The 60,948-nt window shown below is 44.2% G+C and overlaps 1 protein-coding gene across 1 annotated transcript; it reads right to left on the reverse strand.

Annotated features, from left to right (window-relative positions):
- Positions 1–21,120: 21,120 nt before the first annotated feature.
- TMEM248 (transmembrane protein 248) lies at positions 21,121–53,621 on the reverse strand. Its single transcript, XM_088477785.1, has 7 exons — positions 53,413–53,621; positions 35,608–35,784; positions 35,168–35,453; positions 29,968–30,118; positions 29,457–29,640; positions 23,521–23,664; positions 21,121–22,823 (listed from the first exon to the last, which is right to left on the reverse strand). Exons 2-7 carry the CDS (start codon positions 35,767–35,769, stop codon positions 22,803–22,805), a joined length of 948 nt encoding a protein of 315 aa, XP_088333911.1. The 5' UTR covers positions 35,770–35,784; positions 53,413–53,621; the 3' UTR covers positions 21,121–22,802.
- Between the last annotated feature and the right edge of the window lie 7,327 nt (positions 53,622–60,948).

The raw sequence follows: 60,948 nt of genomic DNA on the forward strand, positions 1-60,948 counted from the left end.
CGCTCCCAGAGCCCTGGCTGTCAGATGATCATGTGACTGCTCGATGCGTTTACAGGAGCAGTCATCTCCAGATCAGTGACTGTGCTCAGTGCTGGGGAGAAACTTCCTCCGTTCTCCCCTCCCCCAAGGGTCACTTACACAGCACTCCAGCGGAGGTAGGGAGCCGCTCCCAGCCGCCTATAATATCCTAGGGAAGGTGAGTGAGATGCAGGTGCCATGTGTATACATGGCTGCTGCTGCCTGAGTGAGGGATAGACAGGAAATAAGAGGAAGCTACAAGGATGATAAAAAACAAAAATTTGACAGGCCCAAACAGCGCCCCCTGCCCTGTGGTGCCCTGTGCGATGGCACCGGCCGCACTACCCTAGATACACCCCTGAATTATGGTGTACTTCTTTACCTGCATGTTTTTAAGTGAAAGTGGTGTGTGTCTGTGTGTGCAGTTTTGTCAGTATGTGTGTGCATGTCTGTGTAATGCCGAACTGTCCATTAAATACATACAGTATATAGGGAATATTTATTGTGGTTAATTTTTTTTTTTTATAGGAAATCCCGCTTTCAAACTCCTGCGTTTGCCACTAGCTGCATCAAAATACCACTCAAAATGTCTGACATAGAGATGCTGAGTCTCTTTGTCAGTAAGAAAGCCCCTTATAGGCAGGACACAGTATAGCATGGTGGGGGGGCCTCTGAACCTGGGAGCGAGAAACAAAGAAAAAATAAAGTGAAAGAAAAACAGGGAATGAAAAAGAAAGTACATACATTTATCTAGGCAAGAAATTCTTCAGTTATATTAGATATTATATTATTTTTATGTTATGGTCTAATATATGGAATGTTTTTCTTTTTTCCCACTGAAATGAAACTTTCTATAATTGTTTTTTTTCCATTTGGTAGGCGATTTGTTAATCATACGGAAACGTCACTTTAGCTTATGAGTTCAACTTCTTTAACTTGATCCGCTGGTTTCAAATCTTCCACATGACTTGAATTAGACAGCAGATTTGAAAATAGTGGTGCAAATGGTGCCCATATAATAAATCCTGTACCTTTTTTTTTTAATTACTAAAACTAATGTAAATAATATGGCATACAGAAACAAAAATGCTTTGTTTAAAGAACAGAACTTTTTGTAATGCTTCTGTTTTGCTAATGTCATCATTGGACAACAGGAAGTACCGCCTCAATGCTTGATTAAATTAAACTATATAGTTGTTTAAAAAGTATTCAACCCCTAAGTCAACAAATGTCTGTATTACAAATGACATTTACACAGATTGTTTATTGTAGACCAGTAGCTCTTAATCAATTAAGAGCCTGAAAATTTAATTTACTTATCTACAGTTTTTTTTTCTTCTTAAGTAAAAACTGAAAAATGCTGAGGAAGGAGGTGAATTATAAGGGGAGCCACAAAGAGACCATCACTGTCAAGGTTCAGTGACAGAGACTAGAATTAAGGTGCACCAGTCACCCATATCAAGAGCTCTGCATACAAATGGCCTGCATGTGATGTTGGCTAGAAGGAATCCATTACTGAAGACAAATTGCACATCTGGAGTTTGCCAGGAAACAGAGTGAACCTGCTAAAATGTGAAATAAGATTTTGTGGTCAGACAAGATAAAAGTGACCCTAACACTGCACATTCCTCAGCAAACACAATTCCAACAGTGAAGTATGTTTGTGACATCATGTTGTGGGGATGCTTTTCCCAGGGGGACTGGACAAAATTGAAGTATGGTTGGAAGGTGCAAAGTAGAGGGGGATCAAGACAACCTGATTCAGTCTGTTAGAAAACTAAAGGTTGGGAGAAAGTTCACCTTTCAATAGGACAAGGACCCCAAGCACAAGGTCAAAGCAACACTGGTGTGGTTTAACAATAAACATGTGAATGCTCTACAACAGTGTTTCTCAACCACTGTGCCACGGCAAACTAGTGTGCCACGAGTGGTGATCAAGCGTGCCGTGGCGGTCAGCAACACTCCCAAATCAGTGTGCAAACATGGTGGGAAATTTTCCCAAGAAACAGAAAACTTATTGCAGCAATAGGTGGTTCAACCAGGTACTAGTGTCTGCAGAGGTTAAATACTTATGCAAGCATAATTTGTCAATATCTATCTCTACATATATTTGTTTTTAAGCTGCAGACATATAGTGAATTGTGAGTCTGAAAACTTATTAAGAGCCTACTGGTTTGCAACAAAAAAAAATCCTGTGTGGAACAATCTATGTCATTTATAATACAGACAAATCTGTTGACTTTTTTCCCCAATCCATTTGGCCATATGTAAATGCATATACAATGGCTTTACATGGCGACACTTTTACAGTGTCAAAATATATATACACATTTTTAATAGGGATGTGCAGGCTCGGATAGGTTCGAGTTTGCACGCTGAGTTCGGATTTTTCCCTCCAAAAAAACGGAACTCAGAAAGAGGCAAAACGTCATCTTGCATGGACAAACATCATCATTCCTGGACTTTTGTCCAGGAATGATGATGTTCCGGCTCCCACAGTGGGTAATTGTCATGACAACGTCTCTCCAATAATGCAAAGCGGCCGGAGGAGCCAGTAGCAGCGTTGGGACCAGGAGCGGGGTTTCAGGTGTTTTTTTTTTTAATTACATCTGTCTCTACTGTGGGGGCTACTACTGGGGGCAGTACCAGGGGGGGGATTAGTACTGGGAGCAGTACCAGGGGGGTGGTTACTACTGGGGGCAATACCAGGGGGGGGATATTGCTACTGGGGGCACTACCAGGGGGGGTATTACTACTGGGGGCAGTACCAGAGGGGGAATATTACTACTGGGGGCAGTACCAGTAGCTGCTGCATTTCCCACCCTAGGCTTATACTCGAGTCAATAAGTTTCCCAGTTTTTTGTGGTAAAATTAGGTACCTCGGCTTATATTCGGGTCGACTTATACTCGAGTATATACGGTAAATGGCGTTTCATGGGCGTGCATAAATTATCCATTGCGATCTCCTTCGCAGCAAAAGAGCAGCTTGTCAGAATAGATGCAGTGTTTGAGAAAGGTCAGACTTGACTCAGAAGCTGCGTGGCTGCTCGATCTGCTTTGACAAATATGAGAAGGCAGCAGTAGGAGTCCCTATGCTCAGGTAAGCTTTGGAAGCAGTAAGAGATCGCAGTTGCGATTACATTAGCGTTAATCTCGGAATGTTTTTTACCTAAATAAAAGGAGCTTTGGTGTATTGCAAGTACCAGCCCAAATGCTGAAGCTTAGATGAACTTATTGGATACCAAACACAGTTGATACATTGAGCGGTGAGCAATTGAATCCAACTGTATCTAAATATAGATACATATACTCCAGCTACAAAGAGCTGTCACAGTAATTGCAACAAATATTGAATTTGCACTATAAATTAAAAATCCATGTAACAGGACTGAATTTACGCTAGGGTGTAGTTGACAAAAAAAAATAGATTAGAGATGCACAAAAAGATTAAATAAATGCCCAAAAATATTAAGTTACAGATGTGTCCACATACATCTATCCTCCATGCGCTACAAGTCACGCCACACAACGCGGGAGCTCTGTGCCTCGGGCCAAGCATCTTTAGTGCAATTTTTTACCTTCAAATGAGTCTGATTAATGGTGCATACACACGGTCAGATTTTTCCTTCAGATATGAACGATAACGATTTAAAAATCGTTCAGTCGTTCATATCTGAAGGAAAATCGTTCATATCTGACATGCCTGAACGATGGACGATCAACGATGTGCGTTCCCGATGGTCAGATAACGATTTCTGACATCTGATGTGTTTGCAGTCAGACTTGGACGATTCCATTCATTTTAATGCAGTCAAAAATCGTTCAATCGTTCGAAACTTTGGTAAAATCGTTCAAATCGTTTAATCGTTCATCTGACAAATCTGACAAGTCTGACAAATCTGACCGTGTGTATGCTCCATTACACAGTAATGCGAATAGGTAGCACAAGCAGCTTCTGCTGATTAAAATGATGCAGCATGTCTATATTCTGTGTGCAACTGCGGGTGTATCTGCATGTGAAAAGCTATGTTACAGTGTCAGCGGCTGTTACACTAACATAGCATTTCACATGCAGATACACCCGCAGACGCACAGAGAACATAGGCATGTTGCATGTCATTTTAATCAGCAGAAGCTGCTTGTGCTAGCTATCACTGTGTGAATAAGACGCATTTGAAGGTAAAAAGTCACAAGATGATGCTCGGCACTACGGAGTCATGTCACGCCGCGATTAGGGATGTTTAACTCGCAAGGAGGATACAGCTGTAGTGTATATGGAAAAAATAATTAGAATTAAAAAGGAGTCCATACAGAACTTATTTGCAGATTTTATTACATGCAAGTGTAAATGTTCCATAATAAATTGAAAATGTGTTTTACAATTTGGTCTTTCATCTTCATATTTAAAAAGGGAGAATAGAAGGTATCAGCGTACAAGGGATGGACAGTGGAAAGGCATCAGGATCCTAGGATAGAGCACAGTGAGATCACCGAATACTGCAGTGGCACCCTGTCTTATGTTTTTCCTGGTATTTTTGGATGAAAAATAAAAATCTTTTTTTTTTCTGTCTCTTTTGAAATCCCTATTTATATTGTTGTTTAGATGTGCTCTATATTTGTGATCCTTTTTGTAGTTGGTAGTTAATGGATAAATTGTACCCATAAAGGGAGCAGTAATGCAGGTGCAATGTTTTTAAGCTAATCTTCCAGCAGCTGCCAGGCTCAGGCAACCCGGCCGCCCCCTTGGTTGCTGCAGCAACCACTCTTTGGCCCAATCCTGAAGCAAATAAAGTACAGTATGGCTGGTTAGCACAAAGCATCCCATCTATTGTAGAGAAGGTAAAAATCTATTTTTGTGGGAAGAAGGCCACTCACCCAGGGTCCTTCTTTCCACAAAATGTAATTTAAAGCAGCATGGAATATATTATATGTACACTCAATCCAGCCTGCATTTAGCAATACACCTAGTTACTGCCATCTTTTGCCATCAGTAAACGCAAACCTCTTGCATCTACCACCTTGCATTTTTGCAGCTTTGTAAATTACAATTACAGTCTATGACAAAATAGAGTGAAAAACTGAGGGGCCTTGTGCGCTGAGAACCCAAATTCCAGGCATGAGAGGGGTTCTTAATACTATTTACATTAAAGCATCATCATTAATATGCTTTATGTAATGAATAATTATCTACATTTCTAATTAATTATTCACTACATAAGCATACTAATAACCTACAGCAGCACCGATCCATTTATGACACTCAAGGCTTAGTGGTAATCAGTATGGCTTTGTGAAGTGTTTACTAATTAACAAAATATGACAGTGGGCCTGATTCAGCTTTGGGAATAGAGTAAGATATTGCAAGTAACTGTGAACCTGGACATACCATGTTGCAGTACAAGGGGAGCAAATACAGACATTTATTTGCATGCAGGGTAAATACTGGCTGCTTCTGCAAGTAGCCCAGAAATGCTGTACAGATTTATCATTACACTGCAATTTAGAGGTCCGTTTGGACACACCCCTCCCAAACCTAAATCTCTGCACATTTTACATCTGCCCCACCTGCATGGTTTTACCAAGAGACACAGTTACTTGCAAATTTGTACTCTACTCCCAAAGCTGAATAAGGCCCAGTGTTTATTATATATTCAGTCAGCATGAGAATGTGAATGGTATTGGTACTCAGAAAATAATAATATACTCTGAATAAGGAGACACTGACGTCTAAATAATTTCAAAGATGGGGCAAATATTTTCAAATGCTTCCATCGTCTACCAAACTAGCTGTTCGAAGTTGCTTTCAGCACACCTCATGGTTTTCTCATCAATTACTGGCGGCTCGAAACCCTATTACTATCTAGCCAATCTTTAGGCAACCTTTCTTTCTCTTTTTCTGCCTTTCTTGCTTTTCCAGATATAGAAGGGTATTCAATATGAATCGTTAACTTCACTGTCGAAGTTAACGTTTCATATTAGAGTTTTTTCCTGCGTTAAAGTCTGGTGCGCGCTCCCGCTTATCCCCGTATTCAATATAAAATTAACGAAAACGGGAAACTCAGAAGTTGGATTTGCGTAAAGTTACGAATTTTTCCTTAAAATAATTGTAAGACCCCCTAAAGTTGTAAAAACATGGGGGAACACTCTGGGTACCCCCCTTTTAGCCTTTAATTGAAAGTCGGGGAGTTAAATAGCCGCAGCAGGTGTTTTTTTTCCCGACATTGAAGAAGTGTTGCAGAAGAGCACTTAGTTTATTTTTTTTGTTTTTTTAAGTGGTCCCATCAAATTTGGGGTACATGAAAATGGGTACTAGCATATTTTGGTGCCCCTAAAGTAATTTTTAAAAAAGTCTGCAATAGTGCACCTGCCGCTATAATTCTATTCTAGAAAACACCTGCCGCATACTTGCAGAATAGCCCTGAACCTATTTCCCTATTGTTTAACAATTTTTTCCCATTTTTTTTTTTTTGCACCCCAATTTTTAAATTAATTTTTTGGGGTGTCCCTATTATTTTTTTTTTTTTTACTTTTGACAGTTTTTTTAAATGTCATTCTCAGGTGTGCAGGCTATTTTTTTTAAGCCTGCACCCCTAAACCCCAATTCTGCACTTTTTTTCGACACCTATTCAATGGTGAAAGTTATCACCGTTTTTTATCAAAGACTTGTCAAAACTGCGATAAGTCTTTGAAATTGAATACGGTGTAAAAGTAAAACCTGCGATAATGACGTCATACCTCCTATATTAACGCAAAAACAATGTTATCGCTCCCATATTGAATACCCCTGATAGAGTACCTCCTTTGGCTATCCTTTTCCTTACCTCCCTCTATTTCTCATCCTTGATTTACTCCATGGATTGGTCAGCGACTCTTGGGTCTCAGGTAAGCACCTGCTGTGCTTGTTATATGTACGACTGTTTTGTTTTTCTCCCTTTTTTCTTTTATTATGTTATTTAAGATTACTTGCCCGTCTTTTGTCTGTTTGAATTTTATATTGTAAGAGATAAATATCTCCCCTTTTGCTTGATATATCGAATTTGTATATCCCATTTAAGATAGTCACATAATTTTGTTTTTGCTTACGAATATGTTACTCCACAATGGAAAAAGTTTGGGTCTACCTTAGGGATTGTTCCCTTCTCCCACTAGTCTCTATATGTTTATATTTGCGGTTATTTTTCTTTGGTTACATGGCATTGCATTATGTGATATAGATATTTTTCCTTGTACTATGCAGAACCTTAATAAATTTGGGCAAAAAAGAAAAATATATATAGTTACTTACCTCAGGCAGCACAGATAGTTGGATTAAGGCCTATACATACCGTAGATCACAGGCTGTCAAACTCGGTCCCCTGGACCCCAACGTGCATGTTTTCAAGGTCTCCTCACAGAATCGCAAGTGAAATAATTATCTCCACCTGTGAGTCTTTTAAAATGTGTCCGTGAGTAATGAATACACCTGTGCAACTGCTGGGTGACCTAGAAAACATGAACTGTATGGGATGATGAGGACAGAGTTTGAGAACCACTGCTGTAGATCATCACATTGGGGCTTTGTGCATGGTATTCGAACCAGAATTTTGATTAGAAATTGTATTTTGGCTACCAGAATGGAATAAATTACAGAATACTAGCCACCAGAATTAAAATCTTAAACTAAAATAGTATTATGTGTATGGTAAAATGGTCAGCACAATGGGGTTCCATGTATTTGATTCTTTGCATGGATACTATATTCATCCATGAAGGGGTTGTGTGCAAGATATACTAAATATCCAAATAAAGGGCTAGATTGTACAGCCATGGCCTAAAGTTGAGGATTACACAAGTGGTTTTCACAAAGTCTGCGGCTTCAGTTTTTATGATGGCAATTTGCATATACTCCAGAATGTCATGAAGAGTGATCAGATGAATTGCAATTAATTGCAAAGTCCCTCTTTGCCATGACAATGAACTTAATCCCCAAAACATTTCCACTGCATTTCAGCCCTGCCACAAAAGGACCAGTTGACATGTCAGTGATTCTCTCGTTAACACATGTGAGAGAGTTGACGAGGACAAGGCTGGAGATCACTCTGTCCTACTGATTGAGTTAGAATAACAGACTAAGCTTTAAAAAGAGGGTGGAGCTTGAGATACTTGTTCTTCCTCTTAACCATGGTTACCTGCAAGGAAACACATGCAATCATCATTGCTTTGCACAAAAAGAGCTTCACAGGCAAGGATATTGCTGCTAGTAAGATTGCACCTAAATCAACCATTTATCGGATCATCAAGAACTTCAAAGGAGAGAGGTTCAATAGTTGTGAAGGCGGCTTCGGGGGGCCCAAGAACGCCCAGCAAGCGCCAAGACCGTCTCCTAAAGTTGATTCAATTGCGGGATCGAGGTACCACTAGTGCAGAGCTTGCTTAGGAATGGCAGCAGGCAGGTGTGAGTGCATCTTTATGCATAATGAGGAAAAGACTTTTGGAGGATGGCCTGGTGTCAAGAAGGGCAGCAAAGAAGCCACTTCTCTCCAGGAAAAACATCAGGGACAGACTGATATTCTGCAAAAGGTACAGGGATTGGACTGCTGAGGACTGGGGTAGTTATCTTTCTCTGTTGAATCCCCATTCAGATTGTTTGGGGCATCTGGATAAACGCTGGTCTGGAAAAGGAAAGGTGAGCGCTACCATTAGCCCTGTGTCATGCCAACAGTAAAGCATCCTGAGACCATTCATGTGTGGGGTTACTTCTCAGCCAAGGGAGTGGGGTTCACTCACAATTTTGCCTAACACAGTCATGAATAAAGAACATCCTCCAAAAGCAACTACTCCCAAACATCCAAGAACAGTTTGGTGATGAACAATGCATTTCCAAGCATGAAGAAGCACCTTGCCATAGGCAAAAGTGATAACTAAGTGGCTCAGGGGACAAAACATCAAAATTTTCAGTCCATGGCCAGGAAACTCCCCAGACCTTAATCCCATTGAGGACTTGTGGTCAATTCTCAAGAGGTGGATGGACAAAACAAAAATATGAGATATGGTAAGAACTTACCCTTGTTATCTCTATTTCTACGAAGTCCATAGGGTTCCACAGGATACCTTGGGGTATAGGTGTGACGTCAGTCGCAGGGCACCAAAGAGTTAAGCTTTCAGCCTCCCAGGATGCACTAGGTCCCCCTCCTATACCCCGTCCCCGAGCCAAGGCATCTCAGTTAGTTACCAAGCCATAGGCCGGAGGAGGAGAAGGAAGAGAGAGAACAAAGATCTGGACACATACAAGAATCACATTCTCACCAGAGGGAGATGGAAAACCGGTGACCAGAGCAAAGCCCATCTGCAGCACAGGTGCGACAGGGCGGGAGTCCTGTGGAACCCTATGGACTTCGTAGAAATAGAGATAACAAGGGTAAGTTCTTACCATATCTCATATTTTCTACTTCAGGGTCCATAGGGTATCCACAGGATACCTTGGGGATGTCCCAAAGCAGTATCCTTTAAGGGTGGGGACGCTCCTGTGCAGAAAGGAGAATCCGCCGCCCGAAGGAAGCATCCTGAGAGGCGAAGGTGTCAAACCTGTAATACCACACGAAGGTATGGACAGAGGACCACGTAGCAGCCTTGCAGATCTGGACTGCAGAGGCACCATGTCGAGCTGCCCACGAAGGACCCACAGACCTAGTGGAATGAGCCTTCAGAGAAGGAGGAACCGGTAGGCCTTCATGAAGATAAGCTTCAGAAATAGCCATACGGATCCAGGCTGCCAAAGTTTGCTTTGAAGTAGGCCAACCCTTTTTACGGAAGCCATAGAGGACAAACAAAGCGTCCGACTTCCTAAACGAAGAAGTGCGGTCAACATAAGTCCTTAAGGTCCGCACAACATCCAAAGAGGCCTCACCCACGGAAAGATAAAGGCCGGAACAACGATTTCCTCGTTAACATGAAACTGGGAAACAACTTTGGGAAGAAACTCGGGCCGAGTGCGGAGTACTGCCCTGTTCCCATGAAAAACCAAGAAAGGGGGTCTACAAGAAAGAGCCCCTAACTCAGAAACACATCTGGCCGAAGCAATAGCCAGAAGGAAAACAGTCTTAGCTGTTAGCCATTTAAGATCCACTGATCCCAGTGGTTCAAACGGCGGTCCTTGGAGAGTCCTCAGGACCACAGCCAAATCCCAAGGCGCCACAGGTGGAACAAAGGGCGGCTGAATGCGGACAACTTGCATAAAGGTGCGCACATCCAGGATTGTAGCAATCCTACGGTGAAACCAGACAGACAGGGCCGAAACCTGTACCTTCAAAGAAGCAAGGCGAAGCCCATGATCTAGTCCCGCTTGCAGGAAGGCGAGAATCCGAGACAGACGAAACTCCCGCGGTGCATAACCTCTCGGTCGACACCACTGGAAGAACGTATGCCACACGCGATGGTATATCCTCGCGGAAGACGGTTTCCGAGCTCGCAACATGGTACGCACCACAGAGCTGACGACAAGGACCCTGAGACAGGAGGTCCGGTCGTAGCGGCTACCGCAGAGGACTGTCCACGGACAGACCCTGAAGGTCTGAGAACCAGTGCCGTCTGGGCCACGCGGGAGCTATCAACAGGAGTGTCCCTCCTTCCTGTTTGAATTTCCGGATTACCCGTGGAAGAAGGGAGACCGGAGGGAACAGGTATGCGAACCGGAACGTCCACCGGACGGACAGAGCATCCACCAGAGACGCCCCTTCGTCTCTTGTGCGAGACCCGTACACCGGCAACTTGTTGTTGTGCCGGGACGCCATGAGGTCGATCTCTAGAAGACCCCATCTGTCCACCAGTAGTTGAAAAACGTCCGGGTGCAGGGACCATTCCCCCGGATGAACGTCCTGGCGACTTAGAAAGTCCGCCTCCCAATTGAGCACTCCCGGGATGAAGACCGCTGATATGGCCGGAAGATTGCGCTCCGCCCAAACCAGTATCCGAGACACCTCTACGAGAGCCGCCCGGCTTCGGGTTCCTCCTTGCCTGTTTATGTAGGCCACGGTGGTAGCATTGTCCGACTGGACCTGTACCGGGTGACCCTGGAGAAACCGATGTGCCTGCTGGAGAGCATTGAAAACCGCACGGAGTTCCAAGATATTGATTGGAAGCTCCGCTTCTGTCGGCGTCCACCTGCCCTGGAACAGATGTGGACCCGAAACTGCTCCCCAGCCCCGAAGACTGGCGTCCGTTGTCAACAGGACCCAACTTGGAACCCAGAACGGACGTCCCTCGCTGAGGTGGGTCGTCTGTAACCAACAAGCAAGGGACAGGCGAACCTCCGGGGTGAACACAATCGTCTGGGACTTCAGAGACTGAAGCAGCCCGTTCCACTTTGACAGGATCAGGTGCTGCAGAGGTCTGGAGTGAAACTGGGCATATTCCACCATGTCGAACACCGACACCATGGAGCCCAGTAACCTCATCGCCGAGTGTAAAGACACCCGGCGGCTGTGCAGACAACTGCGCACCCTTGACTGTAAAGCAGAGATCTTTTCCTCCGTCACGAAGATCTTTTGCTGTCCCGAGTCCAATAAGGCTCCAAGATGCAGAATCCTCCGAGACGGGATTAGAGTGGACTTCTGCCAGTTGATTAGCCAGCCGTGCCGTTGCAGCAGGGCAATGGTCAGGTCCAAGTGGCGTAACAGGAGCTCTGGAGATCCCGCCACCAATAACAGGTCGTCCAAGTATGGCAACATGCGGACTCCCTGCAGCCGCAGAGAAGCCGCCATGACCGCCATCACCTTGGTGAAAACACGTGGTGCTGTCGCCAGGCCAAAAGGTAATGCCCGAAACTGGAAGTGGTCGCTGCGGATTGCAAACATGAGGAACTGTTGATGGCGCAAAAGAATAGGGACATGCAGGTAAGCGTCCTGTATGTCCAATGACACCATGTAGTCCCCAGGTTCCAGCGCCAGAATGATGGACCGTAGGGTCTCCATCCGAAACTTCGGTACCCGCAAAGACTTGTTGAGTGCTTTGAGGTTGAGAATCGGACGATACGACCCTTTGGGTTTCTGTACCAAAAAAAGATTTGAATAGAAACCCTGGCCCCTCTGGGAGAATGGAACAGGCACTATAACTCCAGCCTGGAGCATAGTGTGCAATACCTTCCGCAGCTCCGTAGCCTTGTTCCGGTCTGATGGTAGACCCGTGGTGAAGAATAAAGCCGGGGGTCTGTGCCGGAAGGAGAGGGCGTACCCGTGGGAGACCACCTCCAGAACCCAAGTGTCTGTCGTAGTGACCGACCAACACTGGGCGAACTGCAGCAGGCGGCCACCCACCCTGGGATCCCCCAAAGGGAGGCCCGGACCGTCAGGCCGCAGGCTTGTCATCTGGCTTGGGGGCCGGACGTCTGGTACTCCATGCCTGCTTCCGGGGCTTGACCGATTTCTTAGGGCCAGCCTGACGAGGAAATGACTGTGGTTTGGGCCTGCCCTGGTCCCTAGATGACCGAAAGGACGATGGTCCAGAACCAGAAGGAGCAGCGGCCGACGGGAGACAAGCCGATTTGGCTGCCGCCAGCATGGCCACAAGCTTATCCAGATCCGGACCGAAGAGAACTTCTCCGGTAAACGGCAACGCTTCCAGACCCTTCTTGGAATCTGCGTCCGCCTTCCAGGATAGCAGCCACAAGGTGCGACGAGCAGCTACCGCTGCTGAAGAAATTCTAGACACCAGAGTACTAATGTCTAGAGCCGCCTCGTTGATGTAGGTGGCCGAATCACGGAGATTGCCAATCAACTCCGCCTGTTCGGCCGGACAGTCGGAATCAAAAGAAGCCTCTAATGAATCCGCCCAGCGCTCCATCGCTCTGGCAACCCAGCAAATGGCCATAGCCGGCCGTGCTGCCCCCCCGCAAGGGAATAAGCGGACTTCAGGCAGATTTCCACCTTGCGGTCCGTAGCATCCTTAAGGGAGGACATGGATGGCATCGGCAATGTGGCACTACGGACAAGACGGGTCACGTGAGAATCCACCTGTGGGGGGGATTCCCACTTAGCAAAATAATTATCCGCGAACGTATAAGCCACCGCCAGACGTCGCTGCGGCTGGTATCTTTTGCCAGGCTGTTTCCACGCCTCCTCTAAATGGTCCACCAACTGACCCGAAAGAGGAAAGACTGTGGCAACACCCTTCACGTCTTTGAAAAAGGCATACTTAGACTTAGCCGCTGGTGGAACTTCGTCCTCAATCACCAAGGCTGTGCGGACCACCCGAATAAGTCCAGGAATATATACTTTGGACTTAGCATCAGCGTCCTTAGTATGGAGAGGTTCCTGATCGTAAGGATCCAGAATCTCCCCATCATCAGATGTCCCTTCGTCATCCTCATAAGGAGCGGACAGAGACGCCACCGGCCGTTTATGAGGCCGCATCACAGACTCCCCTTGCAACACATCCGACAAGTGCTGTACAGAACTCGTCAGGGAGTTAACCCACGCTGGCTCCTGAGAAACCGGGAGCGGGGAAATAGGGAGACTGTGGGGTACCACCAATTGTCGTGGGAAACCCTGCATGGGTGACGACACCACAGACTGCTGGGACAAACCCATCGGAGTAAACGCGGGCTGCGGAGCTAACTGGCCCACTAAAGCTGTTAGCACCTGAGCGAAACAAGCCCAGGGCGGCTCCTGTACCGGTGCTGTAACCGTAAGAGGCCGCGCCATGGACAAACACTGCCGGCAAAGGCCCTCCGCGCTACCCTCCCCCTCCGCTAACGGTACTTTACACGTGGTACACTGTAGCCGGAGGGGAAAATCACTTTCAGACATGATGGCACCACGTATGTGACCCCTCTCACCAATTATATATAAAATAGGCGAGAGACCACCCTGCAGCACCGCACCGCAAGGGCTTAGCAGAAAGAACAGGGACAGTAATAAAGCTGACAGTCTTGAGAAGAAAAGTTACAGGCAGCAGCGCTAGCACAGTCACATACAATGCAAAGAAAATCAATTCCTGCACTAACAGCGCTGATCACTCAACTACACAGACACAGGGCCTGGTAGGACACAGCGCTGCATACACAGACCTGACCACAGCGGAGAGGTATGCGGGGGGACCCAGACCACGATGCTTCCAATGCAGGCTTCCAGCAGCGTTCACCATGCTTCTGAAAAGATGGCCGCCGAGGAGCAGAGAGAAGGCTGGCCTGGGGGAGGAGCGCTGACACAGGGCCAGTCAGCACAGTGCAGAGAGGGCTGTGTGCAGCGGGGGAGGCGCCGGCTGTGAGACAGGGAAGGCGCGCTCCCCTGGCATGCATTTAACCCCTGGGACGCCGCAGCGCTACCGCTCTGCTGCGGTCCGTTGGCCCAGGGGGTAGTGGAAGCGCAGGTTGGTCGCCTGGCTCCACGCTGCAGCCAGTCCCCAGGGAGCCCCCTGCCTGGGGACTTAGGACCATGTGATCAGCGGGGACCCACCGCGGGACCCCGCTGCTTACCTCTGTCCCCCTTGAATCCGGCCATGGTCTGGAACATCTGGGGTCACCGCTAGCTGTGACCCCAGATGCCCACCAGCATCCCCGGATCAGTACCGGCGTTCTGGTACCGGCGGGGTGTAGGGAAGACAGCATGGACGTCAGGACTGACTGTCCATGCTGTTCATCCAGATGTGCAGCCACAGCTGCATGAAGAAAAAGCTTCAGGGGCTCTTCTAGCCCCCACTCCAACAGGTGCACCCGACTCCGGCCGGGCACCAAACTAAACTGAGGTGCCTTGGCTCGGGGACGGGGTATAGGAGGGGGACCTAGTGCATCCTGGGAGGCTGAAAGCTTAACTCTTTGGTGCCCTGCGACTGACGTCACACCTATACCCCAAGGTATCCTGTGGATACCCTATGGACCCTGAAGTAGAAAATCCACAAATTCTGACAAACTCCAAGCATTGATTAGGCAAGAATAGGCAGCCATCAGTCAGTATGTGGCCCAGAATTTGATTGACAGCATGCCAGGGCGAATTGCAGAGGTCTTGAATAAGAAGGGTCAACACTGAAAATATAGACTCTTTGCAGGGCCGCAACTAGGGGGGGGCTAGAGGTGCACGTGCACCGGGTAGGGATTGTGGGGGGGGGGTGGAAAAAGCTGACTCAGCCATCCAAAAATGGCCACCACCAAAGAGGAGACAGATGCTAAAGGTCCTTACTAGCCGTCCGCATGGACTCTATTGAAAATGGACATCCAAAAATGGCCGCCGCCAAGGAAGAGACAGATGCTAGAGGTCCTACTGGACCTCTAGTGTCTGTTAGCAGAGCGTAATACACACAGCGTTCGCGAAAGTGCCGGGAACGCTGGCGCTGCCGGGAGAAGATGCTGAAAGCTGCATCTTCTCCCGTGAAATTCCCTGGCAACGAGCATAAATCCCACTGGAAACGAGCATGTAACCCCTGGCAACGAGCATGAAACCCCTGGCAACGAGCATAAAACCCCATGGCAACGAGCATGTAACCCCATGGCAACGAGCATGTAACCCCCTGGCAACAAGCATGTAACCCCATGGCAATGAGCATGTAACCCCATGGCAACGAGCATGTAACCCCATGGCAACGAGCAGGTAATTTTATAGTAATTAGAAGCCTTACTGTGGGATATAAAATGGTGCCAGGCAAATATGTAGGTGGCACTTTGGTAATAGGCATTACAGTGTGTGGCATAATGTGTAATGGGCATTATGGTGTGTGGAATAATGTAAGTCACTATACCAGGGACGTCTGAGTAGTGCAATGCCTTATGGAGGAGCAAGGACAAACTCAAGGTACAGGAAGGGAGGGGGCGCAAAATTGCTGCCTTGCACCGGGTGACGGATATCCTAGTTTCGGCCCTGCTCTTTGCATAAACTTAATGTAATTGTTAATACAAGCCTTAGACACTTATGAAATGCTTGTAATTTTACTTCAGTATACCATAGTAACATCTGGCAAAAAGGTCTAAAAACACTGAAGCAGCAAACTTTGTGAAAACCAATACTTGTGTCATTCTCAAAACGTTTGGCCATGGCTGTATTAATCAGATTGATAACCTCCACCAATACCTTAGCGGAAGTGCACAAAGGTGATAGGCCCATAATTTCTACCTCGTCACATTGTCCAACAATTGTGAGTCATACTCAAGTAAGTGTTTACTGACACACATTGCTGGGTCGTGTATACCAAGATAATTCATTTAGGGACCCATTTATCAATAAATATTTGCAGCTTATTTCCCGGGGGGTAACCGGAAATATATTAGTATTCCCCAAATGTATGACAGAGTGACCGCAGCAGGTATTGGAGATACCTCCATCCCCGCTGGCAGCTGCAACCCGTATAGGTTTCTATGAGGGATGCAATGCTGCCATATTTACAAACTTTCAGAATGCGATGCATTCTGGAGATTGGCTCCTGCCATTTGAAGAATAGTTGTAACCCACTGTAGCCTATGGGCTTCACATTCCATAGAAACCCTCCCCTGACAATGGCCGCGGTGCATGCGTGGTTTGTGGATCGTGGTTTGCGAGTCCTGGCACAGGAGTGAAGAGACTGCTGGCGCAGTCACTTCACTCCTGGCACATCGCAAGGACAGGCTCCTTTCGGAGTCCCTGTGGGTGCTCAGTAATACATTCGGCCAATATGATCGCATCCTGCAATACGATCATGGGTACTAGTATCATGCCCAGATCGCATAGTAAGTGCAATCATTAATAAATGGGCCCTTTATTCTTTAATTGTTTACCAGTCACTGTCCAGTTTTAAAACTAACATTATATACGGTGTTCGGCCCTGCCTTTTTGTCTGCAATGTCTCTGGCTAAATGGAATAAATGTGGTAGAGGCCTGCAATGGGTTTGAGTCAGTTTGCAGTCATGTTGACATGTCATCACTGTCAGAATGTCGACACAGATTGTTAGGGCTAGGTTGCAATTAGGGTTTGATTTACATTTAAAATCCCATTGTCTGACTGTTGAGTCAGAGGTCCTGATTTCAATCCATGGGATGCTTTTTTTAAATTAACATCAAAGCCTTCAGAAGTAAAAGCATTAGTCACCCGCTGCTACTGTGCGTAGTTATTAATATGCTTTGTGTAATGAAGAATTATCTACATTTCAGATAAGTTTTTAATACACAAAACATATCAATAACCTACAGCAGTAGGAATTAATTTATTGTTTCAATGGCTTTAGAGTACCCAGAATTATTAACAAACAACCTTTATTTACACAGCTGACACCTGGGCCCCCCTCAGTGGTCCTGACTGCACCGGCCCACCTTGCGTGTGTCACTGGATGCAGGATGGGCCACAGAGACTGCTCGGGCACCAGAGCAGCCGCATCCCTTGCACCCACGGTAGTTATGACACTGTTTGCATGCATGTTAGCATATAGTGGGGTCCTTTTCAGGATCAAGGGAATGGGGTTATAGGCGAGGTCAATGTAAACAAATAAAGGCTGCAGGTGTACTTCAGGGACCCGCCTTCAACCCAGCTAGTTATACATATTAGACGTTAGCCTAGTTAAACGTAGACTAAATTATCTAAAGCACAAACACATAATGTTTTTTTTTGTGCTAGCGGTTCCATGTGGGTGCATGAAAGTCATGTAAAGGACATGTGTGCATGTAAAGGCGTGGCGCGGAGTCCTTTTTATTTGTATTTAATAGTGAGCACCACAATTTTTTTTACACACTTCCTACACCAATGATGCCTCTGCAACTAAAAGATAGTGCCCCCTACCCTCAATTATTCAGACAATTTACATCTGAAAATGGGAGTAGATTTAGAAGTCAATTTAAAAGTCAGGCTTGTGACAGTGATCTTTACATTTTGGGCTGAACACTGCAACATGACTGCATAGAAGACCATAATCGCACAGCCAAAATTTATTAGACCAGAAACACTATGCAAGTGACACAGCAAGATAAAGTGCAATATGCCACAGGAAGATCAGGGGGTTGTCGGGTTGTAAACCGTGTTTATCCCCGATAATTAAAAGTGCAGTGCTTTTACTAGCTATGTCTAGCTAGTAAAAGCATTGCCCCTTTAAATATCTGCCATAAACACGAATAGGAGTGTCGGGTTGTAAATAAACCCCCAGATGTAAATTGATTGAGGACTATTTGCTGTTGGCTTGGTACCACTCAGAACACTAGTTATAAAGTTAGATTACACATGGCATTCAACCCTTTTTGAAGTTGACTGCCCTGACACACACAGACAAGATGCAAGCTCACATCTCTCTATTCCCCCCCCATTCCACATGATTAATACCAGGCTGAACATGCTATAAGAACGATATTGTAATGGATTATGGCAGTGCTTTCCAAACTTTCTTAAATCATGGCACACTAGAGTTTCAGCATTTCTTCACTGCACCCCCAGGCCAAAAGGTTTCTTATTGAGAAAATCGGCAAAATTATTAAATTAAGTAAATTGTGCTCATCTGTCAGTTATGTGGTGGTGGTGGACAGGGTTGCGCTATGGAAGCTAAAGAACACTGCACTGACCTGCTGGATTGAGTGTGGATGTGATTTGAGCCAGTGTTGCTTGTCTGTTGCCACAGAAAATTCTGTCCTTGTCACGATCATTAAGCACCCGTGGCCGGCCACTGCGCTGTCCACGGTGGTCAGTAATGCCTTCCATGGGGAATTTCCAGTACACACGTGACACTGTAGATTGAGGACTGTGGAATGTCCGCACATCTTCGGAAATGGAATGTCCCATCCGTCGGGCACCCACTATCATGCCCTGTTCAAACTCCAATAATTCACATTGCCTTGCCATAAGCAGCCTAGCCAGTGTTCAAACGGACTCTTGACATGTCAGATTACAACGGATGTAGGTCTCTCCATTTCCAAGACGCAGTACGTCGATGCCACCTACCATTACATCCTGCTCTCCCATGACTTTAGGCACTTCAGTGTATACGTGCTGTGTTTAGAGCATTTGTTTGCTAAATGAAAATCGGTGCCCTTGTATTAGTCTATTTGTGCAGGGGTGCTGATTACCCGGGAATGGCAGGGGGCCCGGGCCGCCCGCAGCACACCAATGCTTTTGTTATCTTTTTTTTTTTTTTTTTTTTTTTTTAAGTCACTCTTACTAAACCACTGCGGGCGGAGGAGGGAGCAGGGGCCGCACTGTCTGTGTGTCAGTGTCTCACACTTGCTGTGGAGTTGATGCTCTCGCTAGATAATGGCGTCATCATCACATCGTACTAGGCATAGTGAGGCACATCTTCAATACATACTTGCTGTTGCCCATAAACACACAACCCTAGGCAGTAGTGTAAACAAAGAACTGCACACACATACAATAGACAGCAGGGTGAAACAATCCACAATACAATAGGCCTAGCCTGAGAAATATCCCACACCCACCCACCAAAAGAGATTACCTTATGTATTGTAATTTATAGAATGTTATAGCAATCCTCAATGATGCTGCCAATCTCCAAACGTACTACATCTGCCTCCCCTCTCCTGCAAGCTCTACACTGGCACCCGTTCCCTTTCAGAACCCAATTGAAGCTTCTCACAAAGCCCTCAACCAATTATCTCCCATTTACATCTCTGACCATATCCCCTTCACATTCCGCTCCACAAATGCATGCCGCCTCTCTGGCCAACTGATTACATCCTCCCACCTCCAAGATTTTGCCCGTGCTGCACCCTACCTCACTCTCCACTAAACTTCAAACAGGTTCTCAAACCCCACTCCATCAAAGCCATCCAGCTGTCATTCTAACCCACTGCTCCTTTCTCACTGTCTACCCCATCTGTCACCCATCTGCCCCTCCCCTTTCAAATGTAAACTCTCACGGGCAGGGCCCTCTTACCTCATGTACTTTTCCTTTCCCTTACCTATACTATCACATACTCCCTACAACGGTACTTAACCCTTGATTGCTGCCACCCTACTGCTTATTTGAGTGTTAGGCAGGTTACACATTTGGCAGATATCGGCTAGTGTGTACACACTATTGCACGCTCCCGCAAGTTGTGTGCTACACAGCCAACCGGAAGATATCGCATGTGATTATGTGCCAATCGTGTAGTGTGTATGGCCAATCGGATGACCAGATGATAGGTCGGTCTGTTTTGGTCAATTTTGACATCGTAAATTGCCAGTGATCAGTGTAGTGTGTACGGGAGCAGCGATAACTCTTATACGATCAAACAATACTATATATTGTTTGGTCATACGCAATATTGGGCAGTGTGCACACTCAATATCGTATGTTCTGGGCTCAAGGGAAATTGGATGTAAAATCGGTCCAATTACAAGTCGTTCAGTGGTGTACCCACCCTAATGATCATGGTTTCCGCAAGGTTTATAAACCATGTCCTTGTCCTGCATTGTTTTGTACTGTAAGTCACCGTTTTCATTTTCTCATTTGTAAGGTGCTGCAGCACTTGTAGAGCCAAAAATAATAGGATAATCAGAATATAGCATTTTAGCAAAACTGATAAATATTTGTGAAGCCAAGACTGTGTGCAATTTATACTACTAGAAAAATGATAAATATTATTCGCTTGGAAATAACTATCAAAATGGTAATTAGCATATTTGTGTCACAATTATGGACATCCTACCTAATAACCGCTACAAAAAAAACAAAACACTAATTCACAGAACATGGAAGCATATTGTGGGGGGTATCAAATTAGCCCGGATATATTTGCAAGGGTGAAAACAGGGATTTTTCGCCGATAATCCCCGTTTGTCGCTGATTTTTACCACACACCACTAGAAATATCTTAAGATATTTGGGGAAAAAAACTCATAGTCCTGGCTCCACACAGACTAAATAGAAATCAGTGAAATAATATAAAATTGGTATACGAGATCAATTCGCAAAAAAAAGTCCTTTTGGTAATGTCCTCCTCCACATGGAACATAAGTAAGGAAGGAAGGAAGGAAGGAAAAGTGGCAATATAGTGTAGTGTTTTTAGAATATAATCAGATAGCCTCTGGTGTTTCCAAACGACCAAAGTGGTGATATCCCCAGGTCATCCTATTACATTTGGGTGTTTCCAGCAGGGATTAGTGAAAGCAAATGGGTCATAAAATGAGCTTATAATAAGTTCTGTAAAGTGGAATAGGCATCTAATACAGAAAATTGTGGCTGAGTTCATACTAAATATTTGTTTTTTATTATGAAACCTTCCCACTTTCTTAGTTTATTTATAACCAGCAGGGATCACTGTTCCTAATATACATAATGAAGTTAAGCCAGTCACTACAGTATTTTCACATACAGCAAAACACAAAGTTGTACAGTAGAATAAATTACTGAATATAATCAAAACAGTATACTTCTAAATACATTCAATCAAATTTACATTTTTAAATTTATTCTGATAAAAATTATCGTTTCATTGGGATTGCAAACATGGTGAATTAAATGTCAGCAGTCACACTACCAGGGATAGCTTTATTCAGAAATCCAAACAGCATTCCACAGAAATCAGGAGGCCACACCATTTCCGGTGACCTACATCCAATGAAAACAAGGAGCGGCAAAATAGGAGAAACAGATGTGATTCGCCATGAGAATGATTCATTTAAAAACATAAAATATTCAATGAAAGAAAGAAAAAATGAGCCAGGAGATAACAGCTCATAAATGGTGAGCTCTATGTCAGGGATGAGGTGAATTATCAATGAATGATGAATATGAGAAAACAATAAAAAGTAAAAAAAAAAAAAAAAAAAAAAAAGAGTGGCTTTCATTGTCAACTATATACAAACACAGAGTGACCAACTTATGTGGCTTTGTAGCATCTAGCACTCACTCTCCAACTGCATGCCCCCCTGGGAGACCTATACACTGTGGATAAGAGGTGGATTCCTGAAAAGAAGTGTGGTCATATAACCTGTCATGGGACACGATTCTCTCGGATAGTAGTCTCAAGCTTTACAGGATCATAGGGGGTAAATTTACTAAAGTGAGTTTTTATAAGTGGATATGTTGCCCATAGCAACCAATCAAATTCTAGCCAATATCTTCTAGAAGGTGCTAGTTAAATGTTAAGTAGAATCTGATCGGTTGCCATGGGCAACCTCTGCACTTCTAAAAACTCTCACTTTAGCAATTATACCCCCTAGGTGTTTGTTATCTGTATTTTTACTGACCACCACCTGAACAGTTTGTTACTGGATTTTGCATTTTCTCCTGCTCTAAAGTGATAGCCCAGATGTCAGATCTCAGGATGCTGGCAGCATGACCACAACTGAATGGACTACTGTCCGTGCAAATAAGCTAGGTTATGTATGAAACTCTCATGATTGGAGGACGGACTATGATTACAGGCTCCCCAAACAGGTTTATTATGAAGCACAGTGCATTAATCTATACAGCCACCAGAATACAGGCCTTTTCCATGCAGGGGCAATCATTCTTTCATTCAAACAGATGATTTCCCCAAATATTGAAAACAAAAAAGTGCAGTTTTGCTTAAGGTTAGGATCTCATTCATTAGACATACCCACCAATCAGGCGACTTGTACTGCTGACTATACAAAGCCACTAAACATATCTACACAAGAAAACAACAGCTAGTCCTCAGGTACAAGGGGTAAAAGACAGAGTTCCTAGGATGCAGTACATTTGCACTGAGTCTCTTTAAATGTACCCATTTATAAATATGTACAATTCAATTACAGGCACTTGAAATGTCTTTGGTTGGAAGAAACCAACATTGCAAAGTTGAGTGTTCCTCCTGCCCTTTTAGAAAGACACAGGACACATTCTCCTGCTGGGGTCAACAGGCAATGACTCCAGTTTGCATCTACGATGACAGACGAGATGCTTACGCTTCAGAGAGAGCAACCTGTAAAACACAAAAAGAAATGTCTAAAGTTTTATGATCCTGAGAGAAGCACATTCTAAGAAAAACACAATCCTTAGCAGCTATGCAAGTGTGTCTGGATGCTGTTTAAGTACACCGGTAATCTACACACACAGTGGTAGTAGCAGCCTATAAATCCCTGTGGAAGGAGTGACATCACTTAAACACTGAGAAAGTAGACCGTTCCTGAGAAACCAGTGCAGTTACCATTAATTGGTGGGTTGCATTCTCATATTTAAACCACCTGAATAGACCAAATCTATTGTGTGGAGGTGACAAATGATTTTTAAATTGAACATTTATTAACATACCACATAAATTAATCATTAAAATGTTCCTTGGTCTGTTGAACAAAATATAGTATAATTTAACAAACTTGAAATAATTTCTAATAGTTTAAACTTGCTATTTATTCATGGGAAATACGATTTTTTTTTAGTCATTCTGAACTATCATTCTCTCAAAACAAAAAGTTCTCAATTCAAAATTTACAAGATTTAACTTCAAATTTTAAAAGTGCAAATTTACTGCCACATTTAATTTAATGAAAAGATTCTACACAGTGAAATCAGACTACAAAATTAGCTTTTATTTTTTTATTTATCCTGTATATGCAAATAAAATTTCTACCAAATGTGACCGGAAAAAAAAAAAAAAAAAGTGGAGAAAGTAAAAATACCTTTTCAGGGCAGAAGTCAGAGCCGTTTTGCCTCAGCTTGCTAGGCCGACCCCTGATGACTGCATAGCAGAACATGGTAATGACCATCACAAACAGGAAGTAACTGGTGTCCATCAGGTGCAGATTAATGAGAGAGCGGTCATCCTGTTGTGAGAGATAATACACAGCTTAGGAGGATGCTCTTATATATATAGCTTTAATGCTGGTGATCTAGTTGTTCATCCTATCTTTCAGGAAAACAAGGTATGCAGTCAATTTGACAAATGGAGAGCCACGTCACACAGATGTTTTCTTGGATGTGGGATTGAGGTAATGGCTGGTAAAAATTTCAATATGACTTTGTGGTCAGCCACGAACACTGACCACATGCCAATGATTGTCAATATTTTTCAATACTATTTCCCATGTCTAATCTAATCAGTTTTTAAACATTGACAAGTTTTTGGGTCAATTTGGTTGGATCAGAATGCCCAAGGCAGCTCACCTTGTGTCAAGACAATCGCAAGAATAATAGATAGTATGGCAGATCATAACATTTCATATCATGGCTCTCATGAACATTGCTGAAATATTGGATACTGATAAATGCAGCAATAATGTTCTAAGATGTAATATATTGTTACATCATCTTTCAATAAAACAAAGGTTCAGTATAGTGCTCTGCAACATTCATTTTAATGCAGAGATAAACTTTATTATGAAGGAGATTAAACAATCCTCATGATCGCAAACTATAAATCCCATTCACAAGGCTTCGGTGACAGCACTGAAGCTCAACTAAAATGACAACAATATAAAAGTTATAGGTGAACTGGAAAACTTGAGTGATTTGGAATATCCAATAGAATTATATATAATTTGTTGGTGGCCTAAATTGTGACTCAAATCCTTTCCGAAAAACACGGGTTCGTATTCATGTAAAGTAACAAGGAGACTGCCTGTACAAACAAAGTAATGCACCAGGAACACTGGCCTATCGTGAGGATACAGAAAGGTGCCACTTATGTAGTAACTCAAATACATAATATGCAGGGCTTTCAGTTGTACAGTCCAATATATTGTTACTACGGTATTTGATCATATAATCCTTACTAGCGTTTACATTTTAATTGCAGGGCATGAAATAGCATTCCACTTCCCAATGGAGGGCAAATTATGAAATGCCAACATTTTTACTGGCTCTCAGGAAAAGCCAGACAGATAGAAGATCCAGGTTGCACGTACCCCACCATACTTGTAATTCTTTCTGTGCCCTGCACCACCACTTTGGATCTTTTATACAGGCAGCAGGTAAAGCAGGGGATACCCCTGTACTACCATCCCTGCGCCTCTGCTTACAGTCTATCAATGGCCCTACTCAGCAGCATGGTGTGTATACATTTCAGCAGAGGAAGGAAGTGGGGAATGAGACGTTTAATACCATTTCCTATAAAACGTTCAGTTTACAATATAGACAGGCAGTATTTTGTATAGGCAGTTTTTTTTTTTCTCTGCATCTTTAAAGGTACTAACACCAGGGAGAGTTGCCTTCTAAATTATTAATGATGGGAAACAAAGTACCATAGATAACAGAGCAGTGCCCCCCATTGTCCAAATTATTTAACCTTCAGTGAACTAGGAGGGGTGTGACATACCCCAGCAAGATTTAAACACCAATAACCTTTTAAAATGGTTCAGTACCTGCCTTGACTTCAGCCAAGAGTGATCTCATTAAGACGGAGCCAAGTTTATTTTAACGGTTTCTAATTGTTCATAAGTTTAATTTTTTTTACTAACGATTGTGATTCAAACGTGTTTCAAAAGATTTTTCAAAAAAGTTGTTACTAGAAGACTTGAGTATAGCTTGTAAAAAAATAAAATGTATTTTTGTTTTAAAAGATGAAAGCGTTTATTCCCTTTTATTATTATACCTTAAGGGACAAGAATCAATGTTATGGACAGTCAGAATTACTGTTGTACTACATAAGTATCCTAATGGTTAAGTATAGCATAGGGTATGAGATACCCCACATGTTTCTCCATGTTGATTTTTTCCATCTGGTTCACAGAAGGATAAAAAAATAAATATAAAAAACTTCTTTGTAAATAACAAACATCTTTTGGACATTGTACCATTGGTGTTTTATATGGCAAGGATATACAACCTGCACTGTGGCATTTCTGAACAATGGTGCCTCAGTAATCGTGAAGGAAAAGGGTATAAAAAAATAAATAAAAAGACCCCTAATTTTAGAATCTTGATTTTACTAGTAAACGGCAGAATGATGACGCAAAAGTCTGTTGCTTGTTCTGAATCACAGCATTTTAATCGTTACCTGTGCACCAGTTTTCAGAACTTATATTCAATTAAAATAAATATACTTGTTTTGTAAACAAGAGTAAAGACTTCGGTTTATTTCAAATTTAGCATTACACCCCCAAGCACAGTGACATCGTAGGGAGACTAAGCTTTTCCAATTGGAAAAAAAACAAAAACGTGTAGAAATACAAGAAAAGGAATGCTAACCTCGCATTAATATATGGCAACGACTTAGAATATGAACTGCATTATAGCAAGCAGACAAGGTCAGAGTTTGCAGTACTACAGGTTGAGTCTCCCATATCCAAAATGCTTGGGACCAGGGGTATTTTGGATAACAGAATATTCCGTATTTTGGAATAATTGCATATCATAATGAAATATCTTGGGAATGGGACCCCAATATACACACAGAATGCATTTATGTGTTATATACACCTTATACACATAGCCTGCACCTCATTTTATACAATATTTTCAATAATTTTGTGGCTCAAGCAAAGTTTGTGTACATACATGAAATAAATTTATGTTTCATTTACACCCTATACACACAGCCTGAAGGTAATTTTATACCATATTTTAAATAATTTGTGCTTTAGACAAAGTTTGTGTATATTGAACCATCAAAAATCAAAGGTTTTATTATCTCAGTCATGCCAAAATTATTCCGTATTTCTGAATATTTGGATATGGGAGACTCAACCTGTATTAAACCATTTATCAGGATATTCCTACTACAATCAGAAAGTCCCTTAAAAAACCAGACACCTAAATAGTGGGACACATTTGTAAGAAGCCATTCCATAGCATAGAAACATAAAATTAACAAAAAAGGAAAGATTTTATCGGGAGAATTGCTAAAACACAACATACTATAGCTGGATTCAAATACTTATTGTGCATAATACAAGCAGAATTATACTGCAGAGCATCTTTAAGTGACAGATACTACAGTACTCCAAGATACTAGTGCAACAATCAAACAGGAAACCACAATCATGTGATCATAGGTAGAGATTACAATGAGAACATGCACTCAGTCTCAGAGGATGCCACTTCAACTGTCAATAGAGACAGATTAGAAATGGCTTAAATTACAAGTAGTGACCAGTCTCAACTATTGTATCGAGTAGAAAACACTTTACGACTGCTGAAAGCCAACTCATTGGTCTATTTAGGGTTTGGTCAGAATGTGTAAATATGACCCTCTTCTCATTTAATAACCAGAGAATATACAAACAATAAATGAAGTAGAGAAAATCTGTTTAATCCACCAGCACTGGGAAAAGCTGTCCATAGATATACAGGCCTTGGATCATCTGCATTTTACATGTGCACATTTATGTTACAAGCACTTCTAGTTGAAGTGTTATTCCATTTTATCTATAAAAATTAGTTCCCACAATAACTGAATTTGTTCCCTTGCATTGATGCCGTTGATGACACGCATTGGTCTGTTACCAATAATTACACATGCAGGTCTCTGTCCAACAAGTGATGCTGTGTATGAACACGAACATCCTATAGGACACACAATATCCAATCCACATCACTCCACTGAAACTGCACTTACTGAACTTCTTCTCTGCAACATTTCATTGTTCCTGTTCCTTGTACTACAGTACAATCAAGTGCTACATCAATCAGCTGTACAGAGTTCAGTGCACCAAAGCTTAAAAGGACATCTATCATAAAATAAAATAAAAGTTGCATACAGTAACACATTGGAAAAAAGGGTCATAATATGAGTCCCCTCCAACCTACACCTAGAAGTTAGTCATTGGAGGTCAGCATGTTCAGGTGTCTGCTTCATTATCCAGCTCCAAAGGGTGAGCTACATAGGAAACATGTATGAAACAGCTTCAGACGTTTGCAGATTTATGGCAAGTGACTTGCAATGACAGTCCAGCAAGCCCTGCATGTCATTGCAATACAGCACCTGGTAACCCCTCAGTACATGGTACTAGAATATATTCCTGACCACCAATGAATTCAGTTATTGTTTGTACCCCAAAAAATGTTATCCTGAGAGGTTGGGGGGGGAGATTCCTTATTAGATTTTAAAGACAATAAAAATACATAAAAAAAATACATAGACATTTTATTGTATTTTATTTAATTAAACTGAAGGTTAAGGCAAAGAAAGGAAAAAGTCTATACAAATGCAGACATACAACGATACATGAAAACAATGCACATTACACTGATACTTAGAGGGCAGTCTAAGGTTTTGTTTGATATGTAGGTGCAAAGACAACTCAAGAATTCAATAGGCATAGGGTAATTTCTCAGAATGTTTGTCAAGTGCAACATAAATATAAACCATGAATGAAGCATTATGTACTCTTCAACAGTTGGACAAAGTTGTGAAGGAAATGGGAGTGTGCTGCTTTATCCATGCTTTAAATGTGAATACGGAAGGGACATGGTTATGTTGGTGGGTAGACCAGCAGTTTCATATATTATAAACACTGCATTATTTGTTACTCAGTAGTGAGGGAACGGGGTTTTCTTGTATCTTTCCCATGATTTAAAAATTTCTTAACCTATGTATTTATTCTGAAGACAGGCGTTCAGCCATCCCATAATGAACGAATGCACAATAAAAAGGGATATGGAAGATGGCTTACAGTGCATTTAAACTGAAAAACAAAGTATAGCATCTCTCTGTGTTTGCCATAATCCTGTTTACAGATTACAGCATGATGTTCTAATGGAGGATACCTGCAAGTGGAGGAAATGCGTGATCTTCTTTTCTCTGGTATATAAAAAAATCTGTAGCAGGTTATAATGGATGTAAGTAGCTTTGGTAGAAAAAGGAGCAATACATTATCTGTTGATTTATTGGCAGGGAGGCCAATATATCGGCCAGTGTGTAGCCAGCATTAATAAAGGATTACATTATGTGGTGTCTGTAGGAAAGCTATATAGTGTGAATGCAGAAATTCAAATCAAACGGTGCACGCACAAGCTTCAAGGTCACCTCGTGTTTTGTGCCAATGACAATGCTGTATTTATTGGTGAAATGCAGTAAAATAAAAAAAAGTGGGGACTAGATTACACCTATTCTTTATGTTATACCAAATTTCCAGAGTGGCTATCAGTAATGGGTTACTGTACATAGCAATAGGGATTTCCTGTCTGTGAAAGTGTAAAAAAAAAAAAAAAAAAAAATTATATATAATTATATATACATACATACACACACACACACACACACACACACACACACATTTTTGGCCCATATAAATAAATAATAATAATGTGTCCCGATGTGGGCCCAGTCACTCATGCAGCAGAGAAAAAGGTGCAAATCAGGGCTGCTAAAACCTTGCTTTCATTTTGTATGACTGATTCTTTGTAGGTTATCTTTACTTTAGTAGCAGCTTGCGGCAATAAGACCCAAGTTTCACTTGTTCAGTCAGTGGCAGAGGAGATTCAGTAATGTATAAATAAATAGACGAGATCTGAAAGACAGCTGCAGGTGGCTTAAAAAGAAAGGTAATATACAGGATACGAAAACCTGGGACCCCCACATGAAAAAAAAAAATCCATATCACCCTGAGAGTGAGTTATATTAACATACCATCTAGTGCGGAGAAGTGTTGCCAAAACTATCCAACAACATACTCACCTCTGGAACAATGACTGTGAGCTTTGGATTTAAAGCATGGTACACCTTCCCAATAGCTCCCTTATAACACCAGAAGGGGTTATAGTCCTGTGCATACTTTGTCCCAGCGTCCCGAACAGTGGCAAAGCTTTTGTACCACAGGGTGGCGTTGCTGTATGTTTCAGGAATGCAATGAGGCGGTTGTCTAAAATAAAACAAAAATATAAATGGTTGCTTTCGTCTGCATTAATTCTAATCTGTGCCCTTAGGACAGATGTATCGTTATCAGTCTTCATCTACTACACTTGTCCTAAACATGGGCAGTGTGCAGTAATGAGATATAGAATGGAGGTAAATAGAAAGCTACATGGATAAAGTGTTAATAAACCAAATTCCTTCAACAATACAGACCGTGATGTGAGGCTCTGAATACAATGATGGGGGAATATTGTGATGTCCAACGTAAGTGTATATGAAATAAAATTCATGCAAAAAACTTGTTAAATATAATAAATTAATATAAGGAACTTACACAGTAACTGGGAACACGCTGCTCAGTGCTGTCACAGTCATACAAGTGGTATATACAACCTGCTCACAGCGCCCATGAATGATACAGTCATCGGAGTTCCAGGCAGCCGGCAGAGTAAATGTTATATTCATCTCCTCATGGGACTGTCTGCCTTAAGGGGGAAATACAAATAGGATAGTAAATAAATAGTGTTCAAATAATAATAAAAAGCAAAAAGGTCATACAGGAAGAAATCAATAGGAAACAATATCTGGACTCTAGTCTAAAGGTGCCCATACACGGTACAATTTTTTACCCGACGGGTTGTACAGACCAATCGTATGAAAATAGGTGTTTTTTTTGTGTGTTCTACGACCCCGATGCGCGTCCCCGCCGTCCTCTAGTTGGATCGTAGATCAGATGGTTTTGCAGAGAGATCTACGATCTTTTGATTACAATGTGATACACTTCTATGCATCTTATCCTATGATCGTAACAATCTATCATACACCATATGACCACATCGTATAAAGAATTTCAAGGGAAGAATTTCAAGGGCAATCGTACAACACATCTTACCAACTTTGAATCGCACCATGTATGGGGGCCTTAACTCCATTTTTATGACAGGCAGACAAGGCCTTAATATGAGGTTACATATACATTTCAAATATGGTCTTGAATTACTTTAATCATGGCTTAAAAAAAAAATAGGAGATATGGTAAGAACTTACCTTTGTTATCTCTATTTCTACGAAGTCCATAGGGTTCCACAGGATACCTTGGGGTATAGGTGATGACGTCAGGCATCGGGCACTATAGAGTTAAGCTTTCAGCCTCCCGGGATGCACTAGGGTCCCCCTCCTATACCCCGCCCCCGAGCCAAGGCATCTCAGTTACGAACCAAGCCATAGGCCGGAGGAGGAGAAGGAAGAGAGAGAAAAAAGATCTGGACACACACAAGAATCACATTCTCACCAGAGGGAGACGGAAAAACCAGTGACCAGAGTAAAGCCCATCTGCAGCACAGGTGCGACAGGGCGGAAGTCCTGTGGAACCCTATGGACTTCGTAGAAAGAGAGATAACAAAAGGTCAGACACCTGCACCTTCAGAGACGCAAGGCGAAGCCCATGGTCCAGTCCCGCCTGTAGGAAAGCTAATACTCTAGACAGACGAGACTCCCGAGGAGCATAACCTCTCGGCCGACACCACTGGAAGAACGTATGCCACACACGATGGTATATCCTTGCAGAGGATGGTTTCCGAGCCCTTAGCATTGTTTGCACTACAGAGCTGGAAAACCCCCTGGACCTTAACATGGCAGTCTCAACAGCCATGCCGTCAAAGACAGCCGAGTCAGGTCCGGGTGAAGACAAGGACCCTGTGACAGGAGGTCCGGATGTAACGGCAACTGCAGAGGAATGTCCATGGACAGTCCCTGGAGGTCTGAGAACCAGTGCCTCCGGGGCCACGCGGGAGCTGTCAACAGGAGCATCCCTCCTTCCTGTTTGAATTTCCGGATTACCCGTGGAAGAAGGGAAAACGGAGGAAACAGATAAGCAAACCGGAACGTCCACCGGATGGACAGAGCATCCACCAGAGACGCCTTTTCGTCTCTTGTGCGAGACCCGTACACCGGCAACTTGTTGTCGTGCCGTGACGCCATGAGGTCGATCTCTGGAAGACCCCACCTGTCCACCAGAAGTTGAGACACGTCCTGGTGCAGAGACCATTCCCCCGGATGAACGTCCTGGCGACTGAGAAAGTCCGCCTCCCAGTTTAGAATTTAGGATGAAGACTGCTGATATGGCCGGGAGATTGCGCTCCGCCCAAACCAGGATTCGGGACACCTCTACGAGAGCCGCCCGACTTCGGGTTCCTCCTTGCCGATTTATGTAGGCCACGGTGGTAGCGTTGTCTGACTGGACCGGCACTGGGTGACCTTGGAGAACCCGATGTGCCTGCTGGAGAGCATTGAAGACCGCGCGGAGCTCCAAGATGTTTATTGGAAGCTCTGTTTCCGCCCGAGTCCACCTGCCCTGGAACAAGTGTGGACCCGTGACTGCTCCCCAGCCTCGCAGACTGGCACGCGTTGTCAACAGGACCCAATTCGCCACCCAGAACGGACAACCCCTGTTGAGATGGGTCGTCTGTAACCACCAGGCTAACCTCCGGAGTGAGCACCATCGTCTGGGATTTTAGACTCTGAGGCAGTCCATTAGATTTGGACAGGATCAATTGCTGCAGAGGTCTGGAGTGAAACTGGGCATATTCCACCATGTCGAATACCGACACCATGGAGCCCAGTAACCTCATCGCCGAGTGCAGAGACACCCGGCGATTCTGCAGACAACTGCGCACCCTCAACTGCAAGGCAGAGATCTTTTCCCCCGTCACAAAGATCCTTTGCTGTCCGGAGTCCAATAAGGCTCCGAGGTGCAGAATCCTCTGAGACGGGATCAGGGAGGAATTCTGCCAGTTTATCAACCAGCCGTGCCGTTGCAGTAACGCAATGGTCAGGTCCAAGTGGCGTAGAAGGAGCTCTGGAGATCCTGCCACCAACAGAAGGTCGTCCAAGTACGGTAACATGCGGACTCTCTGCAGCCGCAGGGAAGCCGCCATGACCGCCATCACCTTGGTGAATACACGTGGTGCTGTCGCCAGCCCAAAAGGTAACGCCCGGAACTGAAAACCTGAGGAACTGTTGATGGCGTAAAAGAATAGGGACATGCAGGTAAGCGTCCTGTATGTCCAACGGCACCATGTAATCCCCAGGTTCCAGCGCCAGAATGATGGACCGTAGGGTCTCCATCCGAAACCTCGGCACCCGCAAAGACTTGTTGAGTGCTTTGAGGTTGAGGATCGGACTGGAGCATAGTGTGCAAAAGCTTCCGCAGTTCCACGGCTTTGTTCCGGTCTGATGGAAGACCCGTGGTGAAGAATCAAGACGGGAGTCTGTGCCGAAAGGAGAGGGCGTACCCGTGAGAAACCACCTCGAGAACCCAAGTGTCTGTCGTGGTAACCGACCAACACTGGGCGAACTGCAGCAGGCGGCCTCCCACTTTGGGATCCCCCAAAGGGAGGCCCGGACCATCAGGCCGCAGGCTTGTCATCGGGCTTAGGGGCCGGACGTCTGGTACTCCAGGCCTGTTTCCGGGGCTTGGCCGATTTTTTGGGGCCAGCCTGTCTGGGAAAAGACTGCGTCTTAGGCCTACCCTGGGCCCTGTAAGGCCGAAAGGACGACGTACCTGAACCGGAAGGAACCGCAGCAGACGGAAGACATGCCGATTTGGCTGCCGCCAGCGTGGCTACGATTTTGTCCAGATCCGGACCAAAGAGGACTTCTCAATTGAAAGGCAAAGCTTCCAAGCCTTTCTTGGAATCAGCGTCCGCCTTCCAAGATCGCAGCCATAAGGTGCGACGAGCAGCGACAGCCGAAGAAATCCGAGACGCCAGGGTACTAATATCCAAGGCCGCCTCATTGATATAAGTGGCCGAGTCCCGGAGATTGCCTATCAACTCGGTCTGTTCAGCCGAACAGTCGGAATCGAAAAAGACGCCTCCAAATTATCAGTCCAGCGCTCCATAGCTCTGGCTACCCAACAAATGGCCATAGCCGGCCTAGCTGCCCCCCCCCGCAAGGGAATAAACGAACTTTAGGCAAATCTCTACCTTACGGTCCATAGCATCCTTCAAGGAAGACATGGAGGGCATGGGCAATGTGGCACTGCGGACTAGGCGTGTCACATGGGAATCCACCTGTGGAGGGGATTCTCACTTAGAAAAATAATTATCCGCAAACAGATAAGCCATCGCCAAGCGCCTCTGAGGCTGATAGTTTGCCCGGATGTTTCCACGCCTCCTCTAAATGGTCCACTAACTGACCCGAAAGAGGAAACACTGTGGCGTCACCCTTAATATCCTTAAAAAAAGGCATATTTAGATTCATCCTCAGTCACTAAAGCTGTGCGGACTGCCCGAATAAGTCCAGGAATATAAACCTTGGACCTAGCGTCCGACTCTTTAGTACGGAGAGGTTAATGGTCTGAAAGATCCAGAATCTCCCCATCATCAGACGTCACGTCGTCCTCCTCATAAGGAGCAGACAGACGCCACCGACCGTTTATGCAGCCTCAACACAGACTCCCCTTGTAACACGTCCGACAAGTGCTGTACAGAACTTGTCAGAGAATTAACCCACGCAGGCTCCTGAGAGACTTGGGGAGGGGAAATAGGGAGACTGTGTGGTACCATCAATTGTCTCGGGAAACCCTGCATGGGTGACGACACCACCGACTGCTGGGACAAACCCATCTGTGAGAACACAGGCATGCGGAGCTAACTGGCCCACGAGGGTTGTAGGAGGGGGACCCTAGTGCACCCTGGGAGGCTGAAAACTTAACTCTATGGTGCCCGATGCCTGACGTCATCACCTATACCCCAAGGTATCCTGTGGATACCCTATGGACCCTGATGTAGAAAAAAGCTATTAATTTAGAATATAAATGATCAGAAATATTAGAGAAAGCATAAGGGAAACTGAACTGATTGAGAACATTCAAAGACAGAAAATTCAGAAGATTAGATTTAAATATATAAAAAAGCAACATTGGTTCCCTAAAGGACTTCCAGCATCCCAAATATGAATAATATTTCATCCACTAAGATATGATATACGCTGTTACTGACAGATTTTATTCCAAACAGAGTTTCTGTATTTAAGGCTAATTTGATTGTCCCTATGAGCAATAGTTGTTTCACAAAGTGTAATTGATATGTGCTTAAATGAGCTCGGTATTTCAGCATATACGGACGCACATTTGGAGGCACGGATGTACACCAGGGAAGGGCTTTGTTGCGGCATTAGCAGAAAGACAGTCGCGACTGCAGCAAAAGGCGCAGTCAAGGCCGCGTCTGCATTTAACTTTGAATCAAGCTTACTATGCAAAGTCGTACATGTGTTAAGATAAGTGCAACCCAGAATATACACATAATATTTTTCAAACTTTTCATTACTGAAAACAACCACATACCTAAAAGTGCGGAGCACCCATAAATCATGAAATTGGAGTTTGAGGTGGTAAAAAAAAACAAACAAACATGCAAATACTATCGAATACTTTTGTTTCTGTGATTATAAACCATTGGTACTTATTGTAGTTGTGCACATCCTATTAAACTTAAAAACAAGGATTTAGCAATTAAAAAGCTCAAAGATACCTGAAAGCCCAATTTGATGGCCAAAAATGGTGGAGCTCAGATGTGTGATGTTCCGTGAGTATCCTCCGAAAGGCTTCAGTGGATCCAATGTTAGAGTAACAGCTACAGAAATATTAATGGGCCCTGAATCTTCTAACGCCTGAGGGGTCTGTGTAGAAGACCTGGCCTGGCCAGTGGTGACTGTACTCTCTGGTGATGTGGTATCATTTAAGAGATGCTTCAAAGTCTCATTTTCAGATATACAGAAGTCCAGATTATTAAACCTTAGGAGAAAGGTGTTCCAGTCCTGTAGAGAGAGAGAGAGAGGAGATCATTTTTTTTGTATTTAAAGGCTAACAATTTATGTTTATTAACACCATCCTGAAATTTATGCAAGAAGTCCTTATTATTGTGGTCTGCACATAATACATAATCTTTGCAGCTCCCAAGAGGATATTTACCTCTGTCATCTCGGGTGATTTGATCTCTTTCATTTTGAAAAAGTAGCCAAGGGTTAGGAAAGCTATGGCCATGCCACTGACACTGACCATAAAGACCACCAGAGGGGGGCGACTGGTGACATAGGACTTCAGGTTCTCCAGGGGATGTAGATTCAGCAACATTGTTGTATTAATGCCCTGTTATTGAGAATAAAAGAGAACAACAAAGCATGTTTAGGGTACATCAATCATACTAAAGCAAAGAGATATAAAAAAAAAAAAAAGAAAAAAAAGGGAGGACACATTAGCATGATACAGCACGTGTTCTTTCACTGGTGTTTCATAAACAAAATATTGCCCACATCAATCTATGTTAACCCCTATGCCACATACTTCATAATAGTAAATGAATACACACGTAGGTAATGGATAGAGGGTTTGCAGACAGCCAATTTCCTTAGCCTGTGGGCCAAAACTGGGAGACTAGCAGTGCTTAAACTCAGCCTAAGCTAGGTACACACGGGACGCTTTGCCGTTTTTGTAATGACATATAGCCTACAAAGCTCAGTGTGTACACTTGATTGCGCGCTTCCATGGTCGCTAGAGAAGGTCGCCAGGTTTGATGTGCTGCACAGCCAATGAGATACGTCGGTGAACGCCGACGTTCACTGATATATCGCGGGTACACACTGCCCAACGGGCAGCAGATACATTGGCCGATCAATTGATCAGCCAATGTATTTGTCAGTGTGTACCCAGCTTTAGCAATTTTCCATGGAAATTGGGTCTCACTGTAGCCAAATAAGTTACTTTGCACAGAGAATCGTTTTGCATTATTCAGCTTATGCCCCAAGTTTTACTTTACATTTGAAGAAATAAGTTATGCTTTTAATAAAAACCGTGCAGTCTTGTTTCATTAGAACACATTTCTCAAGTACCATCAGAACAATGATGTTTTAAGGGTTAAGCATAAATCCATTCTGTACAACACTACCAGGAACTAGCAGTATGATTTACTACCATAAACTTAGCACAGCTTTTATCACATCTTCGTGGCATTAATAAAATGACTTGCAGAAAACAGGCGTATATTCCTACAAAATAATTTCACACAAATGTACATATTACACTGGAAACAAAAGACTAGGATAGGAGACAAAAGATGTATGAACCAGGAAGAGAGTTCAAGACTTTGGCCTTTGTTTCCACAACAGGCTCAGGTTGCTAGATAAGAGACTTCCAAGTCTGATCAACCTCCAAACATTGCTGCATCAACAGACATAAGCAACCTGTGCTTTCCAGCTGTCATGGAGATACAAGTGCTTTTGATGAAGCGTCTGGAAAGCCAACATTTGCCAAAGCATGCTGTAATGTATTGTAAAATGTACAAGTAAATCTCCATCTGGCTGTTCACTGTGTGATAATCAGTCACCATTCATACAATGAACACGGTCACTCAGCTCTGTTGTGTTTCAAGCATTCATTTCAAGGTTAACAAATCATATTAGGATCCTCGTTAAAATCAGACACGCTACAGTAGGTGACTAAATGGACAAAAAAAGAAGGATACAGAAGAGGAAATTCAATTGTTAGCAGTCTGTATGATTAATAGGAGACAATACTATTATTATTACCATCAGTTACTTAAATAGTGGCAGTATATTCCATTGCGCTTTTTAATTGTCAACAAATTGTAATAAAAACAAGACTGGGAAGTATAAGACAGGTAAGAGGGTCCTGCTCGCAAGCTTACAATCTATAGGGAAATGGGCATTGATATACAATGGGGGGAATTCAATTAAGTGCGCTGTTGATCGTGCCAAGAAGGAGCTCCCGAAGCTATTCAATTCAGCTTGCTGTGTAGTCCGATAGTAAGAAGTCGGAGAATGCCGGTTCTCGAAACTTAACCTGGGTGTTTAGTCACAAGAACCGCATTCAGACTAAAGTGCCAGCCGCAAGGCTTTTAGCGCCACGCTAAGACAGAAAATAGCCTCGTGGCCAACACTTTAGTCTGATTTATCCTTGCACCCTCAGGAGGGTGCAAAAAGAAATCGTTTAGTTGCATTAACAGCACGATGAATTGAATAGCTCCGGGATCTCCCTCCCGAAGCTATCAACAGCACACTGATAGGTGCTAGCTATAGTATAATGGTCCAGCCAGATTGCAGAGGTTCTTGCTGGGCTGTATGATCCAGTCACGCAGGAATGTTGGTCTAGGGTCAGGAGGATTTGAAAACAACAGAGAAAATATGTAAAGTTGTGTGTGGACTACAGTGCATCCGGAAAGTATTCACAGCGCTTCACTTTTTCCACATTTTGTTATGTAGATGAGATCGGTTTTCTTCAGATAAAACATGATCATGGGCGAGTACACACTTTTACAATATCTCACCAAGACAATGTGAATCTCATGACCAGTCAGACAATTGTATATTGTAGGTGTGACTGTGTACCCAGTTTAACAGATGGAAAGCCATCAAATTTTGTTAGTATCGTGTTCAAGGAATTTTACCTTGTACAGCATCATAATTTTGCCTATTGGCAGATTTTAGAATTACTATTTTTTTTATCACAGAATCCTCCTCCCCATTCCTTGATTCGCTTTAAGTGTATCCTGCTTTAAGACACGACAGACATCATAATCAATCTTCTGATAATTTTTATCTATAAAAGGCATTTTTTTTTTTCATTAAATATATAAATGAATAAAATAGAAAACCAAACCCCCAGCATCCCGTCTCTCTCCCAAACCAAGTAATTCTCTCCACACCCCCGTGCCTGGTTATCACCAAAAATAACTGACAGTGAAGTATTCTTATATGAGGTACTACTGGTCCTAGCTCTGACCATCTTAGGGGGAAATTCAATTCAGTGTGATCTTAGCCTCGAGATGAGTGCCAGCAGTTATTCAATTGCCCGCACTGTAAACCCTGTGACTAGAAATCCGAACTAACTAGTGCCTTGAGGAAGCATCGTATCCGACACTTAAGTAGAAAAATACAGTTGGAGGTCCGACCGGGACCTCAACCCCCAGTATGTCTTATGGGATCCAATGTTCCCACTCTGAAGTTTTCGTCCAAATCCATCCAGTGGAAGGCTCAGAACAGACCACGCTGGGTCAAAGTTCTGCCCAGTGTACACCAAAGGGAGGGCCAACCGGGACTCTAACCCCCCTAAAACCTGGGCAAGATCCACTTAGACCACCTTGCGTTGGTTTTAACCCAATCTGTGCAGGGGTGTCCAAATGCATAACCGGACAGCCAGACAAACAGACAGACAGACCAATCATTTGATATAGAAGATTTGTCGCTTTAATGCATTGTCACCATGTGGTCTAATAGTTATTTAGGGTCGAAAAAGTAAGCTATGTAACATTAGACAGCTTTACCTTGAGAGCTGTGGTACATACATACAATTTTCTTTAGCCAACTTTATTCCTCACCTAACATGTGGGTCTATATGACCGGTTGGGTATGGGTTCCCGGTGGTCGATATGCCGTTGGCCAGAATACAGTTAGCGGCATTACGACAGTCAAAATCCAGACACCCGTAGGCAAGTATTGTAGAACTAATCCTAACCCCTAACCAGTGCCTAAACCTAACCTACCCTCTAGTGCCTAAACCTAACCTCCCCCACCCAGCATTCTAATCCTCCCTCCCCGATGCCTAAAACTAACCTTCCCCTCCCCCCTTAGTGCCCAACCATAATCCTACCCCTAGTGCCTAACCCTAAAGCCGGAATGCTGGCGGTCGGGAGACTGGAGCCAGGATCCTGACTGTCGGGATTCCAGCGCCGGTATTTAGACAATTGGCATCCTGCACACCGGGATGCTGACTACAGCCCCTGTATGAAATCGTAGTGATTCTATTTTAATGTCTCATATTTTATATATTTAAATATAATTCCCCTCTCGCCCTCTTAGATCTACCTCTTATGCACTCTGCTAGACCCCTTTAAGTTGCGAGGTGGAGCAGCTGCAGGTTGGACTTGTTGTACCAACACAAACCAGTAACTCCTTTGTTTGGATCAAGATCAGGTGAATTTAGAGGCTGGGGGAACACCTTGGACTATTTATCATGTTCCTCAAACCATTCTCGAACTACCTGTGCAGTGTGGCATAGCTCATTATCTTGCTGAAGAAGCCACTTTTCCATCAGCAAACACCATTGCCATGAAAGGCTATACCTGGTCTAAATAATGTTTAAGTAGATGCTCCAGATTAATATAGATATCAATGAATGGATACAAAAGTTTTCCCAAAGCATGATACCAGCTTATTTTCTTACCACAATGCATCAAGATGCAATCTCTTCACATTAGTCCCATCACCATTACAAAAAATGTCCGCAATCTGAGCCACAGTCACCCTTCTGATTATTATTTATTGCCATTTATATGGCGCACACATATTCCACAGTGCTTTACAGAGAATATTTAGCTATTTACATCAGCCATTTACAGCATATGAATTCTGTTGATTCACAACAGACAGGATAGCCTACATTGATATGATATGATGGTTCATGGATTTTCCACCATGTGATGTTTACTCACCATGGCTGACCTTGAGCAGCCCACAAGCCTTGAGTTTCAAAAATGGTCTGATCCAATCATCTGACCATAACAACTGGCCCTTATCAAAGTCACCCAGATCTTTACACCTGCCCATACTGTATCTTCTGCATTCAACATGTCAACTATGAGTTCTTAATGTTCGCTTACCATATAATATACGTGCAAACAGAAAAAGTTGCCCACTTAAGGGTAATGAGGATGGGGGTGGACAGAAATGGGAAAGTTGCTAGGCAAAGATTATAGATTCCCCAACCCACTGCATGATGTTCTAGAACCACTTTACACTCATGTTGTGTGCACACGGACAGATATATTGCCATTCCATTGAATTAGTGATATATCTGTGGTAGATCAGCAGGTGTAGAGAGGATATGTCATCCATTGCAATGTGGAATGGGAGTTAAATTGTTCGTTGTAATGGATTAGGGTATACACATAATGCATTGTGCCATCTATACTAAACTGTTTCACATTGAAAATCCCACGTCTAGGATATCTGTTACACACTGCGTGTAGATAGTATATAACAATTAGGGATGTGCAGGCTCGGATAGGTTCGAGTTTGCACGTGGAGTTCGGATTTTTCCCTCCAAAAAAAACGGAACTCAGAACGAGGCAAAACGTCATCTTACATGGACGAACATCATCATTCCTGGACAAAAGACCAGGAATGATGATGTTCGTCCATGTAAGATGACGTTTTGCCTCGTTCTGAGTTCCGTTTTTTTGGAGGGAAAAATCCGAACTCCACGTGCAAACTCGAACCTATCCGAGCCTGCACATCCCTAATAACAATACATATATAAAAAGAGTTAAATTAGAGCAAACTATGGGAGAGGGATTAAATTCAACGCAATGAGCTGCCAGGCATATATCGGCCATGTATAAGTATTTGCCTAGCTATTAGCCTTTCTTTCACATATTCTTACTGATGCAGGTCCTAATGTGGCTGCTTTCTGAAAGAGAAGAGATTGTTAACCGAATGCTAAGGCGACTATACGCACATACTAATGCATACGTATTTCTGCATGTCCTAATCCATATATGCAATCACACTGCCCCACGTTTTCCATATGAAATTAGCCATCATTATTGTCAATAGCATTTACACTTATCACATGCTAGGTGCAGGACATCCATCTGAATTTGGCATCAAGAATGCATGCGCATGACTCCGTAGTGAGTAATTCTGTTTACACACCCGCGACACACAAATAAACCTGTTGCCAACCACAAACGCCTGTTTAGTGGCTGCAGAGGAACTGCTGAGATATAGAACACTTTACATCAAGCGTACGTTCGCAAAGATGTTTTTGTAGATGCGGCCATATTCGGAATTACGTGGTACTCACAACCTAACTCTTTATTAATGTCACATAGTTATCAAACAATGTCTTAATCCAAAATAGACACTGAAGGAATTCTGTAAGATATGTCTCTGGCTGCATTAGTACATTCAGAAACTTCAAGAGTTTTTATCTCACGCAATATGTGCCAAGGGTTTCTAACTATAAATACATTCTGTTACTCAAACACTGTACCAGACTTAAGCTGTTATATACACAGGAGATATTGAACTATACAGAGGACTTCATTGTCACATATCTACAGACAGTCCTTTGATAACTGTATAAACCACTTATTGGCTCAACATACAATACTGAGCTACACCTGGTAAGCATTGCTGTATTCCTTTGGAAAACATCCAGCTGGAATTTGTGTTGTGGTGGTTTGGGAAGGCTTAATACCTGTAATTTCCCCAACATAACTATCACCATCAATCATTTCAGACATCTCTCTTAAACAGACAAATAAATCTAATTGTATCTGCATACATACATCAGGATGCTATAGACACTAGGGGGTATATTCACTCCTAAAAACCTGCAGTTTAGTAGAGTTGTTGCCCATAGCAACAAATCAGTTTCTAACTATTATCTTCTAGAAGGTGCTAGAGATAAATAATAGCTAGAGTGGAATTTAATTGTTTTCTTGCGTCCGATCTCTCAGATCTCGGGGGGGTGCGAGCTGAAATGCCGGCACCGGCAGATGATCGCCCCCGACAGGAGCAACAATTGAATAGCTCTGTTGGGCACGTAGGTGGCTGCAAACAATTGAATTCCACCCCTAGAATCTGATTGGTTGCTATGGGCAACAACTGCCCTTCTAAAAATCTGCACTTTAGTAAATATACCCATAAGGGGGCGATATAGTTGGGTTTTTTTTTTCACCCAACGGAGCAATTCAATTGTTGCTCCGTTTGGGTGCACATGCCGCGTGTGCGCCCAAAAGCATAGGGTTTAGTTGCATACAGCAACTAATCCCATCTAAAGTATTGCTGCGAGCAGAAGTGTGTCCAACAGCAACTATGCATGTCTGTATGGAGCAACATTTTAATTGCTCCGTTGGGCGCCCATTAGTTTAGGCACCCGATAAAACATTGTGTATGGTAATTTCAGCAACATAAATTGCTAAAAGGTGCATAACATCAAACATTCAGTTATTCAATCTCCTTAGACAAACAGTTACTGCAGAGCCCAGTGGGGGAGATTCAATTGATTTGGGCCCCCCCCCGCTGGGCATTCATACAATTGACCGCCCAATGGAGCAATTCAATTGTTGCTCTGTTCGAATGCGTAAAGCTACAGGGGGGGGGTTTCACGCAAATCTCAGACGCCAGCAGGGGGTACGCAAATCAAACGAATCGCCCTCAGTGACTTTCAATGTAGTACCGTTATAGGATGACACTTCTCCAACTAGTCAGTTTGTCAAATTTAAGTACTGTTAGACACTGTGCTGTTAACACTGTGCTCTTATGCTTTTGTGGTGAAGCGCTTTAAAATGCAAGCCTTTGCGAGCAGGGCACTCTACCCGCTTCTCCTTACTTTATTTTCATCTACTTTTTACTCCCCACTAGGGCACCCAACACTTGGTTGCTTATTCTCTGTTGCTTAATTGGGTGCTTTGGTCACCAATGTAGCAATGTATATTATACCTCTCCTTGTCCTGCATTGTATTTGGATTGTACTGTTGATCACTTTTTTGGTTATGTACTTTGTAAGACGCTGCAGAACAATTCAGGTTAGGTTTAGGGAGCGGGGAGGGAGGGTTAGTGTTAGGATACTTACCTGATAGGTGTCTGTATCCTAGCCCTACGGAAACACTCGAACACTCACCGTCTGGCAACCTGACAAATCTGGGTTTGGTGGATGCCAGGAGAATGCTCCCTACCTTCCCTGCAAAATGTTGACATTGCAGACGTTGGTATTCTTCAGATGCTGACATGTTCAATGTCGACATAACTGTTGACATTGTGGTGTCGACATTGTAAATGTTGACATTATGACTGCATTCCGTACAACCTATTAAAGGGAATTAATCCTAATATACAAGTCTGTATAAGAGCGCCTAGTAAAATACACAAAGACATTTAGGAAAGAAACATATTTGAGATAAAGCAATAATAAGGAAGTATCATTGGAGGCTATTTAATTCAGCAGGAGTGGATTAGTGCCGGGAAGTTGGTCCTGGAGCTATTCAATTCAGCGCGCTGCTTAGTCCGTTTTTTTAAGTCGGAGAATGCCAGTTCTCACGACTTAACCTGGGTGTTTAGTCAAGAGAACCGGCATTCTCTGACAAAAGTGCCAGCCCAAGGCTGTTAGCGCTGTGCCAAGCTGGAAAACAGCTTTGCACCCGGCACTTTAGGCGGATTTCTCCTAGCACTCACAGGAGGGTGCGAGGAAAAATCATTTAGTCGCCCAAACAGCGCGGTCAATTGAATAGCTCCGGGAGCTCCCTCCCGGCGCTATTTAATTCCCGCTGAACTGAATCACCCCCATATGTGTATGTACACAAAACTTACTAACGACGAGCCATTGAAATAACATGTTATGGGTAAATAATAATGCTATGGTATTATAAATGCTATTGTAAATCTCTAAATCAGTTGCCATATAACTCTATTTGTTACATTATTTTCTTAATTTAGGAGAAATTTATATTTTAAGCTTTGTGGTCCTTTCAATAGGCTGTAAATAGTACACTGTGGTAGCAGATTTTATTGTCCATATCAGTGCATTAACTGTGACCTCCCATGTTAAACAGAGGTCAGATGACTCGCCTGTAGGACCTACCCCACTCCCAAACATCAGCAGCTCAACTCGGCAACCCTGCTTACTTTGAGTTACCAGTTGGGATGTAGGACTAGTACAGGTCCTACTAAATGCACATTGACAGCTCAATCGGATTGGCTGGAGTGTATCCTGCAGGACCCAATTTTTTTTTAATGACAGAGTACCTTACCTCAGAGGTTCCCAAACTAAGGGCCTGATTCAGAGCCGGATGCTATTTGCGCTCGCTCGTTCAGAAAAAAGGGGTGGCTATTCAAATGAACTGTTCGCTTTTTGCGGTCTGTTCACGCCTCTAGATCTGAATGAGCGAACAAAACTTGCGGTCGTTTTTTGGAAAACTACGTCCCCTGGCCGCTCGCATCCTACGTCATGTCCGGTATTTATTAGATTAATCGAGTACATCGACCAGCGTATGAACTGCTCGCTATTCTTGTGGTTGGTTTTTCCTACCGCAATCATGCGAGCATTTCTGACTATAAAATAACCCAGTGACGTGGTCAATGACGCTGCTGTATTAATTATGCACACCCATAAAACGCCCGTTTTGACCTTTAAGCACGCCTGCGTTCTGATCTCCACTCCCCGTTTTCAAGCACCTTCCCCTGTTACCACCCACATACGCCTCCTCCTGTCACTCAAAATAGCAGGCATTCGCTATTTAGCGAACAAACGATTTTCGGCCGCACTGACTGGTTCGCGCATGTGCAACTGTGAATGCGCAGTTCTGCAAACATCGCTCGGAACGAACGAGCGGCCGCTTACGAGCGGCTCTGAATCAGGCCCTAAGTCCTCAAGGCACCATAATGGTCCAGGTTTTAAATCTATCCATGGTTAAGAACAGATGGGTAAATCGGAAGACTGAGGTACTAATTGAGTCACCTGTGCCCAAGCATGGTTATCCTTAAAACCTGGACCGCTATGGTGCCTTGAGGACTGAGTTTGGGAACCTCTGCCTTACCTCCATTTCAGCGTAACACTGATTATGGAACAGTTTCCATGAACATCCATTCTTGAGTCTATGGTTGCATACGGTCAGCTATTAACAACTGTAATTAAGGGTGTGGGGCTCACATTAGGTCCCTTTGTACGAGAAAAGCTACCTTTAGATGTAACAGGATATTTGAACATTTCTGCTGATCAGCTGGATACGTTCCTACCATTAGTATAATGAGATCCTTCATCAAGATAATGATTCATGTCCCAATAATAGTAAATACATACAGTCGTTTCATGGACATGGCAGGGAATTCAGTGGGTTCCCCAGCTCTCTCAGCTCTATACAATACATTGATGGTATTAGATTTGGAGAGGAGATCCAGCAGCTAATTTACAACTGTAGGACACATTCAACATAAGTCACCATTACTATACTGTATTTTAGATACTGAATGAGTCACTGCCCTAATTAGTTTAAAATAAAATCAAGCTTGAGAAAAAGATAAAAAGAAAGAAACATAACACAACCTATAAAATACTAGAACACTTAAAGGCCAATCTGTCCAAAATAAACATTAAGTACTTTGAGTGCCAAAGACGATTTGTCTAAAAACAATACTACTATACCTATTGCTTGTATTTGACCAAATGAATGCCTCACTAAAAGATATACACTTTTAAAGGCACACATCCACTAGCAGACCAAAAACAACTGCACGATTAAGACATTGTAATCGTGCAGTCGTTTGACAGTCTGTGCTGTGCCTACACTGAACAAGCAGTCGTTCCGTGTAGGCACATCCATCATCCCCTAACATGTCAACCTGACGTTATCGTCAGGTTGTTCAGCATGTTCGGCCGATGATTGATTTCGGAAACGACCAGCGGGAGCGCACATCGCTGGTCATTTCCGACATTAATGTGCCCTGTTCATGAGCGATTGAATGATATCGTTCAAATGCTTAAAGAAATCGCCAAGTGGATGTGCGCCTTTAGGAGGCACATTCCTCTGCTCTCTGGTAGCCAAATTCTCTTGATGGTGAAGAATCACTACAGTGATTCTGCATTGTGAAAACAGTAGATGGTCATGAACATCACAGTATATGACCGGATGTTCATGCCGACGGTCACTGAATGTCCGGAGATAGTTGGGTCTGAGAACTTTATTGTAATTACTCTTCATCACGCTCAAATCCGGAATGTGCCCAATTGTTGCAGGTTATCTGGATTGTTATAACAGCATGTAGTACAGTATTTCAGGAGAGGAGTTTTTTTTTTCTTTTTTACGAATACAAGCAAATAAACAGAATGCAAAACATGAACGATGAATCAGCACTAGCACTTCAGGTGTACAAAAAAACAGAAGGTTCACGTAGGTAAATCATATACAAAACGGTCTTAATATTGAGTATGGAGTAGGGGGTCAAAGTCAAATACCAAAACTGAATGAAGTACAACAATAAACATCTTTCTGTACGTTTAAGTCATATTTTATATACTTAAATATTGCTTTTCAATATCATGCATTGTTATATATTAGGGTTTATATTCTTTACGAAACTTGCAAAGTTTCCAACATAAGTGTGTAAATATAGCACTGCAATTCTATGTATGAAAATATATTTGATTTTGTAAGTGATCACAGATTCTGTGATCACTTATTTTATTCAACATTGTTTGTAGTTACAGCTTGTTTGGTAAATGCATACGCTTTCCATAAGAACCTGTTTTAAACTGTAAACTGTTACCTGCCACCTTCCCACTCTGAGTGGCGAGCCCCTGAGGACATGAGCACACATGGATACGACAATGACGACAAGCAAGAGGTTACCACGACCCAGGAAGACAGTGTGAAAGCTTGACCAGTTGCATTGTTTGCCCTGTAATCTATTGTGTAGTGACCAGTTTGTCTAAACTATAATATGTGTTGCTAAGGTTACTCCTGTATTGTTTGCTGTGTATAAATTGTACCACACTGACCCTGCAAGTTAGGGCGTTCAGAATTGAAGCCTTGTGTTGTGCCAACAGCGCATGCGCAGTGTAAGGGGCGGTACTCTTTGGGCGGAATTCAATTGATTTTGCGGCCCACATCTCCCGTCTAAAGTGGCAGGAGATTGCGGGCTGCTATTCAATTGTACCAGCTTTTCACGCTGACCGCACCCAAAGTGGTCGGGTTTAGCCACGTAAATCGGCTAACCCCGACCAAAGTGCTGGGCGCGATCACGAAAAGTGATGTTTGGGTGCCCAAACATGTCACTTTTCGCACATTTCAGCTCTCATCCCCCAGGGGCTGCGAGCTGAAATGTAGCGCTTGGCAGCTGATCGCGCCCGACAGGAGCAAGAATAGAATAGCTCCGTCGGGCGCGATAGCGGATGAAAAGAATTGAATTCCGCCCCAAGTGTTTCTTTATGTCAATAAATCTTTTGGACTTTGGAACTACAAGAAGCTGAGCGGACTTCACAATTATTTTATCTTTAATAAGGGACAAAGACATACAGGAAATTCCATAATAATATCAAACCATAGAAAACCATTTGGCTGCAGACATGGGACCCTAAGCAGCGCATACAAATATACCAAACATAGCATACACCAGAAAAACCACGTGTGGGGAGTTTTGAAAGGTACCCTGCCTAAATAACAAATACTGCCCCATAAGCATGAGAATTCTCCTCGTGTGGAAGCAGCTGTGGATTTGCTGCCAAAGAAGGCCTGACGCGGCGTTAATAAAGCCCTCCCATGTCTTAAACAATGGTTGCAAGGAGTGTTATTTAAAAAGCAAAAATTCTAGCCGTTCCATTCTGAACACAAAGACACATGGTAGGAGGGGGATCCCTAATCCAGTGTTCTCCCCAGGCTGTTTTCTGCGGCAGAAACAGCCTGCCGCCCAACACTTTCCCCCGCCGACCCCACGACCCCTGCTGTGGAACGCTGGCCTCTGAAGTGACCAGAGGCTAAAGAAGCCTCCGATTGCTTCAGAGGCAAGCGGTCCCAGTGATGCACTGCGCGGGTAATGTCACCAGCGACGCGAGGAGCCTGCCCCGCACGCCTGCTGGATCTAGTTAGATCCAGGCAGCGCGAGGCAACGGGGGTGGGAGCGCATGTGGCCAGCAAGTAAAGGTAAGTTCTGGGCTGGGACCAGGGCGAGTGTGGGGGCACTATTTAAGCCTGGGGGCACTGCATAAGGGACACTATTTAAACCTGGGGGCACTGCATAAGGGGCCAGCCTCGTGGCACAACAAAAGGGACCAGCCTGGGGGCACTGCATAAGGGCAAAGCTAAACTACAGGGGGCAATGCATAAAGGGCACAAATACAGAGGGCATTGCATAATGGGCACTTTTGACTGAGAGCCAGTGGGGGAGCAGCCTGAGACCTGTCTGGCTGGATTGGTAAGGGAGTTACCCCTTTTCCCGGCGCACACATAATTGCGAAGGTCCCCACCCTGGGGAGAACACTGCTAATCCATTCCTGAAATATATATTTCCTTGCCACTGCCGGTACTTGTTGTTGAGAGCATGTCTGCATGTGTACTTCCATAATCTGTACAGGGGAATGGAGGCAAACTGGAAGCCACAGAGGGCCTGATTCAGAGCCGTTCGCTATTTGCGGTCGTTCGTTCAAAAACAAGGGGTGGCTATTCAAATGATCCGTTCGCAAATTGCAGTCTGTTCACACCTCTAAGTCTGAACGAGCGATCAAAACATACGCTCGTTTATTTGTTAAAAATGCCCCCTGGCCGCACGCACCATACGTCATGTCCGCTATGTATTAGATTAATCGAGTACATCGTACAGCGTATGAACTGCTCGCTATTCTTATGGTTGGTGTTTTCAACCGCTATTTTGCGAGCAGTTCTGAGTTAAAAAAAACCCAGTGACGTGGTCTATGACGCTGCTGGATTAATTATGCACACCCTTAAAACGCCCGTTTTGACCTTTAAGCACGCCTGCGTTCGGATCTCCACTCCCCGTTTTCAAGCACCTTCCCCTGTTACCACCCACATACGCCTCATTCTGTCACTCAAAATAGCAGGTCCTCGCTATATTGCGTACCAACGACTTTCAGCCGCACTGACTGGTTCGCGCATGCGTACTAAAAACCGTACGCATGCGCAGATGTGCGAACATCGCTCGGAACGAGCGTACTGCTGCTAGCGAGCGGCTCTGAATGAGGGCCAGAGTTAGCTAGGAGCTTGGCCCTCCAACAGCCCAGAGAAGTGATGTAAGGAGCTGGATCACACTGATGCAAGAAAATTGTGGAGAAAAATACAACCTATTAAATGGTTAACAACAATAATATCTTAAAAATATCTTGTATGGAATGTATAGACTACTAGGGTATAAGAAGCTCGTGGGACATAACAGAATTAGCTTCTGTTGTCTGGATCATATTGCAGACAATTAACACATTCATTTTGCTGATTAATTTGTGCTATTGAGCAAATAATAGGTTATTCTCACCAGCAACATACAAATATAAATAGCATCATAGGTTTATGGTCTTTTATCAGACTTTACCAGAATCTTGCATGAAACATTACTAAATATTCCTAGTATTAAACCTGGAGTAAAAATAAATACATTTTAAATATGTACTTTTCTTTTCTTGTAAGCATCTGACTTACAGTAGTATTGCATCATTTGGTCTTCCTGTCTGGGACCCATCAGAAGTCAGCATTAATAAGAGCAAGGTAAAGTAATTGCTTGGATCTAATTGGATATATTTTTTAAACATATGGTGGTCGATTCAATTAAACTCACACCACAAATGAGTCTGGGCCAATATAAGGTTTCCACACCATTGCAATGACAACTCTTAATTGAAACCACCCCATAAAGCTGTAAATGAAAAAAAAAAAACCTGCTGTCTCATCTCAGTGTCCTGTTTATTACAATCTCAAATAGACAAATGTTTTTGTTTGCTAAGGGGAGATGTCGCAAAGCTTTGAGATAGTACCAACCAATCAGCTCCTAATTGCCATTTTTCAAACACTGCCTGTAAAATGACAGGAGCGGACTGGTTAGTACTTTATGGGCACGATTCGTTTCAACGCGAAGTGAATAGCGCCAGGAATCAGCTACCGGAGGTATTCAATTCAAATGCGCTGCTAAGCCCGACTAGGATTTCTTCTCGCATCTCTCCGGGGATGCGAGCAGAAATCCGACAAAAGTCCAGGCGTGATGCCGTTTTCTGCCCTTAGCGCCGGGAAAACAGCATCGCGCCGGGAAGTTTAGTCGGAGAATGCCCGTTCTCACGCCTAAATACCCCGTTTAAGGTGCAGGAACGAGCCTTCCCTGACCTAACTACTCGCAGACTTGAATAGCTCCGGGAGCTCATTTCCGGCGCTATTCACTTCACATTTAATTGAATCATGCCCTATGTCTTTCCAACATTAAAGGAAGTTTCCCCTACCTGACTTTTCGTCTACATCACGTGTTTTGGACGCGGAAACTTATCGTGCGCGTCCCCGCTATTCACCATATTCAATTCCAAAACAGGCGAAAACGGCAAGCGGTGAATGCAGAACAGACAGAAAGTACTGTCAGAATTGGGGGAATCACTCTGTACCCCAGAAAGAGATGGGCTGACTTCTGAAATCATTGTGGTAGTTTAGTATTAGCCCTAACTGAACTAGTTAGGGTACTTAAGTGGTGGTAATTGCTTGCTATTGGCGTCTTGGTAAAAGTGGTGAAGAATGGCATAAGGCAGTGTTTTTTTGAGAAAATAAGTAGTTCCATCAAATTTTGGGTGCTTGTAAATGGGTACAGGTTGAGTCTCCCATATCCAAAATGCTTGGGACCAGGGGTATTTTGGACAATGGAATATTCTGGAATATTTGCATATCACAATGAAATATCTTGGGAATGGGACCCCAATATATACACACAGAATGCATTTATGTGTTATATACACCTTATACACACAGCCTGTAGGTCATTTTATACAATATTTTCAATTATTTTGTGGTTTAAGCAAAGTGTGTGTACAGAAATGAAATAATTTGTGTTTCATATACACATTATATACAGCCTGAAGGTAATGTTATACAATATTTTTAATAATTTATGCCTTAGACAAAGTTTGTGGATTGAACCATCAAAAATCAAAGGTTTCATTATCTCAGTCATGGCAAAATTATTCTGTATTTTGGAATAATTTGGATATGGGAGACTCAACCTGTAATACCACATTTTAATGTCTCTAAAGTGAAGCTTTTGAAAAAGTGAAATTCCACCTGCATACAAGCTCCTGTAATCCCAAAAACACTTGGCCCCTTCTTAGAGCCCCCCCAGAACCTTGTTTTGCTAGTTTTTGAAGTTGTCGCCCCACTTCTTTGTTTTCGCCCCAAATTTCAAAGGAGTTTTTTGGAGTGTTCCTGTTTTTTTTTTCCTTCTTTGGGGTGAATTGTCCTTGGGGAGTGGGGTGTACCAAGGGTTCTGAGTGGTTTCCCAACATCTGCACCCCAAAATATAGATTTTGTACTTTTTTTCTCCTTCTATTCTGTGGAGAAAAAAGTATCGCCTATATCAGTGTATTGACTTTCCGCATAGGCGAAATCAGGATGGAATTGAATACGGAATAAAATTTGCAGGCAAAATTTTTGCAGAAAAACGGGCAAAAAACGGCATATGCCCGGCATCTATTTTTCCTTTCAGCGGCACTTGGGGGCTGCCCAGTGTGTCCGTAAGTGTTGGGCACGCCCCCAAGTGATGAAAAGAGGACGTGTCTTATATACGCGCCTTTTCAATGGCCACGCCCCCTTTTCGGGAGCACGCGCGGCAGTGCCCTCTCTAGCTCCGGCGCCCTGCCTGCCGCCGGAGCTAGAGTGAACACTATATTTATATAGGCAGGTATTACAGGTTATTATGTATTGTTATTTTATCTGCATATCATTAAGAAGCATTTGTTACAGAATTGTCAGCATGTAACCTTAACACATACCATATGTGGCATAACATTCCAATTAATTTCACTTCACTTGTCACCATTATATCTGTTCTCATCTTTGCTGGCTCTACAATTACATTGTTAGGTTCCTGCCCTTACAGTTATGAATATCACAGCTTCACCTGTCCTACTAGGTGTAAGTCACATCCAAACCTTCCTGTCCTTCTTGGTGTAACAATCACATACACACCAGTCCCAGTGCCCCATAACATTGCCTGCCAATGTCCACCCTCACATCTACAATAGCCTCACCTGCCCCTGCCCTCCAGTGAGTAACCATCCTAGCCTCACCTGCCCCTGTCCTCCATTGAGTGACCATCCTAGCCTCACCTGCCCCTGTCCTCCAGTGAGTGGCCATCCTAGCATCACCTGTCCTCCAGTGAGTGACCATCCTAGCCTCACCTGCCCCCGTCCTCCAGTGAGTGACCATCCTAGCCTCACTTGCCCCTGCCCTCCAGTGAGTGACCATCCTAGCCTCACCTGCCCCTGTCCTCCAGTGAGTGACCATCCTAGCCTCACCTGCCCCTGTCCTCCAGTGAGTGACCATCCTAGCCTCACCTGTCCTCCAGTGAGTGACCATCCTAGCCTCACCTGTTCCTGTCCTCCAGTGAGTGACCATCCTAGCCTCACCTGTTCCTGTCCTCCAGTGAGTGACCATCCTAGCCTCACCTGTTCCTGTCCTCCAGTGAGTGACCATCCTAGCCTCACCTGTTCCTGACCTCCAGTGAGTGCCCGTCCTCCAGTGAGTGACCATCCTAGCCTCACCTGCAGTAACCTTCCTAACCGCACCTGTCCCTATAATCCCAGATTTCCTTAGAACAGTTCCATAAATCACTATGATGATTGTTTTCACCATAATACCTGTTGCTGACAAGTCTTAATCCATCATGACAATGGGAAGGATGCATCAAACCTGAGAGTGGAGAAGTCGTCAAGTTGCTCACAGCAAGCAATCAGATTCTACCTATCATTAATATAATGTATGTACTAAATGCTATCTAGAAGCTGACTGGCTCCTATAGGGCAACTTCTTCACTCTTTAGAAGGTTTGATACATATTTTCCGTTGTGTCCTGCTCCGTCCTGACCCGGACCGCGACACAGTAACAAGAATCCTCTACCCAGCATGATGGAAGTCAGGTGACCGGACAACTGTCATTCCCCTGGCCACCCTATGCACAGCTCTCGGAGCAGGCCCTGCCTGGCCTAAGCTGAGTGCCGCTGTCCTGCTCACCTCAGCGGGGCTTCCCCCGGCCTCCGCCTGTCCCCTGGGTGCCGCTCTCAGGTGGCCGGTGACGAAGCACTGGACGCGGTCATGCCTGGCTCGATATGACGGGCGGGAGGCTGGGAGTCCTCAATCACTTCCTCAGCAGCTGCTGTACCCGGAGATGACGCCGCCGATCTGTCAGGCTCAGCGCCGCCCACTCCGCAGCTCTCTCTACTTTTTTTTTCCCCCCAATAACTTTATTGACACTACCTGCTGTCTGAGCATAACACAGAGATAGGCTTTCAAATATAGGAAGTGGATAGAGTCCCTTCAGTTTTTGTAAGGTAATGTCTAAATCCCCTTCACCTAGAGGACCCTGACGTCATCAGCCAGTGTCCAGCCTCATTCCCTGTCATCCAAGTGGGCATAGAGGGGGAATATAACCATGTGGCGAGCGTAGCGAGCCACCGTGCCCGAAGCGTGGCGAGCGGACAACAAACTGGTGTAAGTGGGGACAAAGTACCTCTTTCGCTGGCTGTCATGAGCAGGAACTGCATTTCCACCCTCACTCACGTCACCTCCAGGTCCCTAGCGCGAAGGGGAAATACAGTCAACCGTTTTTGTATCCTGACGTCATCAGCTACTGTCCAACGTAATTCCCTACCATCCACGTGGACATAGAAGGGGAATATAATCTTGTGGCTAGCATAGCGAGCCACGGAGCCCGAAGCGTGGCGAGCAAACAACTTTCTTTTTTTGGTGGACTGTATGGGCAGGGAACCGCACTTCCGCCCTTACTCGACGTCACTTCCATATACAGAAACTGAAGGGGAAATATACCTTTCCGTTAAATATAGGGTAGTCGTGACTAGATCACCTTCGATGGAATGACCTTTTCCACGTCTTGCACTGGGCGGAGCTAAACCAAAGGCAGTGGCGCGGCACAGTCTGAGTGTTGCTCTGGGGCGTCTGTGCTGTATGGCTAGTGGGACCCCAGGAGAGGAGGATGCAGCAGCAGAGCAGTGCAGCGGGATCCCAGTGGAAGCGCTGGCCAGCATCTGTAAACGTGCAGCAACCCAGGTTACTATGCAGTGTGAAAGGGTACAGTTGAAATAACTTGTCGACGTGGCATTTCAACTCGGGTAACTAGCAGGGTTGACCATAAGTTCAACCTGGCTCGTGGTGTGGTGTGAAAGGGTAACCCAGGTTGAGGCAATCCGGGTCCCGTTCACTGCATAGGCAGTTCCGGTGCTTAGAGATGGTCTCATCTCCAAGCTCTGGCTCAGCAGTGTTTTTTTTCCCAATCTTTAACATTGAAACCAGGGACGGCAGCTGTCTATTTCAATGGATATTTTCGTCTGTAACAGGGCCACCGTGCCGTCTGAAAGGACCCATCCGTTTGCTAAATTAAATATTATACATGGCAAAAAACTGTCCTGTTTTTTGCCGGCCGGTGAACGTATGTGAAATAGCCCAAAGGGGTCCCAGCGGGGTGCGACCCGGTCTGACTGGCAAAGGGGTTGTCTGGTGCTCGGTCTGCCTGGCAAGGGGGTGGAGAGGTGCTATGTCTGCCTGCTAGAGGGTAGACTGATGCTGGGTCTGCCTGGCAAGGGGGTGGACGGGTGCTAGGTTTGTCTGGCAAGGGGCTAGAAGGGTACTATATCTGCCTGTATATCTGGCAGTGGGGTGGATGGTGCTAGGTCTGCCTGGCAAGGGGTGCTAGGTGTGCCCAGTAAGGGAGTGCCAAGTTTGCACAGCAAGGGACTCAGGGGAGCCAAGTGTGCACAGTAAGGGAGGAGGGAGTGCGCCAATTGTGCCCAAAAGGGGGGGTGCTTGTGCCAAGTGTGCCCATTAAGGGGGGGATGCAAAGTGCCCATTAAGAGAGGGGTGCCAAGTGAGCACATTAATAGGGGGGAGGGGTTGCTGGTGCTGCGTGATTAATGGGGGGGTGCTGTGTGCCCAGTAAGTGTGTGTGGGGGGGAATTGTTCGTGCTAAGTGTGCCCAGTAAGGAAGTATTTGGCAGTGGCGTAACCAGGAGGGGTTGGCTGGGGGAACTGCATAGGGGTGCACTACTGGGGGCACTGCATAAGGGGCACTACTGGGACATTACTACATGGAAGCACTGCTACTGGGGACATTGCATAAGGTACACTACTACAGTGGGCATTGCAAGAGGGACACTACTACTTGGGGCATTAAGGCGCATATAGAATGGAAAGGAATGTTCCCTGTGTGACAAGAAATGGTGATGTGTCATGTTGACATGCCCCATTTGTCTATAGCATGTCAGACACTGACACACGATATTTATAGAACGCAGGGGGCTGTCACACTGTGTATGTAGAACGCCGTGGGCTGTCACCCTGTATACGAAGAATGCAGGAGGCTGTCACACTGTATACGTAGAATGCGGGAGGCTATCACACTGATAATGTGGAATGCGGGAGGCTGTCACGCTATATATAGAACAGCAGGTGTTCCCAGTATGCCCAGTAAGGATATAGGGAGGGGTTTTTGCTAATGCTAAGTGTGTACAGTAAAGGGGGGAGTGTTGCTGGTGCCAAGTGTGCCCAGTAAGGGAGTGGGGTGTGCTTGGTAAGGGTGGAGGGGAATTCAAGTTGGCCCAGGGAAGGGGTGTGCCAAGTCAGGAAGGTGGATCTTTGCTGGTGCCAAGTGTGCCCAGTAAGAAAGGAGTATGCCAATAGTGCCCAGGAAGGGGGGGTTGCTGGTACCAAGTGTGTTTATTAAGGGAGGGGTGTGCCCTGTAAGAGGGAGGATGCCTTTTGAGCACATTAATGGGGGGGGGGGGTTTGCTGGTGGTGTGTGCCTAGTAAGTGGGGTGGTTTGCTCATGCCATGTGCCCAGTGGGGGGAGAGGTTTTATTGGTGCTAAGAGTACCCAGTAAGGTGAGGGGGTTTGCTGGCACTAAGTGTGCCCAGTAAGGGTGGTAGGGTGTGCCAAGTGTGCTCGGTCAGGAAGGAAGGGGTATGTCAAGTGTGTCAATGAAGGGGTGCGCCAAGTGTGCCTAGGAAGGTGAATTTTTGCTAGTGCAAAGTGTGTCCAGTAAGAGAGGAGGGAGTGCGCTAAGTGTGCCCAGGAAGGGGGGTTTTCTGGTGCCAAATGTTTTCATTAACAGGGTGTGTGCCCATTAGGAGCGGGGATGCAGACAGTGGCTATTAAGAAAGGGGTTCCAAGTGTGCATATTATTAGGGGGTAGGGGTTGCTGGTGCTGTATGCCAAGTTAGATGTGGGTTTTGCTGGTCCTGTGTGCCCAGTAAGGGGTTAGGTTTGGTGGTACGGTGCGAAGTAAGGGTGGTGCTGTGTGACCAAGGAAGGGGGGGGGATTGCTTGCGCTGTTTACAGTAGGGGATGGTGCCAAGTGTGCCCAATAAGGTAGGGACGACGGGGTGCCAAGTGTCCAGTAAGAGTGGGGGGGGTTGCTGCTGCAAGTGTCCCCAGAAAGGGGGGTTGTTGCTGGTGCCAAGTGTGCACAGTAAAGGCGTAGGGTATGCTTAGTAAGGGAGGAGGGATTTGATGCACATGTTTTGTGCCCCCATTCACACAGAAAAGCAAATTCCCGAGTCAAGCATTTGGACCCGGTAATTTGTGGATTAGTATTAAATATTAGTATTTTTTCTATGTGAAAGGGTCACCCCGGGTTAACTCTTTTACACAGATAAAGAACCCGTGTTGATCCACAAATTACTGTGTCCAAATGTTTGACCTGGGAATTTGCTTTTCTGTGTGAAAGGAGTATTAGACACATGTTTAAGTTTGCCCAGTAGGTGTATGGAAATTGGAGGTGGGGGGAGGACTGTCTCTGGTAAGTTGACTGGTATATTCCCAGTGGATACCTGTGTCTGTACACAAATACACAGTAGAGAGTTAGTAAGGGTGACCAGTAGGCATATGAACAGTGGGTAACTAATATTAGTAGACACCGATAGGAGGAATAAGTGTTCATGTACACACATGCATAGTGGAGGATGGATGATGTGCTCAGGAGGTTAAGGCATGTATTCCTATTAAGCACATAAATGGGACACATGCACAGTTGGTGGGAGGAGTATCCATGCCCAGTAGGGGAAGGTGGTTATGCCTGCTTGGCACACATATGGAGGTGGGGAAAGTTTTCCTGGTACACAAATGCACAATGGTGGTTGGTAAGTGTTCCCACTAGGCACATGCATGGAGGGTTTAGTGTGCCCAAAAGGCTTAGGTGTGTATTCCCATAAGCATAGACATTGCTGGTATATTTGCCAAGTACATGTGCACAATGGATGGTTGTCAGTTTGCCTGATAGGCACATGCTCTGTGGGAGTGAAGGTATCCATTTATAGTACGTAAATAGGAACAGGCCAAGTAGGCACATACATGGGGTGGTAAGTGTGCCTGGTACATGTATGCACATTTATGAGTGGTTAAGTGTGCCCTGCAGGCATATGCACATTCGGGCTAAATGTAACTATTCCCAGTACTCACATGTACTGTGGGTGGATGGTAATTGTGCCCAGTATGCATTTGCATCGGATGTGGGGTAAATGTTCCCAGTAGGCACACAAATGGGGAAGTAGATGTGCATGGCACGGAAATGCACATTGGAGTGTGGGTAATGCTATTTAGTAGGCGCATACATTGAAGGCATGTGTGGTAAGAGTCCCTTGTACAGATTAAAAGAATGAACGGTTCAATCCATGAGTTATCATGTATCTTGAATTCAGTGCTTGTGTAAAGCATGCGGGCGTTAGTGGGAGGTGTCTGTTTTTGATGAATTGGCACCCAGCATGGGGTGAGTGCAAGTCCCAATACTAATTAGGACAGTTGCGAATGCAGATGCAATAGTAGGCAATGGAAAGAAGAGGTTAGTTAGAAATTATGAGACCGTGATGAGAGTTTTGGATGCATGGGGGTTAGGAAGACCTGGATTCTAGAGATTGCTGGGATGTGGCGAGTGCAGGAGAGGATGACTTGATTCTGAGGTAGTAGACTTGGGGGACAGAGGAGAGGGTGATAACAGAGCAAAGAGGAACAGTCTCTGGAAGGGTGGAAACAATGAGTTCAGTCTTGGCCATGTTAAATTTTAACAAAATACTAAAGATTTGATTCCGCGCAGGACCTCAATAATTTTCTGTGTATACAATAGTATAATATCTCCTCACCAAATATTAGGAAAAAACAACAATCCCAAACATAAGGTGAAATCCCACAATGGGATTTATGTAAATTCAATGGTGTTGGTGGTGCACCTAGAGACAGTAACGCATAACAGATACTTCAAGAACGAAGAGAAAAAGAAAGACTCTTCTGGGGCACTCTTCAATTGACAAACAATAATCCAGTTAAAATATAATTTATTGTATTCATTAAAAACATATGATAATACTCGACTCGTATCCATAAATAACAGAATAGATGGATGGGAAACCAAAAGGTCATAAATCATTAAGAGTAGGTTTATACTAACACATAAACTGTGATTCCTCCCAAATAAAAAGAAAAGGAGGGGGGGTACCCTGTGTGATGACCAGGGAACTGTATACTTGGCTATGGCATTCACAAAATGTACATAGGAGTGAAATAGTAAGGTTTCTACTCTTAAATCTGTCTGAAATAGACTATATTACTTTGTTTTAGTATGATCCCATCATCATATAAATATGTTAATACACATTTCTTTACATCCCACATTTTTTTTTGTATGTGTTTCTGTGTGTATATCAATGTTATACATTGACATTCCAAGATATTTCCTACAAAGTACAGAGAGGTGTTGCAATATTCACAAAAATACAAATACTATATGTTTTGGGAAACACCTCTAATCCTTATTGATTGGAAAACATATAATTAGTTCATTAAATGCATTTGCAAATACAGATCGTGTATCATGGTTCCTTATGTCTCCCTAAATATTTACATTGCATCATCCAGTGCGGGTGTTCTACAATAAATCACCATGTTATCATCATTTGCAATTGCGATCCTTGTTATTATGCAAATGCAGCTGTCACAACTCCCAGATGGTTATGGATGCGGCCCGTATTAGGGAGTTGGCTAGACCTAAACCTGAGACGTGGAGTCTAATGTGCTGGCGGTATTCACCAGGGACCCTCACAAGAAGGTATGGCCTTGGCTGCGTCCGACACACAGGGTGCGGCCCTCAGGATAGGTTCCCTTATACAGGTGCTGGTAAACTCCGGATGAAGTGGAGAAGACGTATAGCTTAGTCGACAGGCCAGGTCAGAACCAAACTGACTAGACGGTACGAGGGAGCAGGTGTAAACAGGTCACAGGGAATAGCAGAAGTCAAAACCAGATATCGGATGCAGTACCAGGGGTCAGGCAAAATCAGGGTCACAAATGAAGCCAAGGTCAGGAACAGGTAACGGAATATCACAGGAACACTGGAGTCTGGGAAATGAGCCTGATAGCAGTGGTGGTTTTCTGCACAAAGGAGCCACAGGTTACAACTGAACTCTAGGAAGCACCACCTTCCTCAGGCACCAGTGGGAGTTCTCACAGGGGATATGACTCTGCTGTAAGCACTCTGACTGGAAGAGTGCTATCAGCTGACATAGTGCATGATGGTGATGTCACTGCATGGTTCCCGAACAAGGTCAGGCAGAAATCCTGACCTGCAGCAAATGGCAAGGTAAGTCACACAATTTGTGCAGCGTGTGACAGCAGCAGGATGTGTATGAAACCCCCTGCTGCATTTGCGATCCCAGCACTGCAATGGAGGTCGCAGACTGGGATCACCATCACGACCATTGGTGTTCAATGGTGGACGGCATCGGGCCTCCGGCCAGCTGTGTAAGCCCCAGGATACCGCGTTGATCATTGCAGATCCTGGGCTGGCCACTCCCGGAAAACGGGGCAGACACGCCCCCGTTTCCAGTAATACCGGCCGCCCCTTAAATGCTTCCGTCTGTCAATCAGGCAGAGGCATTCAAGGGACCGCGTGTGACTACGCATGACCCATTCTGCACACTCGCAGAATGGGTCGTGCACACACGCAGATTCCTGATAATCGGGAATCTACGATCAGCACTGAATCAGGCCCTCAGTGTGATCAATTATTTGCCAGTGAGATTGATATTTACTTACATAACAGTTGACAACATGGCATATAGTTATTTCTTCAATCGCATCACTCCTCTTATGTCTCTAAATAATAACATTACATCAGTCAGTGCAAATGTTAATGCAGTAATGTTTCCTGTTGTTATTAAACATAATTTCTCATTCCATATAAATCTCAGTATAGTCAGACTATTGCAAATGAGAGTAGAGGTCACTTCTATGTATGCTTAGTTCTGTATAATTACATTTCCAATGAATGTGTACTCCAGATTTACAGAGATGTCAAAATTGTAAGCATAGCATGCATTTAGGTCATCGAGTACATCACCATAGACGTCAAAACAGGGAGAAATTAAATAGAAATAGATCGCAGCTGTTAGGGCTCAGATTCACTTCTGCTTCCCCTGTGTTTTGCATTGCATTGGACACAGTGGGTGAGAGAGTGTTCCAGGCGTACAAATGCAATGAAGAAATTAAAG

The sequence above is a fragment of the Taudactylus pleione genome, unplaced genomic scaffold (assembly GCF_031769625.1).
Source record: "Taudactylus pleione unplaced genomic scaffold, aTauple2 ptg000203l, whole genome shotgun sequence".
NCBI lineage: Eukaryota > Metazoa > Chordata > Amphibia > Anura > Myobatrachidae > Taudactylus > Taudactylus pleione.

Coding starts and splice junctions, on each gene's coding strand:
- TMEM248 (XM_088477785.1), bottom strand. CDS start 35,769: ATGTTGCTGAATCTACATCCCCTGGAGAACCTGAAGTCCTATGTCACC. Junction 35,454..35,607: donor AATCACCCGAGATGACAGAG/GTAAATATCCTC, acceptor CTCTCTCTACAG/GACTGGAACACCTTTCTCCT. Junction 29,641..29,967: donor AGCGTGTTCCCAGTTACTGT/GTAAGTTCCTTA, acceptor GTTTTATTTTAG/ACAACCGCCTCATTGCATTC.